General features: G+C 38.5%; 1 long non-coding RNA gene across 6 annotated transcripts in view; it reads right to left on the bottom strand.

Moving 5' to 3' along the window:
- Positions 1-70,976: 70,976 nt before the first annotated feature.
- The window catches only part of LOC148213731 (uncharacterized), a 95,493-nt gene continuing 94,380 nt past the window's right edge, over positions 70,977-72,089 (bottom strand). For 2 of the 6 annotated variants that reach the window (XR_015794091.1, XR_015794094.1), the window contains one exon: positions 70,979-72,089. This exon is cut by the window's right edge and continues 3,156 nt beyond it. This is a non-coding gene — a long non-coding RNA (uncharacterized LOC148213731). The other 4 variants (XR_015794093.1, XR_015794095.1, XR_015794092.1 and 1 more) reach the window with 3 other exon arrangements.

The following is a 72,089-nucleotide window of genomic DNA, read 5'->3' as shown; positions in this document are numbered from 1 at the left end:
ATGGGGTATGAAAACAGAGAGTCAGTAAAGGTCGTTGAATGAAGATAGGTGTCTTGTTTACATGGCTAGATTCTCAGCCATCCCCAGACACAGGACGCTATCCCACATAAACAAACCACATCCATGAACAGCTTTATTCAGAACATATTAAAATATCTTAATGCAGTTTTTCCCAGTGTGGCAATCCCCAGATGTATTAGGACTATAAAAACGTGATGCCGGTTGGGAGTCCTGGGACTTATAGTTCTAGCAAAGCTGCAGAGTAATGGGTTGGCTTTGGTATCCCATATCACCACAACCTGGCCATTGGCTTGCTGTTTATGCACTATGGCTTAGCATCCTATATCAACTTAGGTAATTGTAGTTTATTCAACAAGCCATGGTTCATTTAGCTATGGCTTAGTAAAGTGTGCAAACTAAGCTCATGTGGACATGTTAGTTGCTGGATATTCATTTTGTCTAGTGAGTTGGCAAGCATTTATTTTGCCTGATGTAAGAATCACAGTCATTCATATATAATCCTGATAATTCTCATGAAATAATTACAGATTTCTTTCTGATTATCTTAACCTAAGGTGCAGTACCAAAACTGGTGATATAACTTTTTTTTGTGCTGGTCTATTCTATTTGCAGGCACAAACAGATTTCACTAAGTTAGTGAAATAACCCGTTTCTGGATTTGCACAGTGCACCGAATCATAAAACATAATTAAACAGGCTCGGTCCACGCAATATGTTGAGCCGCAAATAGCAACAAGAAAGTTTAAAGCTAACCCAAGCGTAGCATCATATGTGCTTGCAGTCCCGAAATCTTTAACTGACTTGATGAAATATATCAGGCGAACCGCGCCATTTGCTCTCTGAACTCTGTGCATTGTTTAAATTCTTTTGTGCAAGTGAGCAGCTGCGGACAGGGCAACACAAAAACAATGCAAACGACATCCAAGAGCACTTTGATATGCTTCAATTACTGCAGTACAGTTCCTGGAAGGATTGACTCAGATGCTAAATGCTGGATCCGCGTCTGCAGCCAAGGACAGAAACAAAGCCATTTTGAATAGGCCCACGTCGTTTACAATGACTTCAGGGCCGCGTGTTGCCATCTACCTCGGTTACAGCGATGCAGCGTGCTGACTCTTTTTCTGTTGAGAACAGAAAGCTGTGGAGGGAAGGTGAGCAAGGACGCTGAGGGGGAGCCCAGATCTGTAGGTTGCATATCGGTGAACGTAATGAATAGTTAGCAGGCTGGGCTTGAAGGCCAAAACCTGACAGGCTGACAGGCACTGATTGCCATTTCCATAAAGGGCGCTATGGAAGTGTGAGTGATTGAGAGATTGATTGATTTGTTTTGCTGAGTCTCCTTTGTGGCCTCCTGGGTAAATTTCTGGCCACACCTCTCTGCCTCAAAGCACTTGCTCTGCCTGCTGTTGCTTTTTCCTCCTCCTCCTTCCTTTTTTTTTTATTTGTGGGTAATGAAAATTTGTTATAAGCCTTCCCTTTCATCTGTACATGGCAGGCTGTCACACAGAAAACAAGCCATTTTGGAACCTTGCTTCCTTCCAAATTGCTAAATATTTTCCTTCAAATGGCTTCCCTAATGGGCCAGTATAATAAGAGTGGCATGCTCTCTGCCCACGCTGAAGATGCCAGAGCATTTGTCCAGTGCATATGTGTGCTCGGCACAATAAACTCTTTGCCTTGACTGGCCGACACTGCAGCGCTGCTGCCCATCAAAATCCGGACGGGCCATTCTGCGTGCAAGGCAGAGATGCTCTGATTTGCTCCTGCCTATCCTTGGGGGAAAACGGATGTAGTTCAACGAGAAGAATTGGGCAGCACACTTGTTTCCATTCCATAAGGTGGGACCTGATGGCAGTTCCAGGAGGGTTGCGCTAAGCACAAAATAAGCCAGGCGAGGGGCGACAGAGCTGGGTTTACTAATGGCTTGGCCTGCCCGGCCAGATTTTTATTGACTCCAGTTGCTGCTTTTCGGAGGGGCAGGCACCAGTGCTCCCCATGGCCAGCCGATCCGTGTGCTATATGCTAAGCTGTTGCTGACCCACTGCTTTATGAGCCTAAGTGGTTATGCAGGAACAGAAGTGAATAGGTTGTGTGCGATAAGAAAATAATTTGCCAAAAACTGCGACAATAAAGAGGGCCTGATGGGATCTCTTATGGCATGAATAGCCTGGAGCAGCTGCAGATCTCTCTTTGCTTTCACAATTATTTTCATTTTTATAACAGCTAAAAGCGAAATATTGTCCAGAAGCTTTCATAAATGCAGCATTTCCATTGATTTTGTGTGATTGTAAAGAAGGAGGGGGAGAAGAAGGAAGGAAGGAAGGAAGGAAGGAAGGAAGGAAGGAAGGAAGGAAGGAAGGAAGGAAGGAAGGAAGGAAGGGAGGAAGGGAGGAAGGGAGGAAGGAAGGAAGGAAGGAAGGAAGGAAGGAAGGAAGGTAGTTTTAGGATTAAAAATGACCCTTTGGCATACAGTATCAATAAAAGTCAAGCTCCTTTTATAGGCTTCACTTTGGAATTATTCAATGTCAGATCAGTACCCGAGAACTCCAATTGCACCTGATATATGCCTGAACTGACCAGTTCAGTTCTCATGGTCAGTGTAGATGCCCTTGAAATGCCATGAGGATTATTAGATCACCTTGGAATAAGAAGTAGAAATGATAATTTCAAATGTGTCCTGTTTTTCTATCTTCCTTGGCATGCCAAGTAAAGTTAAAACAAAACAAAACTCCTATGAAACCATGCAGAGCTGCTGCCTGTCTGTCAACAATCTTGGGCACCCTCAGTTAATGACTCAGTATGACTCTGACTCAGTATAAAGATAGGCAGCTTCCTGTCTTCCTATCTCTTTCCTGATACACACTGTGGTTACCTTTCTATCAATTAAGTTGATTTCAAAAGATAAAGTCTCCTTGAATCAATCTCTAAACTCAAGACTAAATCACTGAGTAGGCCCTTCCACGATTTACATGATGTTTAGTAGTGCTGTTTAGATTTCTGTATTCTTTGGATCAAGGGTGTAGAACTTCTGGTCGTCCAAAAATTTGAGCCATAAATCCAACAGTCACAGCCATCATAGGACATTGGACATGGCTCTGCAGGTTTATATAATAGTTACTAACTTAAAAAAAAAAAAAAGGACTAAAGCCCTTTTATTCCTGATCCTGAACAACAAGCAAGGTTGAGGCTGCCACACCTGCTATTATTCTTTACAGACTACACCTACAGGTAGTCCTTGCTTAATTACCACTTATTCAGTGACCGTTCGAAGTTACAATGGTACTGAACGAAACTTATTTATTTATTTATTTATATTTCAGATTTTCAAATTTGAACACCACCCATCTCACGAGGAAGTGACTCTGGGTGGTTTACAATAAAAACAACAAATAAATATTAGTTAAAATACAATAAAAATAGTGTAAAAATACAATAAACCAAATACATACATAAATAATAATATCTTCCAAGGAGCTGGTGATCGAAAACATGTTAACATATGGGAGCATCTTCAAGGTGCTAGCCACCCCCAGGGTTGGTTGCCCCTTTTCTTGCCCCATGCAAGATATGATTGGTCCTGGTAGTTGCGGCTGTCGCAGTGTCCCCACAGTCACGTGATCACGATTCAGGCATTTGGCAGCTGGCTTGCAATTACGGCAGTGTCCTATAGTCACGTGATCACCATTTGCGACCTTCACTGCTGGCTTCCGACAAGCAAAGTCAATGGGGAAGCCAGAAGGAGGTCTCAAATGGCAATCACATGATGTGCTTAACGATGCTGCTGGAACTGCTACAACTGCCGTTGTAAGTCAGTGTGGTCATGTGACATCACGCTTTATGACCATGTCACTTAGCAATGGAGTTGCCAGTCCCAATTACTGTTGTTAAGCAAGGACTACCTGTACAATTGTTAATGTATACATTAACATTCTGTTTAGTGCTTAGAGTAATATATTATTTGTTTCCTTAGCACGGTGATCCCAACATCAAGGGTGCAGAAGAATTGTATAACAATGATATGGAGCTGGATGCAAATAGACCTCTGTTTAGAAGGTCCATGATATACAATATCCTAAATATAGAATGAAGCACTATTTGCTTAATTCTCCCTTATGAAAAGGAATGGCCACCAGAGAAATGTCTGAACAGACGGAGTAAATTACAACATGCTTTAGCCTCAGGTATGGCTAAAGAAGTTGAACCAAAAGTCCTGGAAAGAAGAATAAGGGAGTGGAGAAAGCAAGATAGGGGTACATAGAGAAACTGACAGGCTGAGAAGAGAGCATGCAGAAAATCAGCAAAGGACACTGAGGAACTGGGAAAGAGTGTAAAGAACAGCAACAAAGATGGTGAGGGGCTTGATGGGTAAATCCTATGAAGAGAGGTTAAAGGAACGTGGTGTGTTTAGCCTAAAAAAAGGAAGGCTAAGAGGAGACATGATAGCAGACTTCCAATACAAGAAGGGTTGTGACCGGGCAGAGGGTATGAATCTATTTTCCAGAGCACACAAGGGTAAGACAAGTATCAGTGGGTGGAAGCTCCACAGAGAGAGGTCCAGACTTGAAATAAGGAGGAATTTCTTGGCTGTGAGAGCTATTAAGTAGTGGAACAGCCTGTCTCCTGAAGCCTTGGGTACTCTATCACTGGAGGTTCTCAAGAACATATTGGTCAGCCATTTGTCTAGGATGGTCTGAGGATTCCTGCACTGGGCAGGGAGTTGGACTGGAAGTCCTCCAAGGCCTCTTCCAACCTTATGACTGTATGATACTCTTGGAATGTTATCATGTTCTTAAAGGCAGAGAAAGATCAGCCAGTAGAAACTAGGAGGCGTGGCTCTGTGGTGCAGCGCCTGCCTTCAGGAAATGCACTGAGCCTAGGCAGTTGTTTTCAGATTCTGGGTCCCAACAATATCCCCTTAAAGTAGTAGCTACCCACTACTGAAAGAAAGAGAGAAGTGAAATAAGTCCCACTCTACCTTTTGACACAGTAGTGACCAAATTAGGACCTTTATCTTTGTGTGCATATGGGGATGTCAATGAATACCCTTGCTGTTTTTAATGTTACATGATACCTCAAAGGGATCTGCATGTACAGCACTGAAACTGGAAGCTGTTGTGTATATCAGCTTGCATGTCAGATAGGCTCAGACATTCCCAGACATTCTCAGACTGCAGACATCTTTAGTCTGTTTTCTTTGAGTGACATGTACACTCAAGTGAGCTCATATATACATGTGAGCTCATATACACAGTCAGACCCAGTCTTTGGTAGATATATGGTTTGGGTTTTTAGGACAAAGCAGAACTTGAGAAGGGAATGGAGAAAGAAGCTCTTAACTGAGGCTGGGGAAAGCAGTGGCATTGACATTCACAGGTGTACAAGATGGTGGTATGGCAACACAAGGCCCACTCCACACAACCAACACTCCCAGCAGTTCCAGTAGATTAATACAAGTTTTCAGAATACAGGGTGGTTGGAAAGTAGGGACATACCTACAAGAGATAGAGCAGAGCAACTAGCAACAGGTGTGGGCTCCAAGTGAATCAGCAAGATGGAAGGGTAGGTCTCAGCAAGCAGAGGATGAACCTGTTCACTTTTCAGGCCCCACACAGCTGGGCAAGAGCAATGCCAGTCTTGGTGTGAATACAGAATCCTTGAAACTGTAAGAGGAATTTTCAATCCATGTTCATAGTGGGTTTGTTAAGGCAGAGCCTCTCTGAATGATTTAAAATGCTTCTTCCTGGGTTTCTTGCCACCTGGGCTGAAATGCCATTTATAGGATAAACTGCCAGCGGACTTGCCTTCTATCTCTTGATTACTAATGTCTAGCTTCATTTTTTTCCCAGCCTCCCCACTATCTCTTACATCACTCAGAGTCCCTATAGCACTTTGATGCCAGAGAAGTAAATCCTCTGAAAAGAAGAAATCCTACAGAGATGCCAGGAGCAGTGCAGAGTTCAAAAGAGAGCAGAGGACCAGAGGACCAGAGGCCACTTCTCAGCAAAATTCAGAACAACAGGTTCTTCAGAAGAAAAGACTGTTGTGTTGGGAGTATTTCCCACAAAGATGCAGAAAGGGTGCAAGCCCAGAGACTCCAGTTGCTCCCAGCAAGTTTCACAGATACATCTTAAGCTTGGAACATGACTGTCCAAATGGACACATGGGGGAAAGTAGAACCAGAGATGGTAAGATAGATTTATTCCTGGATTGGAAATGTCAGGGAGTGACTTACTATGTAAAATCCTGTGATGTTTGCCAGAGGGTAGGGAACAGCAAAAGCAAGGTGAAGGTGTCTTTATTGCCCTTGCTTATCAAGGAACTCTATTCCAGAGAGTGACAGGAATCATCCTGGGGCCTATCCAAGACATCTTGGAGGAAACAGTATGTAATAACTCTTAAGGACTACACTAAAACAGTAACCCTAAACTGGATTGATGTTAAGAACATAAATCAGGCCTTAATTTATCTTTTTGCATACAGAGCTGTACTACATCACTTTCAAACTTGCATACAGGAGGGATGTCAGAAGACTTCTGGAACTGAAATGTTATCAGTGGTTTGGAGAGGAATGTTCTTGACAATAAATTTCTTGGACTTTGTACAACCATTACAGAACACTCTGACAGAGACTTGGTCCCTTGTCCAATGTAATAGTGAGGGCCAATTTACTATCCAGGCCAAAAAGGGCTAAACTGGCTTAAATCAGGTAGTCTATGTGGGACATTGGGTGGGCCATGGAACTGTCTTACCTCTGAGAGCCAAGGTACAAGCTAACCAGGAACAGCCCATCCCTACTAAAAAATACAGGTGCAATAATTCTTGGATCTAGCTGACTACTATAAGAAGTTTGTGCCCAAGTACTGCAAAACTGTAATACAATTGGAAAGAAAAACCCAATATAGTGGTGTGGTCCCAGAAGTGTGAGATTACATTTCTCATTAAATGTCAACTGAAAACACCCTGTATTTCAGGCTTCAGACTTTGAGAAACCATGCATGTTAATTCCTGATGCCTCAGAAATGGGCACTGGGGCACTGTTAATGCAAACAGGTGCAGACCAAGCTCCTTATCTGCTGGTATTCCTGAGTAAGAAAGTATTGAAGAGGGAGTCCCATTGGACTGTGATGGAGAAAGCACGTCATGCCATTGCATACACTGTTGAGAAGCTATATCACTTCATGCAGGATTTTGATGTGAAATCAGAAAGTACCATGCAGCACTGAAATGACTGCAGGAAGCCCAGAGCAGAAATTTGTGCACTAGAATCTCAACTTGAGGGAGTATAAATTTAACATCAGTACATTCAAGGGTAGATGAACACACTGGAGGATATTTTATACAGAGGTCCCTTTGAGGAGGACAGTGGACCATGGGAAATGGTGGGTAGAGGAAGATCCAGGGATACTGGATGGAGGGAATACTGCCTATCTCACATTTATGTGCTATCCTGTTTGCATGTTCTGTATATTGTAAATAAAATGCCATGCCTTAGCATGATTGCCTACTTCATAGATACTTCTAGAAGCCATAAGGTGATCTCTAGAAAACTCCTAGTCTTCTTTTCAAAGTGTGTGTGTATGGAGAGGGGGGATGTATATGAATGTCAGCCTACATGCAAAATAGTCTCCGACATTCGCAGGCTGCAGACATCCTTAGTCATGGCTGTTCACACATATTGCTGTGTGCTCAAAGCTATCTTCTGCAGATATTCATGCAGTTGGCACAGCTGTTGTTGGGGGGTGGGGGGTTGGGAAGCGAACCAGCCCCACTGATGTTGAAGCTGGGCTGGTAGACACATGGATTCAGTACATGAACCTTTCCTCTCAAGTGACTTCAGTGCCTTCTTTTCCTCTCAGCATGTCAACAAGCTTCTTTTCTGAGTAGGGGAATATGTGGAGGCCCACATGCCTCAGAGGCCTCCCTGCTGCTGACTTTGGCCTCCTTTTATTTATTTTTCAAAGATACATTTTTATAGCCTGAAAGAAAGTGCTGGTGAGACAGCAGCAGATGTACCATCTCAATTTACTTGCAGTGCCTTTGGGCTCCAAAATGAGAGGGGCTGCTCCATTGCTTCCCCGGCACTTTTCCTTTCAGAATTGGGCTGCCCACTGCTGCCTATCAGAGCCGCATTTCAGAGGAAGCAACCCAGGAGGTGTTAGCAGAGGCCAACTTGCCTAAAGCCCCCATCCACCTGCTGGTGCCCCTGCTTGAGTCACACCGTTGGTTTAATTAAGTATATGCTTTGTCCTTTAGCATTTCTCTTTCTCTGCCATTTATCAGCTTTACCCATATTCTTATATTTCAGGGCTGGGCAACCTTTCTGGGTCAATGGACTTATGTTGAATTTTTAAAGAAAAATACGGGGATTTTTATTTTTTATTTTGTTTATTAGGCTTAGTATACTACTGGCTATCAAGTCTTTTGGCAATTCACAATAAAAAGGTGAAAAATGAAATTAGAATCAGGGCTGTTAAGAAGAATTAAAAAAATGAAAATCAACAATTAAAGCCTACTTTAAGAGGTTTGTTTTGGGGTTTTAAAAAAGATACCTTGTACACCACATATACTCCTAGTTAGGAGGAGATGAACAACAATGTAATGCCTTGCAAGATAGTCTATGTTTGGGCTAAAACTCAATGCTGGTTGTGTTTGTGGCCTACTGGCCAGAAAGTATCAAAACTGGCTGGTACTTACTGTTTTCAGGATATGTGCAGGGTTTATATGAGTATAATGCACGTGGCATGGTAGTGACTAAGATGATAACCTAATCTATATATTTTCTATCTTACCTTCTCTATGTTGCTAACAAGCATTATATGAGAGCTTGACCAAAGCCATGGTAGGCAGCAGTGTTTCAGGTAATAACCATGGATATGGAACATGGTGAAAGAAAATACAAGAGGAATAAATGGTAAAGAGCATGAATTAATGAATGAACGAAATACTGTGAGAATGTTGAACAGTGCTGATGCTGAAGGAAGGTTAAAATATAGATATAGTTTGCTTATGCAATAACTGAGAATTTTGGGTAATTTGTCTGTGAAGACAGCATCTGTGGTATAGTGCTTATGGAGCAAATAATTGCAAGTTATACCTACATGGGAAAAACTAGTAGATTAATTTGTGAATCTCAGTAGAACTTTTATTAAAAATAGGGAAATAGATGGAGAATTGTTAAGATGAACATATCCTGCTAGAAAAGTAATAGTATATGGACTATTGTGAAGAAGGAATATTTGTTGAAAGAGAAACTTCCATATGCTATATGGAAATGACAGTATGGTATGTCAGGAGAAATCTAGAAGTACGTTTAATATAATGGGTATGGGTATTTTAGAAGTGTGTATGGTAAAACAGGAAGGGACAGGTAAAAATGAATGGGAATTAATGTGGATTGAATATTTATTTACTTGATTTAAATAGTCACCCACTCAGCACATGACTCAAATACAAAGGTGAGTGACATGAATGGAAGAAGTATGTAGAAGGTTGAATCACAAACAAGTAAGAAGAGTGAATGCATTAAGATGAAGCAGACGGCTAGGAAAAAGGTATTTAGAGGGAATTGCTGACATCCCGAAAAGCAATTTGGTGAAGAGTTTAAAGAACAAAAAGCAGTGCATGAAGCAATGTATGAACACAGTGGGAGGAAGGATGGCTTTCAAAAATAGAAATGTATGGACAAGTTATAGTGAATGATTTGGTGTCAACTAAATTTAGCTGTATTTACTTCTCTTTTTCTTCTTTTATACCTCAAATCCTTTGGCTTATTTCTTACTCTTATCTGCACTTGTCATAACATTTCTTGCTACAAAAAGGAATAGCATGATGAGTATGTATATACTGGATGTATGGAAAAAACTAAGAAATGGCTGAAGCTCCTTAACTCAATAGGGAGCACATTCCCAGTTAGTGGGCTGGCTACAGATGAGACTTGAGCCTCAGCTGCCAAAAGCTAAGCACTCCTCCACCTCAAAATTTCCCAGTATTCTTTCCAGGTGCCTGGAACCTGTGAGGGTTTGGATGGGAGAACAGGCTGAAATTGAACCCAAGTAAGATGGGACTCATGGCTGGGACTCATGGGTTGAACAACAAGCAAACACTGAGGCCAGAGGGGCCTCTTCAGCTGCTACCAGTTGTAGCCTTACCTGGTCCAGGAGGACTTGCCTACAGTGAGTCATGCTCTCATTGCCATCTAGTTAGGCTACAGCAATATGCTGTCCATAATAATTACCTGGAAACTACAATTAGTCCAGAAAGTGGTGGCCCACATCCTTTCTGGCTCTTGATATTGGGAGCACATAAGCCCAATTTTGCAGACTGTATTCTGGTTGCTAATGGGCTTCCAGGGACAATTTAAGGTGCTAGTCTTGACATATAAAACCCTTTATAGCTTCGCACCTGTGTACCTTCAGGATCTCCTACTCCAACCAGCATTGGCCCAGGCTCCCTGCTGGCTTTTCAGGAGCCTCTCAAAATGTGGATGTGTCCCCAGCCATGGAAATTGTAATGTTAGTGTGATGTGGTTATTTGTCTAGACTACTTCATTTTTATTGTCATTCATTCATTCATTCATTCATTCATTCATTCATTCATTCATTCATATTTCAAATTTATCACCACCTATCTTGTTGTATTGTTTTTAAATGTAAGCTGCCTAGAGTAGCTAAATAAATCGAAGAATAAAATAAATACATTTCCAAGAGGGCTGAAGCTAAAAGGGGCTGCTTTTCTTTTTGCTTTTGCTTTTTTGGAACAGCTTCCCAACCATCTTTGTTGTTTCGAAATCGTGAAAGACCGAACCAGTGGTTTTAGGTCTGTCCATTAGCAGTTTAAATGACTCACATGCATACCTGGAGGTTCAAACCCTGTTTTATCCTATAGATGCTTCTTCAGTATCTTCTTCGTACTAATGACATAGCAATGCAGTTCAAGGAGAACATGATCATGAAAAGTCAGATACCTGTAACATTCATTTAAATATCTTTATTGCATTGAAGTAAAGAATAAAAAATACAACAAAACTCCAAAGGTTTTGACTGAATTGCCTGAAAGTTCAAATGCTAGCAGATCGTACATACCAACTATCCACTGCTACAAGTCAGATGTACAGTTGTCTCTCATATTTTGTACAATCATTCTTTTGTTCAACCCTCATGCAGAAAAAAAATCAATAATTCTTGATGTCTTCATAGGTTCCAAATGCTGGGAATATAGCCAAGCGAAACATATGTGTACTTAATGAGCAATGATAGACCTAAAATCATATTAACAATCCTGTGAGTTTCAAACCAAATTCTGGCAACAGTGGACAGATCCAGACCATGTGGCTTCTGAACTGCACTTCTAACAGTAAAGCAATTGCATCCAACCCTCATTAAATATTCTCTGAAGTTTTCAGTATACATGAAATAGAATGCTATGATTTATAAACCTTGTTCTAAGATCAAAATAAATTAATTTCACATTCTTTCTACCTTCCACTGGCTCACATAAACAGAGCATGCAAGCTCATTATTGCAAAGTTTGCATAAATATTTAATGTCAATTTCATAAACTTCCTGTAATTTCTTATAAAAGTAGTTTGCCAACTTAGGAGTGTCAATTTATTCCTTCAAAGCTTCCAACAACTGTACAACTTCAGAAACAGTAATATCAAGACCACCAGCCCAGACAAAAAATGCTTGAGTTAAATAAACTTCTAATAAGCACAGTTAGGTAAATCAAACTCTGTTTAAATTCTACAGAGGTTTTAAACAGATACATTTAAAAATCAGCCAAGAAAAGAAACAAATGGATCATCAAACAAATCAATCCAGAGCTCTCACTGGAGGCACAAATTATCACACTTACAAGTACGTTATGTGAAGACCTAGCTCTTTGGAGAAGGCTGGAAAGGTGGAAAGAAAGAGAAAAAGAGGATGACCATCAGCAAGGTGGATGGACTCAATTACAGTGGTGATGAGTGCTCCATTGGAAGACCGAAGGACCAAGTTAGAGGCAGATCCTCATGGAGAAATTCTATCTATGAGGTCATAAGAGTCGGCACTGACTTGATGGAACATCATCCATCCATCCATCACGTAAAAAATTACAGTGGATTTACCAGCTATTTTAAACTGAAATTATCCCATAAGATAGGCTTTTAATGGGTAAAAAGATCAAATATTTGTAACCCAATACTTTCTAAATAGCTTGCAGCATTAAGTGGAAGTATTGAAAGTAATCCTCAAAGATCCAAATACATCCAAAAAATGTGATGTATTTGGATCTGATTCTGTCTGTTTGATTTTGCTTATTTGAGTTAAAGCAATTGCATTATGAAATATAATATCAGAACTTTAATGACCTCTGTAAGTGCAGCCTGAACTGAATTCACAATAGATGGGAGAACAAGGTGTATATGGATCAAGGTAGCTATTAAAATTTTACAGTCTATATTCAGCAAAGCAGATCTATTACTGGAATAGATAGTCATATCCTTATCTTTTCTAGGAAAGACTATAGTGGGTGCCTTATGGAAACTAAGAAATAGAAGTCTATTTATAACAGGTACAATAATTAGGAAGTAAGAACCCAGTATAATTTCTATATCTATCAGCTGAAAAACTATCAAGTCCAGGAGTCTTCCTTATTTCAGATAATTATAGTCTCAATTTCTTGAAATCTGGTTCTGTGATAGTTTTGTAGCTTTACATTCTGTTAAAAGAAGCTGTCCCACCGTCTGTTGATGAGAGGTTGGAATTAGATATTTTATAGCAAAATATAAACTATTGTTGATTAAATGATCTAGAATATGTATTTTTTTTTTTCATGGGTATCAGAAATCGGAAATGCAGAATTACATTGTTAAATTTGTTTACATCTAAAAGCCAAGAGCATACTACACTTATGTGTCCTTTTTTCAGTATCATTGTCTGATGCAATATAATAAAATTCTGTTTCAGTAGCATTCAACTTGCTAAGTTTACATTTAGCAAAGGCCAAATTTCTTCACTGTTCAGGAGATGGCTGGGGTGGATAAAGATTTAGCCATTCAGTTTTCTCTTCTAGAGATTTAATTTTAACTAATTGTTGCCTCTTTTTATGAGAAGTGTTTATAATAATACAACCTCCAATCAGTGTTGCATTAGAACGTGAAAACCGTATGAAATGAGTTATTAATTAAAAAAACTCTTTAAAAAATCTCCTGTTTCGTTTTTGTAATAGAATTATTATTCATCAGTACATCAACTTTAAAAAATGTATGCATTGTCATACTATCTTCTTGGATCATGATCTTAAATAGTTAGAGCAATTGTGTAATATACTTTAACTGCTCAGAGTCTACAAAGATTGAAGCAATATACAAAACATATTAATAAATAAATATATAAACTTTGGATATCAAGCAATGAGATATCAGAAAATAATTTACACGAAAACAATTTCTATACAAAGAAGGAAAGTACCTTCATACTAAGAGAATTAACAGATAGCCAGTAGGTTAAATTCATACATATAGTGCTATAACGTATTATGAATCTGGGAGGTAATATGATCTGAAATAAGATCTAGAGTTTGGTTCAGATAGTTTGCAGGCAGTGTATGAACCACTGGCTTGAAATATAGAATTTCATATGCATTCTGGAGAGTTTATAGCTGAACGTATAGATTCATTTGAAATAACACTGACGTCCCAAAATAGCATTAACCCACCCACCCAACCTCAAAAAACAACCTACTTTATCTGATATTTCTCCCCTAACAATTAGCTTGGAAAATCTTCTAATTAAAATTGCAGCACTTTAGAATTACTACTTATATACTCCTCTTCCACTTAATATTTCTAGAAGAACTATTTGTCCTTTGGAAGAATATGAGTGTTTTCTAATAAAACAATCTTAGTCTTTATTTTTTAAAAACTTAAAAATAATGCTTGCTTACATTTAAGTGATCCCAACCCTTTGTCTTCTGCTAGTTCCTTTTTGGTTTGATATTATAACTATAGGGAATCAGGTCCTAGGTACGGAGATGTTAATGCATTGTTGAATTATATTCCCAAATTTGGATTTTATATATGAAGAGCTTTGCAATATGGGAATCAGCTATAAGAGCCTCTTCACTATCCAACTGGCAAAGAAAACCACTGAAATCAATTTCAGCCAAAATTAGGGAAATTCAGTGAACGCATTTAATAAATGATATGTAACAGCAAAGAAACTTAACATAATAAATTCTGGTATAACTCCCATACGTTGGAGAAAATATAAAGAAATAGTTATCTATTCTCATATGTGGTAGTCTTGTGAAGTTGTTCAACTGTCTGGGACTGATTTTTTTTGGTTATAATAGGGCAAATTACAACTCAGGCTATTATATTAGACCCTAAGCTGGCCTTATTAAGCTTTTTTGAAGTGACATCTTAGAGTTTTTGTGTTGGTTGCAAATAGTAGCAAAATCTTGGAAAACAGAAAAGGATTTTAGTTAGAAAATTTGCTAAAAAAAGACAGCAATATCATAGTAATGCAGAAGATGATTTTTACCTCACCTGCTTTAAACATATTAGTTATGCACAATCAAGACATAATGAATGTCTACTACCTTGTTCCAAGTTGCTAGATAATTTGATTAAATAAGGTTACTTGTATCTTCTTTTTATGTTTTCTTCCCTGTATAAAATAAACATAAAAAATAATACAATAATAACAAATAAAAATTAAAACTAAAATTTAAAAATATATAAAATTAAGACCATTTTAGAGATAAAGGGCTTTGGATATGACTGTTTTGCAGAAAAGCTGATGTATTCTTGGAAAGAATTGTGTATAGCAGACTCGAAAGATTGGCTCAAGATATCAACTTTTAGCCTTTGAATTGGCTCATTATTGGCAAAGAAACAAGACTGCATAATAAGATTCTGTCCTGTCTAGTTCAAGTTGTGTCTAAAAAATTATTTATAGTGGTTTACAAATTATATAACTGTATTAGTTTTACTATTATAGAAAAGTAGAGAATATTTTGGTATTGTAATTTTTGCTTAAATAGATTTTTATATGATCTATGATCTATGATTTTCCTTTCTTTTTGGTTTTTATTGTTTACTTTCTTTTTAACAATATGGTTTCTTTCTGAATAGTTCAGAATGCAATTAATAAGTTTGATTTTCAGTTGTTACTATTTGTACTTAGAAAATTCAATAAAAATTATATTAAAAGAGAAAATAGAAATAGAGTCCTCCAAGACATCCTAAAGACCCAGCAGCCCAAGAAGAAAAAACAGGAGTCATCTACAACATACAGTGTAAGGACTGTAACAACCACTATGTAGTACAGACAGGCAGAAGGTTAGCAGAGCGCATCCATGAACACCAACTAGCAGTCAGAAGACACGATAAAAACTCCTTAATTTTAACACATAGACAGACTTAACCATAGTTTCAACTGGGAGACTGTCAGCATCTTAGACCAAGCTAAATCCAAAAATGTGAGGGAATTCCTGGAAGCTTGGTATTCAGACAAGGCAGCCATCAACAGGCACATAGAGATAAACAACACCTACACACTACTCAAAAGAGACAATAAAAAGGAAAACAAAAGACCAGAACATCTCCTCACCAGCAATCATCACCCAGATAAAAAGAGATTAACACCGAGATTATCACCAGACATACAATCAACAGTAAACAACACCCTAATCAAGGAACTACCAGAGGGGAAAAACAAAACAAAACAAAACCCCCACCAACACTGGCAGGGCATCCCACTGTATATAAACAGAGAGCAAACCCCATTCCATTCTAGCACTGAAGATGTTACCTAGCTGGGTAACAAAATGTTTGCAAGAAAACAACCAAGCTCAGAGAACCCCAAGGACTCCACAGTTCAACCTGAGCTACACATATTCTCTTCTATTAGAAACAGAAAATAAGAATAAATTTTAAAACACTGTCTTTATAATTCCACAAAGATTATTATCAATGTTGGTTTTGTCTCTATGTAATTTCTGATTCCCCTTCATGGATCACTGCCTTGTCGTGGCGAAGGGGCTTGCATAACTCAGTGAAGCCATGAGCTATACCGTGCAGGGCCACCCAACACGGACAGGTCATGACAGAGAGTTCTGACAAAATGTGGTCCACTGGAGAAGGAAATGGCAACCCACTCCAGTATCCTTGCCAAGAAAACCCCATGGACAATGTTAAAAGGCTAAAAGATATGACGCCGGAAGATGAGCCCTTCAGGTCGGAATGTGTCCAATATGCTACTGGGGAAGAGCGGAGGGCATTTCCAAGTAGCTCCAGAAAGAGTGAAGCGGCTGGGCCAAAGCCGAAAGGACGTTCAGCTGTGGATGTATCTGGAAGCGAAAAGAAGGTCCGATGCTGTAAAGAACAATATTGTATAGGTACCTGGAATGTAAGATCTATGAACCAAGGCAAGCTGGATGTGGTCAAACATGAGATGACAAGATTGAACGTCGACATCTTGGGAATCAGCGAACTGAAATGGATGGGAATGGGTGAATTTAATTCGGGTGACCATTATATCTACTACTGTGGGCAAGAAACCCTTAGAAGAAATGGAGTTGCACTCATAGTGAATAAGAGAATGGGAAAGGCAGTAATGGGGTACAACCTCAAAAACGACAGAATGATCTCAGTGCGTATCCAAGGCAAACCATTCAATATCACAGTCATCCAAGTCTATGCCCCAACCACTGATGCTGAAGAAGCTGAAGTTGATCACTTCTATGAAGACCTACAACACCTTCTAGAACTAGCACCAAAAAAAGATGTCCTTTTCATCATAGGGGATTGGAATGCTAAAGTAGGAAGTCAAGGAGTAATCGGAATAACAGGCAAGTTTGGCCTTGGAGTACAAAATGAAGCAGGGCAAAGGCTAATAGAGTTCTGTCAAGAGAACAAGCTAGTCATAACAAACACTATTTTCCAACAACACAAGAGACGACTCTACACATGGACATCACCAGATGGTCAATGCCGAAATCAGATTGATTACATACTTTGCAGCCAAAGATGGAGAAGCTCTATACAGACAGCAAAAACAAGACTAGGAGCTGACTGTGGCTCAGATCATGAGCTTCTTACTGCAAAGTTTAGGCTTAAATTGAAGAATGTAGGGAAAACCACTAGACCACTCAGGTATGACTTAGATCATATTCCTTGTGAGTACACAGTGAAGGTGATGAATAGATTGAGAGGATTAGATTTGGTAGACAGAGTGCCTGAAGAACTATGGACGGAGGTCTGTAACATTGTACAGGAGGTAGCAACTAAAACCATCCCAAGGAAAAAGAAATGCAAGAAAGCAAAATGGCTGTGGGTTGAGGCTTTACAAATAGCTGTGGAAAGAAGGAATGTGAAAAGCAAGGGTGAAAGGGAAAGATATAAGCAACTGAATGCAGATTTCCAGAGAATAGTAAGGAGAGATAAGAAGGCCTTCTTAAATGAACAATGCAAAGAAATTGAGGAAAACAATAGAATGGGGAAGACTAGAGATCTCTTCAAGAAAATTGGAGATATCAAAGGAACGTTTAGTGCAAAGATGGGCATGATAAAGGACAAAAAAGGCAGGGACCTAACAGAAGCAGAAGAGATTAAGAAGAGGTGGCAAGAATTCACAGAAGAACTATACAAGAAAGATCTTAATGTCCCTGATGTCCATGCTGGTGTGGTCACTGACCTTGAGCCAGACATCCTAGAGAGTGAAGTCAAGTGGGCCTTAGGAAGCATTGCTAACAACAAAGCTAGTGGAGATGACAGTATTCCAGCTGAGTTATTTAAAATACTAAAAGATGATGGTGTTAAAGTGCTGCACTCAATATGCCAGCAAGTTTGGAAAACGCAACAGTGGCCACGGGATTGGAAAAGGTCAGTTTATGTTCCAATTCCAAAGAAGGGCAATGCCAAAGAATGGCAAACTATCGCACAATTGCACTCATTTCACGTGCTAGCAAGGTTATGCTCAAAATCCTACAAGCTAGGCTTCAGCAGTACGTGAACCGAGAACTACCGGATGTACAAGCTGGGTTTCGAAGAGGCAGAGGAACTAGAGATCAAATCGCCAACATTCGCTGGATCATGGAGAAAGCACGAGAGTTCCAGAAAAACATCTACTTCTGCTTCATTGACTATGCAAAAGCCTTTGATTGTGTGGATCACAACAAACTGTGGCAAATTCTTAAAGAGATGGGGGTACCAGACCATCTTACCTGTCTCCTGAGAAATCTGTATGCGGGCCAAGAAGCAACAGTTAGAACCGGTCATGGAACAACCGATTGGTTCAAAATAGGGAAAGGTGTATGACAAGGCTGTATACTGTCACCCTGCTTATTTAACCTATATGCAGAGTACATCATGAGAAATGCCAGGCTGGAAGAATCACAAGCCGGAATTAAGATTGCAGGGAGAATCATCAACAACCTCAGATTTGCAGACGATACCACCCTAATGGCAGAAAGTGAAGAAGAACTAAAGAGCCTCTTGATGAGGGTGAAAGAGGAGAGTGCGAAAGCTGGCTTGAAACTCAACATTAAAAAAACTAAGATCATGGCATCTGGACCCATCAATTCCTGGCAAATAGAAGGGGTAGAAATGGAAGCAGTAACAGACTTCATTTATTTGGGCTCCAAGATCACCGCAGACGGAGACTGCAGCCATGAAATTAAAAGACGCTTGGTCCTTGGGAGGAAAGCTATGGCAAACCTAGATAGCATATTAAAAAGCAGAGACGTCACCTTGCCAACAAAGATCCGCATAGTCAAAGCTATGGTTTTTCCAGTAGTAATGTATGGCTGTGAGAGCTGGACCATAAAGAAGGCTGAGCGCCAAAGAACTGATGCCTTTGAACTGTGGTGCTGGAGAAGACTCTTAAGAGTCCCCTGGACTGCTAGGAGGTCAAACCAGTCAATCTTAAAGGAAATCAACCCTGATTGCTCATTGGGAAGATTGATAATGAAGCTCAAGCTCAGATACTTTGGTCACCTAATGTGAAGAGAGGACTCTTTGGAAAAGACCTTGATGCTGGGAAAGATTGAAGTTAAAAGGAGAAGAGGACGGCAGAGGATGAGATGGTTAGATAGCATCACTGAAGCAATGAGCATGAAACTGCGCAAACTGAGGGAGGCAGTGAAGGACAGGAAGGCCTGGTGCAATATGGTTCATGGGGTCACAAAGAGTCGGACACGACTTAACGACTGAACAACAACAACAAATTTCTGATTCAGTGGTTAGACCTAGAACAGGATAGAGAGAACATTTTCCTTGATTGGGCAAAGCAACAAACAATCTTCCCAAAGAGAGGCTGGATTTCTCTTATCTCCCACTTTCTGTAAAATTGATGATAATGCTTAGGATAAATAAACAAGGCAAGTGAGAACAGAACAGAATACAAAAAGGTCTGCTTTTGAACATCAAAGTATGATGTCCAAAAGACCTGTCTTCATCCATTTTCATTCTGTGCTGAAACCTAAGACCTTATTCAAGGAAATAATGTAATTAGTTGTTAGGATAACTGTACTGATTTAATTTGAAATTCTATGTGTGATCACTGCTCTACTTCCTCCAATTTTACTTTTCTTAATAAAACTCTTTTTTTATATGTAGATTTGTTTTCATTTATTGGTTTTATAAGGAAATTTATCATGGAAACTTTCCACATTCAAGACCACTTGGTTATATAGTGATTCATTGCATGTCATAAGTGGCACAAGGTTTTGGGCTTTGAGCAAGAAGATCCAAAGCTTGCTCCTTCCTTCCTTCCTTCCTTCCTTCCTTCCTTCCTTCCTTCCTTCCTTCCTTCCTTCCTTCCTTCCTTCCTTCCTCTCTCATTCTGGAATGCCTGATACACAGAGATTGGCCCATGAAATTGAGATTCTAGCTACATGATTTGGTTCTCTTTTTGTCTGTGTGTGTGCCTTTAAATCAATTTTTGACTCCTGGCAACTGCTTGGACTAGTCCCTGCAGTTTCCTTGGCAAGATTTTTCAGAAGTGGTTTACCATTGCCTGCTTCCTAGGGCTGACTGGCCCAAGGTCCCCCAGCTGGCTTCATGCCTAGAGTGGGACTAAAATTCATGGTCTCCCACTTTCTAGCCTGATGCCTTAACCACTACACCAGACTGACTCTCTGGTTCTCTTTTAGTCTACATTAAACAAGCTATAAATGTATCAACAGATTTCCCACAATCTTCCAGCCAACATATACTGTTCTTAGTCATACCCAGCTACCTGGTAGTAGGTAGCAGTAGTTTTAATATATTTTATATTAAATATAATAATGTTATCTCTGAAAGGACAGGATTGTTGTCTTCTTAGTCTCTGCAACTGTCATCTAAGGAGGGAAAATGGAGGAGGGAGGGGAGTTTATTTATTAAGTATCATCCAAACAATCAATAAACAGACCTTCTGTGACAATAGAACAGAAGATAATCACTTTTTTCAGTAGTAATAGTAGTGTTATTATATGTTGAAATATCCTGATACCAGTCTGGCTACAGCATCACCTTGACTGGAAGATCAAGCTGGATGCTACTAAGGCAAGATTTAGAGACCTTATCTTGAAAAATTGATGTGGGTTGAAAATCACAATACAGGCTTCAGATACTATTTATTTATTTATTTATTTATTTATTTATTTATTTATTTATTTTTCAATTCAATTCAATTCAATTCAATTCAATTCCAACAACACCCGACTCCCAATGACTCTGGGTAGTTCACAAGAAAACATGAAAACTATACAATAAAGCAATTTAAAAGTTATGAAACAGTTGTAATCAAATAGCATTTTTAAAATAATTTCCTTACTATTACTTTTAATCAGATATTCTTATAATCACAGATGAATAATTACAGATGAAGAGCTAACAGTATCAGTCAAGACATAATGTAGACTATTCTGTCATTTCATCCTTAACATAAAGTAAGAAACAGAAAAAGCAGTGGAAAAATACAAATGAGGTACAACTGACTGGACTCTCCTGTAAAACTTTGGAACGAGAAAGGCAAGTATATGATAAAATATTTGTCTGGGAGAACTCTTTTTGCCCACTTAAGACGAAAATAATACAGATCTTGATGTCATAGAATTGAAACATCCACTGAATCTAACCCACTGCTCAAAACAAGAATCTAAGTTAAAACATCCCCAAGAAACATTGATCAGACTCTGCTGGATCAAAGAGCCTATCCTTATCATCAGACAAGGCAAATATAAAGTAAACATTTGAAATCCATGTGACTTAATTTTTCTCTGATTAAATTTGGTCTGCTGTATAACTGCATCTAGATCCAACCCTATGGAATATTTCTGCTAATATTGGTATATTGAAATTGGAAAGCCTGAAAGAGAGATTGTTTGGGTGAATATCAGAAAGGGGAAATTAATGCTTGTTACAGGCTATAAGAGGGAAAATAAAGAAAATGTGTGAGAAACGAATATTGTTTATTTATTATGCCAAAATATATTAGTAAAATAAATTATACATTTTATCACAGCAATTTCCCCTTATTTTCCACCCATTTTGTTGTTGTCTTTCCCTTTTTGGCTTCAATAAACATCAGTAAAGCTTGTGTCTGACTGCAAACACTGTATTTTAGATTCAAGCACAAAAGTGACCTGCAAGATCCTCCCTTTTTCTTAGTTTTAGGATATGAGGAGTGACCCTGTGCATAATAAGATCAGTTAACCTGGTTGATTTGTAACCAAAATAAGCTCTGATTCTAAAACACATTCTAAACTTGGAAAACTGAATATACATTTTACAACCTGAACTTTGAACTGACCCATTTTTCTTCAACAGCCTTTGAATCCTTTTAACGACTCAACTTAGCAAGCAGATTTGAGCTTCATCTTGGCAGAACCCAAATCCACTTGTTTAAGAGGAATATTTTTCTGTTTATGCTGCAGGCTAAACAAGTAGGTTTACCTAGGGTCTCTTGTTAAAATGAGCCATCTGTGGCAGCTGTGGTAATTATACCAAGCCCACTGTACCTTTCAAGCAGAGCTCTTAAGTTTGCCTTGAAACTTTGAAAAACAAGAGGAACAACTGTCAAGAGGCATGGCAATATCAAGATGTTACCTTGTTATTTTTTAAAATCCATTCTGTGCATTATATGTCATTTGGAAATTAAGTTAGGGTTATTGTATATACAAAGAGAGCAAACAACATGAAAACATTCCTATGGCTAGCAGAAACCCATGGGCTGGCAAAACATTAAATCTATGCCAGTGGGCAAGTTACCTGTATTCACAGCTGTCAGGGTAATTTAGGTGCAAGTTTCAAATAATATAATTTGAAGGCATTTCACATTTCCATAATATATTTCCAAATTTCCTTTAGTAACATATTTATTAATATCATAATTAATTTCATCAGGGTCATCCCTGCTTGCCATAATTAGTAACTGTGTTTATAGACAGCAGCCAACTATAAATGACCAACTTTCCAAAGTTGTGAAACTCTCTCTCATGATTTTGTTTGGGTGTATGCACTGATGAAAACTTTGTGTGTGCATGTGAGAGACAGAGAGAGAGAAAGAGAGAGAGAGTTTCCCCACTCATATATTGTGAAGCTTAGGAAAAGTTGGGGGTCAGTTACAAACATGTGCCTTATGTTTTCCCTGGATACTGCCCTGGTACCTTAATTTAGGAATTCATTTTTATTCTGGAAAAAGCAGCTGAACTAAATGCTCAAAAAAACTATTAGGGACAGGAATGATGGCATGGGGGAATATAATCAAGCAGAAGTGTTTTTGCTTTTCCTCCACTGACTGAATTAAAGAGAGATATGTGGCCGCCAATAATTAAATTAAAAGTAGTTGCTCTAAGAGAGCTGCCAACTCAAGCCAGGGTTTACTAAATCTCTGGGACCATTCCTCATAAGCACTGTCTCTTCTCCGGTGCCTAGACTCCATTTCCAAAGTCAGAGCCTTTTCTTAAAGCATCTTTTGTTGGAGAGCTACTGTGATATAATGACTAAGGTATTGAACTAGGGCTGGTGAGGCCAAGGTTGAGTTCCTCCATGTGGGGTGAAGTTCATTGGGCAGTTTTGGCCTACCACTATTTCTTATTCTAACCTGTCACATAGGGTTAGTATTATATGGACAAACTGAACGAGGGAGTGCTATGTATATACTCTCTTCAGGTGGCATATAGAACCAATGAACAAACGAACAAACAACTAAATGCTGTCTTTTGGTAAAGTACTGAGACCGACACTGGATACATGTAGAGCATAGCTTTAGTTGCTTTACTCGTTACCCCATTCATTAAGGACACATCCTCAAAGGAAGCGGAGAAGTTGTGCAAACCCGCTCCTTTAGGGTGGTGATTTCTAGCCTAGGATGTAAAGCTGGCCAGTTGGAAATAACATCTTTACTCTGACCAGCTGCCAGAAGTCTAGAAAGGACTACCTGAACACAGGCCTGATTTGTACTACTGTACAATCTTTTGTACTTGGAACTCTCTTGCTATTTCATCTGACTCTTCGAGTGTCTCTTGCCTCTGTTTCACTGCCTGTCTGGTTGTTGTTGTTCAGCTTGGAAGAAAACTTAGCAATTCCTATCTGTAAAGTACAATACAATAACTCCTCTGAGAAAGAAGACATTACTACCTCTTCTGGTACCTGGTGAGAACCATGTCCTCATTGTGAATTGTGAGCTTTGACATCAGTGGTTAAGTGGCCAAATAGGAAATGTGATGCTCAGCAAAATTGCGGTTAAGTATTCGGCCAAGTGTCATCATTTAAGCACTTTAAAATCTGTTTTTGAATATGTTTTAGTTACAGGTTCCCACATAATATTGGGTGGAATCATGTTTAAACAAAGTTTGCACTGTTTCACCTCAGTTAAATTTATATCAAAAGAGAGGTGATGTGGTTAAGATGTTGGACTAGAACTGGATAGACTTAGGATCAAGTCCATCTTGAGAAATGAAAGCTCAGTGAGTGACGTTGGGTCAGCCATAATCTCTCAGTGCTGCATACTTATGATGATCTTGTAGTTGCTTTCAAGGGTGCTGTGTACACTAATTTTTTCTCCTGGAGGAAAAGGGGGTATAAATCTAATCAATAAATAAAATAAAAATTTAGGGCCTGCAGAGTAGCCTTTGTACAGCAGATATTTTCAATTTTCTGTGGCCAATGTAATGTGTTTGTTGTCTTTTGTTTGTGCATGTTAAAAAATCATGCATTATTTAAATTTAAATGACTGAATAAGAATTCTCCATTGCTAATCAGTTTAAAAGTTAATTAGTAGGGAAAAAATAGCATCTACATTTGCTAGGTGTGTGCCAACCTTCGGGGGGGGGCGGGGGGGACCTCTTGTTATGCTATTTCTCTACCAGAGTCAGACCATAAGTTGATTTAGCCCAGTAATGCTGAGAAGTGGACAAGGAGGAGGAGGAATGCAGTTTCTTGGCTACAAAAAAGCTTTCCTGTTCCTAATTAGAGTTCTTGTTCTTAAAATGAAATCATGTTTACAAATCAAGGTAAAGACATCCTCAAGCTCCCGATAGCTGAAATCCTATAGTTTTTATGGCAATGTTACAAAAGTAGTTTAGCATTGTTGCCTTCTGTGATTTTTACTTTTTTTTTTTTCTTTACTTCTCAGTCTAGGTAGAAGCTCCAAAGCATGTCAGATGGGAAAAGCTACTCTTAAATTTTATCAACTTCACCACTGAAGAGTCTGTAGACTTGGAATTAATATATTCCTGAAAGGGTGTGGCAATTTTAGCACAAATCATGAACAAGTTCCCCAGCAAGGACTTTAGGAGATGTACCAGATTTGCATATGCCTCTCTTCTCCTCTAACTGTATTGGGGGGAATGCTGGAGGGATCATTATACCTCATTTAAGCAGAAACAACTTCTGCCCTATGCAAAACCTGAATAACTGCATGCAGATAAGGTAGCAAGATAACAAAGTATAATTTACCTTAGTGCAAAAACTGATGTTTACATTTTATCCAATTGCTTATATGCTCTGCAATTTTGATCAAGGTATTGCATCCTGTATCCTTCTATAGAAAGAATTTATTTCTTAATTGATACCAGGTCTCTGTTAGACCATAACTTAATGAACAGCCATAATGTGTCCCAAAGCATTCTGAAATTCTCTAGAGGGCTAGAAGCATAGGATGAATCAGCTTCTCAGAGGCTGACTGAAGATTTTTTAAAAGTATAATATTGGGATAATAGATATTTTTAAATGTTTTTTTTCTTCCCCATAAAAGCCTTAAAGCTGAAAGTGGGAAAGTAAATACTTAGTTGTGCAGCACTTAATAATTCAGAAAAATGTGTTTTGGAGTGTGTAAGAGCACAGATATTATACCAGTCTGCAACTGTTTAAAGCAGCTGTGTCTTTTCCCAGAATAATGTGGCTGCCCTCCACAGCTGTCACATGACTCAGCTGCTTTATATAAGAGTTGCAGACAGATGCTTTGTGCTGTGCTAGGAATTAAATCTGAAGAATTCCATCATTCTGTTAACTACTTACTATGATTCTGTGCTAGTCCCTTACTTTATGCAAAACCTGAATAACTTCAGGTTATTGGGCCAGATTCATACCTTCACCAACTACAATTTCTAGAAGTACTCATACTAAAGTTACCTGAACTGATAGAGATATTCCTCCTACTTGCAGAAACATTTCATCAATCAAAACAGGTATATATAAAGTCTTAATGTTAAGTCTGAACATAACATTCTTAAGTTTGGAAGGTTTGGAGTTACCCATTGATTCCCCCACCCCCACCCTTCGGCTGAATGTTAGAGAAATCCATGTTAAATATATTCAGCATCTCCCCATCTTCAACAGCCCCCACTGGACTAAGTAATTCATCCTATCTTGTTAACTGCTTGTTCAGAAGAGCTGTATAATAGGAATTATCAAATTTGAGTGGCATGTATGAAGTAAATCCTTTTAAATGAATATCTATGTGATGGGTTTCAACTGCCCGATTTGGTCACACTTTGCAATTTTGCTGTGTTTTGAAGAACCAGTTAAAACAAAACATCACACAAACAGACTTCTACTTGTGTAGAACTTCCCAATTACACCTGCAACCTACATATGCACTCAACATCTAAATATTTGAGGAGTTTAGAAAGTGAATATTGATGGCATGCAGATGCTTTGCATAGGAGAAGAACAAATGGCGAACCCTACCATCACCTTCTAGTTTTTATTAGCATAGAACTAACCTCTTACAACTATTCCTCATTTAATTTTAATTTCTTGGGAGAGTGTCTCTGTACTTTGATCTCAGGAATTCAACTCATCTGAAGCTTGCCTTAATTGCTAGTAATTTGCTAATAAACTAATGCAGAGAAATGAACATTTTGTTGTATTGTTAGATGAGACCAAGTAAAACAAAATTAATATCACAATCAGGTGTTTCTTACCCCATAGGTTCATTTCGAATTTACATACAGAGAAAATACATCATATGAGAATTAAATGGACTTACTTTCAAGAATCTCTGCTTAGGACTAGTGGACCTAAATTACATGTATATGCCTTTGCATGTCTATTCAGAATAAGCCCTACTGAATGTAATAGGACTTTCCTTGGATATATAGGATAACAAATTTAACTGGAACTCTGTCCTACTGAGCTTAGTAGGGTTCTGAAAAGGCTTGTGTATGTGTAAAGCGTCAAAGGAGAGTTTCCATCTGATACAAATTCAGTAAAATCATCCCATCAAAGCTGGGGTCAGTGTCAAAGCAGCAGATAAAAGCAAGCAAGTGACACAAATTCAGTGGCTTTTCTGTGGTTTGGGAAATTTTACTGACAATATACAACATTGCAGGTTGACTTCCATGTATTGAGAACACTGCTGAGTGGTATGATGTGCTTTCTGAATTTGACGTAAGTAACCAGCTAATTAGTTCTATCACCTTATTAAACTTCAACTCTTATTAACTCTTTTGGACTACTAACTTAATATCTTTGGGCTTCATTCATTTCTTAGCTCTTACATTCTTTAAAGTTAACATGCCTTACCTTTGCTCTCTCCTGTACTAATGGAATGCTATACTTCTATATTGATCCTGCGAATACAATTGGAAGCAAAACCCAGTGTCTCTGAGAATATTTTCCTAGATCAAATGATATTACGTTCTTGGAAATTGGGGGAGGTTTAAGTGTCTCAGCAATGAATAGGTACTAGGCTGCTACTTCCTAGCCTAAATGTTTACTGTTTTCATGACTAGGGGGCAGTAAAACTTCAAATGCTACTTTTTTATCTTTCTTGGTGGCATTGTACCTTTGCTTCTGTTAGCTTTGCTAGCTAGCCTTAACCCAAAGCCAGCTGAATCCTGTCAGTGATGAGGATGCTTCCAAAGAGGGCCCAGCAATGGCAATCCTTCTGACAACCACAAACCCAATAATCAGAGTTAGCAAAGCACCACCCAGAAGAAGTCATTAGTAGTCATTCCTCTGATTCCTGTCCAGAAAAGGCAAAATTTTGGTAAAGTGCTCTGTCCAGCCTGGATCCCACCAAAACTAATGAAGGGGAATGCTTCCCCAGAAGTGCCCAACTTGTCAATCAGTTACACCAACTCACTGGCAACCCAGAAAATCCAGTTATTAGAGGCAAGAAAATTTCACCTCACAAAGGCAAGTCAATTGTCATTCTTCAGTGTCATGCCAAAACTGGGATCCCAGAAAAGCAAGCAAAAAAGAGCTTACTTTTAAAAAAGGGTTTTGAAGCATTTATTTTTAATTCGGAGTAGGACACTTTCTACATGGTGGTAGCAGTACAACTGCAAAGGGCACTAGAGACCATTGACCATTTCCAGGGGATTGGAGGGGGGTACTGTTTTGCAGGGGTTTTCCTCCTTCATTAAGGGTCAGTGGTGATGGGAGAGGAGAGATCTGCCACTCTATATTCTTGAGTGTTTTGGGGATCTGTCTTCTTTGCACTATTTTTTAACATCTACGTGTTAATAGCTGATGATACCCAGCTATATCTTGCCCCCAGACTGAACAAATGATTCAGTGGCAGTGCTGACCCCATGTCTGGATGCTCTCAAGGTCTGAGTAAGAAGGAACAGATTCTGAATCCCTCTGCGAAAGAGTAATTTGTGGGCCTAATGACTCCAGGGAAATTCCACCTTTGATTCTGAACAAGTCTGAACTCCCCATTCAAATACTGTCTACTATTTGGGACTTCTTCTAGACTCATAGGTCCTACTTGAAGAGCAGGTGGAACTGTGACTCAAATGTTTTTTCACAGTTACATCTTGTGCAGTAATTGCAAATTTTCCTGAACTGAAGAGTCCTGCTCACAGCCACTCATGACCTAGTCACTTCCTGTTGGAACTACTGTAGTGCACTCTGCATGGGACTGCCCTTGAAGAACATCCAGAAGTTATAGTTGGTGAAGAATATAGTGGCCTGGGCAGTGATGGATGTATCCTTTTTTCTTTTTTCTTTTTTAAATAACAGGAAAAAAGAGAACAAAACACAAAAATACATTATCAAATAAAAATACATAACAAGTGCTTAAAAAAGAAATAAGTGAAAAGAATACAACAGAAAGAAAAATATGTAAAGTATAACATGTCATTACAGCAATAAACAGTTACAATTCTACATACAATTTTCTAATACAAATATTATGCAGGTGTGTGTGTGTGTGTATATATATTTCTACTATGTGTATATATTACTACTATGCTTTTTTTTAACCTACTGTATTTTGCATAAGTGAGTCCCATATTTCATTACACTTATCCATACAAAGTCTACATTTGTGTGTTGGATGTATCCTGACATATCAGGTGATCCCACAGCTTCAGGAGCAGCATTAGTTACTAATTGGCTTCTAGGTGCAACTCAAGGTGCTGCTTATCACCTTTAAGGCCTTTTATGGCTCCAGACCTAGTTATCTGAGGAATCACCTTCTCTTGTATTCATCTGGCCATCCAACCACATCAAACAGGGTCAACTCTCTCCAGGAGTTGAGGGCATTCTCAGTAGCTGCCCCTACTCTTTGGAACTCCCTCCCAGTAAAATTTCAATCACCCTCATTTCTCCTAGGCTTCAGGAAACCTTTGAAGACCTTCCTGTTCTGTTTTACATAGGAGGAGACTATTCTGTAATTTGAAGGTGGGATTCCAGATTCAAGTCATTTGTATTTGTTGGTGTTTTTTTCTTTGATTTATTTACATTTATATGTATCTGAGGTATTTTTATATGTTTATGCAATTAGCTGACCAGAGCCTGTGGGAATGGATGGCATGCAAGCCAATCAAACATGCAAATAAATAGGTTTGGCTCAACTCATACTCTTTGTTGAACAACAGGAGACTGTCTTGTGGTCTTCTTCTCATCCCTACCATTTCTACCTTAAAAGAAGCTTCACTGATGAGGGGTCCTTCCCGGGAAGGCCAAACTTGCCAATCACCTATGCCAACTCTCCTGGGACCTAAAGTTAAGAGGCCACATAACTACATCATGCCTTAAGGGGCATCACTGGTCATTCTTCTGACTCTTGCATCTGAAAAGAAGTGCAGGAGGAATCTTTCAAAAAAGTTTTTGAAGATATGCAGCTAAAACATAACAGCCTACCAGACCTGTTATTTTCAGGAAAAATGAAGCAGCTGCAGACAATTTGATGTTTCCCTATTAAGCCTATGGACAAATCTTTCTTTGAATCAAATCTTAAAGTGACTGGAATCAAATCCATTTGCCCTCAGATCTCAGGTCACAGACTGAAGCACATTGTGCCATTGTCAAATCTCCAGATCACAATACAGCTGATTTGCACAGGACTAATATATAAGGTTGAACATGTCCTACTGCTAAAGGGGAAGATGTTGTGACTCGTTCTGTTATTTTCCTCATTTGGTGCCTGATTTCTTGAGAAGAAAGAGAAAGAAGCTGTGATGTTCCTTTCCATAGCTAATTCAGGCCCGACAGCAATTATACTGATACCTAACCACAGAGAGCCAGCAAGGTAGAGACAGGGAGACAGACGAGTTATTTCCTTCTGGGGGCTCTCAGTCTGCCGTGGTGCCTTCCTTACAAATAGGACTCTTTTTCTCCCAATGTTCACCCAAAGCTACTCCATTACCTTTATTATTCTGTCAAGTTCAATGTGCAATAAAAAACCAGTCCCCAAATGATGGGTACCTGTGTTCATAGCTCAATGGAGAGACCCATAAATCACACACAGAGGCCAATGTGTATGTGCTTTCCATTTCTTGCTTCACCTTTTATTATCGTAGGACTGAAAAGTTAATAACCCAGTGGGTAATCATGCCATTATCAGTTTACATTGTAGTAAAGCCCATTCAAATGATGATTACATATGTTAATGAGCATCGTTATAATACACTACACAGTACATTACCTTCAGTAAATATAATTGTTTATGCACTTTAATGAGGGATATAATGCCTCAAAACTAATGGCATTGACTGAATTGTGATTTATTGCTGAAAAAACTTTGCCATTAGGAAAGGAAATCTGACAGCCCCTTTTTATGTTTACCTAACTTCGCCCCCCTTTTTAAAAAGCTGCCACTCATCTCTCCCTCGCTGTGTTCCTGTGAAGAAGAAAAAGGCACCAAACAGGTCTACGACTGTTCCTTGTCAAAGGCTTTCTCCACCTGAAGAAGCAGGAGGTGGGTTCATTGAAAGGATTTAATGAAGATTATTATGTTTACCTCTTAGTAAGCCTTAATGCATTATCTGGCAACCAAACTGATGCCACGTCAGAGTTTTGGCTGCAAGTCAAGCAACAGAAAATCAAAATGTTAAACTGTGGGCTTGAAAAAGAAAATAAAAGTAAAAAAAAAAAAAAAAGATGACATTTTTGGCCCAGAGTTCTCCCACTAACAACTGAATGGTCAGAGAATATTTTAACTTGCTGAGTATTCATAAGTGCCCAGCTGTGGACAGATGAAATAGTAGGTAAAACTCTGCATGTTAAGTTCAGTTCCTGGGTTTTTTTATTCTGGCTCGGTTGTCATTTCTGAATTGCTCCATGAACAAAGAAATGTGTGTATGGCATGGAGGGAAATCAGATAGACCAAAGTAATTGATTTTAGACACAATATACTGAATTATACAAATGCACATACTTGTCTCTCATTTTTTTCCACTTGCTTTAATTATCTGTTTTCACTGCTGAGACTTTTGCGGTGAAATGACAAAATGTATTAGCTTGCATTTAGCACTTTTACTTCCCCATTTCATGCACTAGCAAAAGTTGCAGTGTGTAATGCACTAACATAAATCTAATTTAGGAATGTGCTTGCTTCTGCAGAGAATTTATACAGAAGCCTTTATTTTCCTCTTCCTAGGAAGCTATATATAAGTACATTTTCCCATGTCTCAGCACTGTATCTAAAATATCATTTTGACATTTACCTGGTTCAACAGCAAATTATAATATAACAAGAGAAGTACTTAATGAATTTGAATGAACAGAAGACCAATCAAGGAAACATCAGTACTCCATAATCACTTTCATTCTCACTCCTCAAAACACATTGATGTTAACATGGAGAGAGTTTCCAGAAGGAAGACTACCCTATAAATTAAAAGGCAGAGGGTAGACCTGGGAGGGCTACCAATGGGAGATTGCATTTTCCAGAACTACTTTATAATTCTTTAAAAAAAGACTGGGTGTTTCAGAATAAAAGCATCACTTGCAAAATCCTAAAACACTCAATTCACATGAGATTATACAGTGGAAAGAAACTACTGTGCAGGTACAATTATAATTATTGGACCAAGTTGCTGAAAAGAGAAGTCTTCTAAGCATTACTACTACATAATTAATTCACTCCAGTGTTCTTCACTGTTTGTCTGATAGGTTGGGAGTATGATTTTTTTTTTTTTTAATACAAAAGTGGGCAACCTTTATTTGATCTCCAGGTTGGCCCAATCTTTGTCAGGGATCAGTCAGGGAGAAATTTGTCCCAGAGAAACTGTACTTTCTGGGGATGGTATTGCATCCACCACAACCACTGGCTGCCTCCAGCCTTTCCAACTTCCTTTTGTGATTTATATTTTATTTCTTTGGAAACTGTATAACTTGTTTCTCCATGTACTCAAGGACTGCAATCAACCAAATTGATGAAAGTGAAATCAAATGCTACAATCAAACAAAACATAAAAGGTAAGGTCAAAACAAAAATGTATACTATGATATCTTACAAAAACAATACCCTTAAGATTTTGGGGATCAGACTCCATTTGTATTGTGGGCTTGCTACAAAAGGGTCATGTGTCGAGGCTCTACACCAATCTTCTCCAAGCCCTTTTTCCAATTGTATCCAGCCACGTAGAGGACACCAAGATGGCATGCTTAACAGCATCTTCATCTTCACCTTAATTTCCATCCTCATAATCTTCTTATTCTTCAAGATAAGCAACCCCTTTTTCTTCCTAAAAGCATTTGCCTCACATTGTAACTGTGCTGCTTATGACACAATATTCCAGTGTGCATAGGCTGATCTGGGGGACACTTAGCAAGGGGTAGATGGCAATGTCCAGGGAGAACTCAAGTAGATATCATTTGATTGCTTCTGCCTAGAGTTCTATGAACTGGGATTTGAAGTTGAATTTTAAACACATTTATTTAGAAGTAAATTCCAATGAAATCAATGAGGATTCTAACCAGATGTAATTCCCAAGTAAATGATCTAGGATTTGATTTAAGGGGTGGCTTCTTAAGTACATTCCTGAAGATGTGTCATGATTATAATAATCATGCACAAAACTTTTTCACAGATTGTAGTTGTATTTCAACTAGTTTGAAAGTCAGTAGTCTTTAAAAAAATCCTACAAACCCACTGACATTGAGATGCAATTTGTGGTAAGATCTAATTAATTTTTTTGCTCCTCAGAATAATTTATTATTTACACTTCTTATTATATATGTATTTTAGCTTCATTAGTCTGCAATGCTGGAAAAAATTATACCTTCAAGTCCTATTTATCAAATTAATGGTGCAATTTCATAGTGACACATTCCACATTCATTAAACCAAGTACAGTAAAAATGCATTTAAATTAGATTAGTGTGATGTAATAAAGAGCCCAGAGTATGGGGTAATATTCTAGCTATAAAGGCACACCCAGACTGAGTTGAAAGCAACTTTAAGATAATTTTTAAAAACTAATTTTGGCACCACTGTAAGGGCAAGAATAATAATAATAATAATAAATAGCTGTTTCTTCTAGCTTTGTCAGATGAAACAATGCAATGTTTTAACGTCATCAGAGAAGAAGGTGTGCTCTTCAGTAGTTGTAATAGAAGCTGACCCCAAACATCACCCAGCTGGATTTGACATTATTAATAAATAGAAGTTCTGACTTAGAATGGCTAAATAAATGTTCTATTCAGCAGATCATGACTGCAATCACTTTCGTTTTGGGCAAAATTTATTATCGTAGTGTTGTTTAGGAAGTTGATATTTTTAAAAAATAATGCTAAGATTCTGACTATTAAGTTGCTGAATTGCTAAAAGAAATGAAAAGATATTCAGGTCTATGCCTATTATCTGGTAAAGTATGGACTTTCATCCTATGGATAATTCTTGTGTTAGCTTTCCCTCCCTCCCTCCCTCCCTCCCTCCCTACAACAGGCTTCATAAGGCTATTTTGAAATAATTTTCAGTAAATAACTGCTGATAACTCTAATGAGTGTTGTGTTAATATGCTGTAACAATAAGCAAAGGCTAAAAAACATCAAAACATTTTAATCAGGCCTATTTGCTATTATCTTACACTAGTACCTTCAGTTACATAGAAGGTGCAAATGAAATGTATTTAAACAATAGGAATTCTAAAGCTTTCAAAAGTTATCACCTGCAGAAAATTTGGTTCAGAAAGAAAAAGTAGAAATGGCCTCTTGAAATAATTTGTTCCACATAAAAGAAATTGTTGGGATTTCACCATTTTTTTTCTTAGGGAAAGGAAAACTCCAACTTCCTATAATGGGTTCCTTATTAGTAAATGCAGTAGCAGTTTCTCCATCCATCCATCCTCCATGTTTTTTATTGTTTTACTGCAAATTCATGAGGAAGTGATAGCAGCTGTGGTGCAGTCTATATTATATTTTTAATAATACCCAAAACCTGGAAGTCTTAAGGATCATTATTAGGAAAAAATAATGATGAAGATTGGATGGGTAGGGAATATGTGGGGTGATTTTTTTATATATATAGAAAAACAATAATATGAAAAATCTTATTTTTTCAGAAAAATTGGGTAAAGCAATAGTAAGTCTCCCTCAAGGATGCTGTCTTTCAATTCTTTATATCTGCAAAACTGAAGATAGTGCTCAAGAAGAGGAAGGAAGGAATGGAGGATAGGTGGGAGGGAGGGATGGAGGGAGGCAGGCAGGCCTTACTATCAACATCTAAGGAGAAGGCCAAGCTGACCTCTGTCTAACTATACATCCTTATAATTAATTAAGAACATGTACTGAAATTAATGAGCTTATACAAGGAGGTGTTACATAACTAGTTTAACTAGCCTGGTTATATATTTTATGGGGAATTACATATGTATCTGTATTGCCTTTCCTTTATTGATAAAAGGAAAATTAACAAAAAACAAGGGAAGGTAATTCTGATACACAGAACTAGATATCTGGCTTCGCTGGTTTAAAAAGTGCATTTCTCATTAAAACCTTCCCCATCTGGAGCACTCCATGCTTGCATAGTCCACCCCTTGTGTTTCAGGATAGGCACAAGGCTGGTCAAATGTTATAATTCTGGCTCTGGACAGGAAAATCCAAGATATCTTCCTTTTGGTTTTTATAGGACTGGACCAAAAGAGAAAGTCCTTGGTTTAAGGCTAACATTCCCTAGATAGACTAACTATAGGACATCTCAAGGTTCAACCTGACTTGTGGCAAACTCTCATAAGTATCTTCATTCAGAAAATCTTGGAAAAAGGAGTCTGCTGTGAATTTTTATTACTTACACTTTTTATAATGCACAACTACTTTGATACATAGTCAGTGTATAATGCCTCCTACATTACTTTCTCCATGTAACAGACAACTGGTTAAATCCTGTACACTGGGATTTTTAGTGAATAGCATTGCTATTAACAGGTTCTTATAAGTAGTTAATTGGTTAGTGTTCTCTTACTTCTTCCAGAAATAGAGATAGAAAGTCAATAAACTGAGTTCTTGAGTTCTTCATCTTGATGGTACCTTCATCATTTCTAGGCCACTACTTTTCTAGCACCCTCCAAGATTTGTGATGAGCAAATCTGAGCAAACAAAAGTGAAGTGAGAAATTTAGCTTTCCCTCCACACTACCATCATGGTCAAAGTCTTCATAGGATCATATTGGCTTACAATTAAGCAGTAAGGATACTAGGAAGTGTGTAAGATTTGCAGGCTATTATTCCTAATAGAAATAAGTCTGAAAGGACAATTGAAAGTGTGTTTGTTTTGGGGCCACAAAGAAGGCTGGAATATAGGAAGAAGAGGCAGAGCAGTTCTAACCACAAAGGAGAAAGGGGAGATGCCGTCTGAACAAGCATCCTCCAAAGGCAGAAGAAGATTATTAGGCATAAACCTGGCTTAGTTTATCATGTTATCCTGCAGTGCATATTTAACTGGAGGTAGGTGGCAGCACCTGGTTGCTCTTGTTTGGACTTGGACGTTACTACTTGGATGAGAAATGTCTAGAGATAGTAAAGTTCTAAGTTAGGCTGAGAGGTTGAAAAACTTCCTGGAAAAAGGAAACGGCAAGCCACTTCCAAATTGTTGCCAAGAAAACTTCACGGCTGCATTCATGTTATCACCAGGAGTCAGGTTCAAGTCAACAGCATTTTTACCTTTTAAATCTTCCCACACTCAGCAGGGTTTTCCTTTTGTGGAACTGCACTGTCTAAATAAGCACATTTGTTAAAAACTGAACATTTAAATAATTTTAGATAACATAGATTTGCACATTTTCTTAGTGAAAAATGGGGGGGGGGTGTAACATATTTTATTTTATTTGTCCATATAAATTATACATAACCTATTATGTACATAACAGTAAATGAAAATGGTTGCTTATGGAACACACTCAACTCTTTTCATAATTTATTTGACAAGCAACTCCCCTTTAGAATCATCACAAAGGTTCAGTCCAATGTAAAGATCAATATATTATTTATAGATCTCCTATTATATTACATCATATCAATAATACTACCAAGAGAAATAGCCTTCAGTAAATCCTATTATTTTCACACTATACTAATAACATGAGGAAGTATAGATAAAATAAAAGTTTATGTCTATAGTTGCTTTGCAGACACCTCCTCTGGTATGGTATAAATATAATATATAGACTTGGCAATGTAATACAGTTTTTATTTCAGGTTTTTAGGGATGGCCATGCACATCTATAACTCATGAAAATAAAAAGTGTATTACGCTGCCAACTGTTACATATTCTCTAGTAAAGCAAAAAAAAGCAAGATAAATTCATTTTAGGACCTTTCCTTCCCCTGTTCCCTCTCCTCACCAACAGAGTGCTTAGCTGACATGGCTATGATGAGATGTTACAACTAATATTATTTACAGAAATGCTTTTCTGTGACAGAAACATTGCCAGCACTGTCTACTTGTCAGTCAGTGTCTGAACTGCCAGATCCAGCATTTGTTTCCTCTACATGTTACATTTTGTTTAATTTGATAGTGCTCTGTTTTCTGCTGTTCCCTAGGAATGAAAGGAAGAAAGATGGCTTCTCTATTCCCTGTGTTCTTAGAGTTGCTGAGGTACATGCCCCCTTGTGTCTTGAGAGCCCAGACATCTGTGCAACACATGTGCCATAGGCAGCACTTCTGGAGTGCATGCATAATGGAGCAAGTGGAGAAGTGTCCCAGCTGCACCGTTTATGCAAAGGGAACAAGAGAAAGAAAATCTGTGTAATTTATCGATAGAATAGCAAACAAGGTAGGATGCTCAGCAACCACAGACTCAAATTGTTCTTGAAAAGGGAGAGATGCTTGGTGAAAAAAGCCTTTTTAAACAACAGGTTTTTTTGTTTTTTTTTTGGTTAAAAGTGAGATGCCAGGGGTAAGAAATATCTTCATAAAGCAAATCCATCATGATTTTATCTAATCCCTTGACATTTTTGCAGTTTTCTCAGGTGTGCCTCCAATCCCCTCAAGCAAATCATCACTTAAGAGAGAGGTAATATAAAGTCACTCTCACACTGCTGCACAAAAATCTCTTCAAAATTCTCCTTTGTAAACATTGGTAGTGGATGTCTTCCAATTATGGCTGAACAATAAAAACAAACAAGGATTGACAAAATGTTTGATATCCTATGATTTTTACTAGGAGGTAATGGTATCTACTAAATTCCCAATTATTTTTAAAGCAAGCATTAGAAACATATGCACATATGTTAAAAGTAAGAAGAATTCACAAGACAATCTTAAATGCATTATGCTTCATATTTACAATTTGTAAAAATTATTCCCAGACAAAAATGAGAGATACATAATCTGGTGCCCTTCAGATATTTTGGAATTTGACTCCTACAAGATCCAAAGAACATGGCCAATAACAAAAATCTGTGACACTTCTCATCCAAAACTTCTAGTGGCTCTCTGCCTACGGAATAAGAAGGCTGACAGCCATTTTCTATGTAGCATTTTGCTGGGGAGGAATAAGCCACCAGTTTCCTCGTATATGAATCATAGAATGAGTTGGAAAGGATCACAGAAGTTTCCTTCTTGCTCCAGATACTGAAAATGTCCAGCAGACACTTCCAACAGCTGGAAGGAATGCTAAGAGAGATGCCATATCTCCAGCATTTGTCTGCATACCTGCACTTGATTTCTAGCAAATTTGGAAGCAGATTATGTAGGTTTGAAATACAGGTGTCATTGTTAATCAAGAATATTTCAAATGGCACAACCCTGCCTTAACTCTCCAGAGAACCAAATGGCGAGGATGTCCTGTACTAGTTAAGGAATTATACTTGAATTGAGGAAGCCCACTTTTAATTTCCAACCAACCATAGGTGTCATGGGGGGCTCAGATTCAGAGTCAGAAGATGAAGAAGGGCAGCCAGCTCCTGAAGTGGCCTTGGAGGATGAGCAGTCAGCTCTGGGGCCACTGGACAAATAGCCACCTGAGCAGGCAGAGGGGGCAGGGCTGGCCAGCGATCAGCGAGGACAGCTGCTGCTGCTCATGGAAGATGAGGACTCGAAATTGCCAACCCTTCCCACTGCAGGAGCACGGAGAGCGGAAAGAAGAGCAGCACAGAGGAAGTCAGTGAGGTTCCTTACAAGGAAGCAGCCTCACCCTCCTAAATGAGCCCCACCAGGGCTGCTCTTATTTAAGAACAGCTATGAGCTTGAGACTGGGGTTGGAAACTGTTCACTAACTCAGACTCTCTGTGCCTTGCCTTTTGATTCTGAACCCAGACTGGCTGATAACCTCGCTAATGCTTTGGACCCCTGGCTTTGCCTGACCATTCTTGGGCCTGCTCCTTGGACTTTGAACTCTTTATTTAGGCAAGTTTGCTGGACTTGTGAGAACTTGGTTGCTTTTATATGTGTGAGTTTGCACATAACTTTTTGTTGCTGCTTGCTATAAGTAAAAGTTTGCAACTACCTCTTGTGTATTGGTGTGTGCCTGGCCTGAGGCAGGACAATAGGACTTTCAATAGTCATTCTTTTTCAGCCCACCCACCTTATAAGTTATTGTTGTGAGGATGAAATTAGGGGAGAACTCCATATCAGCTGCCTTGAGTTCACAGAAAAATGTACAGGATCTAAATGCAATGAATAAATAACACAATCTCACCTCATAATTAGTGTGGTTGCTGGATTCTCTACATTACTCTCACATGTTAATTTACCTGCACTGTAAGATGTAGATGCTAACATCCTGCTACCAACATAGCCATCAACAAAATTCCATCCATAATGAAAGTCTCTCAGGAAATCAGTCATGGAATTTAGGTGGGAAAAGGTAGGATATTTGCCTTGTGCCTCCCAGGTCCCTTCAAGTCTTTCACTGCCTTCTTGACCAATCTTCCAGTTCTCCTCCTTCCTTGTTTCCCATCGCATTGCTTCACATTTGCTGACTTCAAGTGAAATCTTTGGTATGGATAGTGATACTATAAAATGTTTAACTCAGTAATGCTTCACAAAGAGGCCAGAACACTTTTAAGATGCAGCACCCAGTATTTTCATCCCAAATTTTCATCCTAGCACCCAGTTTCACATTCATACATCAGTTTTAAAATGCTGGAGAGGATCCCATGTGCATGCATACAAGAGAAATTACTATAAACAGTGTTCGTTCATCGTTGCCTTACAGTATCAAATGAAGCTAATTTGCATTATTTTAATATTAATGATTATTAATTGTTGTCACTTTGTATTACTAATGCAGGGGCAGCTGGCACACATGCTGCTTTTGCCAAGAAGTAGCCCTTACTTTAACACTCATTATTTTCTATGGAACTCTCTCTAATTAAGTTTGAAAAGGAATCTTAACCTTTCTGTCAACAAAGGGGTTGGTAATAAAAAATGAGATGGAAAAATAAAAAGCACAAATAAATGGGTGTTACTGTTACTGCTCTAATTGTTTCTAGCACAGCTGCAGTCAAAGCGGCTCTGTGATCTCATTTTGTTTATCATAATTTTCCAAGTTAGAGCCAGATCTTCCAATTTCTGTTCTTAGATGATACTGTGGAACTGATGCTAGAACCAAACTCAAGCAGTTGACTGAAGTGTTGGGTGGACTGCCTCATCCTGCCTCCAGGCCTCTATACAAGCAACTGCTTTTATCCCTTTAGATGACCATACTAATGCATGTAGCAGAGTTGTGCAAATATTTTGAAAGAGGTGTTTCTTATGCATAAGAAGTGAAATCATATGTGGAGATCACTTGGGAGCAGCTTTTGAAGCAGCTACATGAATCTGAAAGACAATATACAGCTAGTCCTAATTTAGCAACTGCCTTGTTTAATGATGGTTCACAGTTACAAAGGTGATGAAAAAAAATAACTTCATGACCAATCCTCGCATTTATGACCTTTGCAGATCTATAAAGCAAAGGAAAGCTGAAGTAAGGGGGGCTTCTGGGTGGAGAAATGGTAGACTAACACACTTTCACATTGCAGGGAAAATGGTGAAGTGGAGATTGGTGATGGGATGGTGAGCCAGGACCTGCAAAGCTTTTCTGTACAAGGGAAAGCTGTGAGATTGCCCATGTCTTCTCTAGAAGGCAGCTCCTCATGAGTAAACTTGCAAGATCTGAAGGGACCCTGTGAGTGAATTGCAGATAGAGCACCAGGAGCTAAGGAAGAAAGACCATGGTCGCAGCCCCAAGTGGAGCCTGCTTAAAGGACACTGAGCTTGCCCACCCCATTTTCTAGAGCATGTTAGAGTGGGAAAAATTTTGAAAGTTATAGAGAACATCAGACTAGCAGAACATCTAAGCCACTCAGAGAATGTACCTCCAACCCAAAGGATTACAACTGAAAGTAAGGAAATAATTATATGGATTTAAAAAAGAATTAAAAGCAAAAAGTTTGCCAAGAGTGGAACTAAGAAAGTAACAGACTAAGTGTACAGTTGAATTTGGAATATTGTTTAGTACTTTTGAACTAATTAAATAAATAATACATACCTCACCGGGAAAGAGGATTATATAAAGCTGCTAAGACAATTCATTGATTTTGTTAAATGAAGAGATAAGGGAAACTGGAAGATGTGAAAGATGATGTGACTATAGATCTATGGAGTGCCAAAAAGGACCAAATAGTTAAGAAACCTTACGGAAAAAAAGCCTCTTTTTATTTTCAATTTCTCCTTTCTGGATTATAAATTAAAAGAGAAAATGGCTAATACTAGAAAAGTAGCAAAAATCACAGAAGGGAGGATAAGATATATAGAACAAATAACAGAAAAAAGAATCAAGTCAAATATTTTACAAAAGATTTTTTAAGAAATGGGGAAGAATGTCACAGCATCAGTGACAGCATCTGTGACTGAAGCTATGACTACAGCTGTGACTGTGTCAGTCAAAAGAGATGTGGCTTCACTAGAAGGGAGAATGGAGGAAAGACTTGCAAATGTGGAAGAAAGATGAACCAAACACTTGGGGAAACTGAAATACAGATGAGTGGAGAGGTTAAACAATTTAAAGAAAAAATGGATATTCTGGAAAACATGACAGAAATAATAAATAGAGAAATGGAAAAAAAGATTTTGACAATTTGGCACTACTGGAATTGAGAGAGAAAGAGTTTTGTTTAAGATTGAGAGCAGTTCCAGAAGAACCTGGTGAAGATATTAGATAGAGGGTTGTTGGAGCTTTAACAAAAATTTTGGAATGGGATGAAGAAGATATGGATGCAGAAGTGGATAAAATGTACAGAATGAATAAAAGATATGCAAAACTAAGAAATATACTAAGATATACTTGTGCACTTTGTCAGGAAGAAGACAAGAGACCATATTCTACAACAACATTTTAATACTAAGTTAAGGATAAACAATTCAGAAGTAATTCTGCTCAAATAAATACCCATTAGGATACTGCATAAGAGAAAAGAATATACCTTCCTGACTGACTGACAAACTGAAACAGAAGAGGATACCATTCCGGGATACAAATACGCATGATGATACAAAGAATTATAAAGGTTAATATTCATCGATATTTTTTTTAAATTGGGACTTATGGATAACCAATTAGTATTTGGTTTTGTATATGGTAACTGCAGCAAGTCTATTATATGCACAACATTGGAGAAATACTGAAATACCCACAGTGGAGGAATGGATTGTGAAGATGGCAGAATTTGCAGAAATGGCAAAATTGACCTGTTTGATCAGGGATAAAATAACAAGTACTTTTATAAAATACTGGAAACCTTTTATGGACTTTTTTCTGGAAATGGAAAAAAATGAAAGGATGATTTTTGGATTTGCTGATTAAAAGAGTTGAATGTGAGATAGAGGGGAACTATGTAATATAATCTTAGAGAGGGAGGACGGTTAATAAGTTGGTTTGTAACTGCTGTAAAGAAGATTGGAAGTCACTTCTTTAATTATCTTTTCTTCTTTCTTTATTTGTACTGTTTCTCACAGTTTTTCTTTTATCTTTTTCTTAACTTTCCTTTATATATGTTCTTGTCTTTATCTTTATTATTATCTTATAAAAATCTTCAATAAAAATTATATATAGATATAGATATGGAAAAGAAAGAAAGAAAGAAAGAAAGAAAGAAAGAAAGAAAGAAAGAAAGAAAGAAAGAAAGAAAGAAAGCTGAAATAATAAGCACAGTCATGGTTTCACTTAGCAACCACTTCACTTAATGACTGAGTTGCTGGTCCCAATCATGGTCACTAAGCAAGGACTACTGGTAAGTGCTTTAATGATTTGAAAAGTCTTTTGTACATGCTTCTGTATGAACCAAATCACCTTTTTTGAATGCTTTCCATGGCTCTAGTGTGTTCTCTATAGATGGAGAATGGTGGATTCCTCTTCTATAGGTAACACAGAAAGACCTCAGATTGGATATTTGCATCATATAGTATTTTAAACATGGATTGTAAAGCCTTATTGGGGATGTCAAATTGCCAGGAATTTGCTAGCTTTAGAAGCAGATCTGATCAGTAGTAAGGTTTACATTACACCTTGCAAACTTTAATAAAGGCAGAAATTTGTATTTAATCACTACTAGCTATACATCCTGAGTGTGTGCTTGTACACTGCATATATCTCCTAGTTGGTTGGATTCAGGAAACAACAGTTTGACTTTCAAGGTAGTTTCTATATATAAGAAAACTAAATGGTAAAGAGTGTGAATTAATGAATGAAATCAGAGAAAGAAGAATAGGGTTGTTGTGTGTCTATGAAACTAAGAGAAAGGGAAGAGTATAATACACTTGAATGAAAGTATTCTGGTCTTGTGGAACTGGATTGATTAATACATGCAGGGAAGAGAAGAAGTAGAATTAATTATAAATAAAAGGGCTAAAATGTATGTCAGAAAGTAGGAATTGGTGTCATTTGGGTTTCTGTGGGTACATATGAAAGTAGGAATCCATAGGCTGATGATAACTGCATGTTAAGTTCCAGTGAATTGTGATAATGGAAAAACCAATTATCACAATTGGGGAATGGATTTCTGGGGAATATTTTGCAATGTTCTGAATGAATGAAATTCAGTCGTCATTTAGCAACTGCCTCATTCAGCAACCGTTTGCAATTACGATGGTGATGAAAAAGCAACTTTGTGACCAATCCTCACATTTATGAGCTTTGCAGTTCTGTAAAGCAACAGAAAGCTGAAGTAAGATCATAAGCACAGTCCCAGTTTCACTTAGCAACCACTTCATTTAACAATGAGTTGCCAGTCCCAATTGTCATCACTAAACGAGGACTACCTGTATAAGGAATGCTCGTAGTGATGTTAGAGGTGTGTTGGCTGGGCATGTGAATATATGTATTTTTTAATGCACATGATGCTATGTTGTTGGCTATGTATTTCAGATGATTTGCAGAGGATTTGTATGATCCAACAAGGAATATGGAATTGAACATTTATGAATCCAAAACCTAGGTAGTTGTGTTTGACAGGAAATATGGAGTAAACAGTTGCAAGTTTTACATAAATAGTTCAAACCTAGAGCAAGTAGACAAATCTTTGTATTTTAGTAGAATGTTTAGTAACAATGGGAATATATATAAAGAAATTTTAAGATTTACAAATATTGCTAGAAAGATAATGGGCGCATATGGTTAGTTGCAAGAAATGTTCATTGAAAGAAGTGACAATTTGTGACCATTTTCTTATATGGATATGAGAAACATAAAAGAAAGTTACAAGGTTACTTAAGAAGACTGGTGGTAAAACAAGAAGAAATAACGTCAAGAATGAGTGGGTGCTGAATGAATGTGGAGTGACTACAAAACTGAGTAACCCATCCGAAAGAAGTACATTGAGGTGGCTAGTCACACAGAGAGAATGAATGAGGATCTAATTGCAAAAAATATATATGAAGGAAGAGCAAGTGGGTCAAGAGAAGTGGCAAGATCAAGAATCATGGTTGAATGGACTTGAAGAGAACCTTAAAAAGAGTGGGGTGAAAAATGTAAGAACAAAAGGGAAAGATATGAAATGAAGGGTGAAAGCAAGGATAGTTTGCAAAGATGAAAGGTACTAAATGGGGTTTGTATAAAGTAGTTTTTGCTGTATTTCCTTTCCTTTTCTTATATCATGCCTTTAATTTCTTTGTCTTCTTACTCCTTTTCTGTGCTTTGTATAATGTTGCTTACCCCTAAAGGGAATAGTCAGATGCGTATGTAGGTACTGAGATAAATACAGAGTCCCTCATCTCAACTCCAAGGTATATAGTTAAGGAAGGATTTTTTGAAACTAGGAACAAAATACCTGTAGAATGACTTTATAGCCAACAGTGCTCTTCACAGCGTATTACTTCATTTCTGATTGGGGTTGTATAGGTCAGGCGATAGCAGAGTGAACTGCTGTTTAAATGCTGAGCAGTACATTTTGTGATCTTTGTTAGGTAGCCCATATGGAACAGCATAGCACCCTAGCAAGAGGAAAGGTAATTCTTCTAGAATGAGTGAAGTGGTACAACTAGCAAGGGACAGTGAAAAACATTTGATACTGATGGCTGGTGCCAAGATGAAGGCTGTTACATACTGTGCTACAATTGCTTTCTATCAACTTTTAGTCAAAATGAAATCAGCAGTGCCAGATACGCCAAGATTATCACTTCCACAAAGATGGCCAAGTTGACTTCTTCCATTGTTTGCACTTCATGTCAATCAAAAGTAAATTCACAAAAAGACCCTGAATTGCTAAAGACATTTCACTGCCCTAATTTTGTATGTGTATGGAGTAGAACACTCAGGCTTTTTTTCTTGTAATTTTCCAGTGGTTCTAAAACTTAAAAATAATAAGAGACTTAAAGATGAAAATGATAGTTTTAGTTAATACCCTTCTGCAGGTTACCCTCATCCTTTCGTTGGAGGGGTTGGTATCATCTGGTGAGGGAACGTTCTTATCTAATGACTCTCATATGATTCCTTCAGTCTGTTGGTAGGGTTTAATTATTGTGTGTTGTAACATAGGTTGAAAGGCTTAGCTATTATCCTGTTATTATAGGGATAGCTCCTGCTAAGGAGCTATGAATCAGTATAGATAAAACTAACTTAGATGACTCAAGCTTATCCTTCAGCTTCAGTGATTGCAAAGGGTGTCTACACTCTAAAGAGCCATGAATCCTGTATAGTTGTTACTTATTACTAAATGTATAAGTGAATTGATATGCAAGCTGTATTACACTAAGTCAAGTGATTACTTTCTCTAAGTCACTGTTGGCTGGGTTCAGAGATTAACCCAAATCAGAATTTTTTAAACCACAGATAGTTGAATAAGCCATGGTAGCCTGATTCAGCCTGAATGAAAAGCCATAACACTTAGTCAAAACTAAACTTACCATATTATTGTGCGGTATTAAGTGTGAACCAAGCTATTGTCTACAGCAATGACACCGGCTTGGCAAACCATTCAAGAGAAAGGTATAGAAAGAAAAATCATTGTGGTTTTTCTGATGTAGTAGTGAAACTGACAGGTCATGGTATTGACTGGTTGCGTGGATGGCTATATACTTCATTTTTATATTGTCTGCAGTAAAATTGCTGAACAATGCATGTAGCTTGAACTGTATTGATCCACCAAGTTCTAATATTCTGTTCAGCAAGAAGAAAATTATTTTACTGCTATGTGTGTATGAGCACACCTGTGTACAGGTAAAGTGAAGTTGAACTCTGATGCTCTGTTACCCTAACGTGTAAGATTTTTTCCCAGTTCTTTTCTCTAAAATGCTATTTAAAAAGGGAGGGAGGGAGAGAAAGAAAGCATTTTTTGAGATGTGAACTTTGAATATAACTTACCAAGTACTCATGATGCAAAATTTGGTTCCTTTAATGTGTTTGAGTAGAATCTATATACTAAAACTCTCATGTCTGTCTGCTTGTAACCTTCAATTCGGTGAAACGGTGCATTATAGGCCAACAATTTTGGAACCAAGGTACTTCAAATGGGCTAAATCCAGGACCCATGAGTCCCATGGGGTTGAAATTTGGCAAAGTTGTGGCTGCTTCAGCACCACCATGCTGCTGCAGTCAGCTGTGGTCATGGGATTGTCATTTCCAATGCTGCCTGCCAGCTTCTCACAAGCAAAGTCTGTGGGGAAGCTGCAGGAAGTTGCAAGTCCAAGGCCAGTAGGCAGGTAAGTGGCTGCTGTCAGGTGGGGGAAGGAGCGAGGGGGTGTGAGAGGTGAGGCAAGGGTCAGGGAGGGTGCGCAAAGGGTTGCCCGAGAGGTGCAGTGAGAGTGCAGTGCAGATCGGGGAGGGTGCGTAAGGGTGAGGCGTGGGTCAGGGAGGGTGCACAGGGGTGTTGCGAAGAAGGCAGGGAAGGAAGAAAAGAGGGACGGAGGGAGGAAGAGGGAAGAAGGAGGTAAGAAAGGAAGGGAGGGAAAGAAGGAGGGAAGGCAGGCAGGCAAGCAGGCAGGCAGGCAGGCAGGAAGGAAGGAAGGAAGATTTCCAATGCTCCCTCCCAGCTTCTCACAAGGATAGTCAATGGGGAAGCCTGCAGGAAGTCAGAAGTCACTCCTGCTTCCACTGTTTCTCTGTGTAGGTAGGGAAATGTCTCTGAAACAATGACCCAGTGGGTCACAGGTTGTCCAGTTACCTCTAGAGCTGTTCTGTGAAATCAGATGCAACTTCCCCATTGCTAATTCTGGGAAGGGAAATGGTGGGTGTTTTAATGGCAGCAGGAACAAGCCTTACAGGTTTATCTTTTCCCATTAAGGTGATTTAATTTTAAATCTTTAAAGATAAATATTAATTCACCCAGTGTTTTGGAGAATATAGTGGAAATACGGTGGCAGAAAGCATTAGAAGTTAACAAAGGAATAAAATCCATCTACCATTATTTTCATGTGCATAATCTCAAAATTTCTGAGCCAAAGTTATCATTTTAATTTCCTTATCCATCATTTAACTCTTTTGTAACCCGATCCCACTAATTTTAAGACACAGTTCTCCCAGGCATGTGTAATGAAATTAATGAGACTTTGTTGTTGTTTAGTCGTTAAGTCGTGTCCGACTCTTCGTGACCCCATGAACCATATTGCGCCAGGCCTTCCTGTCCTTCACTGCCTCCCTCAGTTTGCTCAGTTTCATGCTCATTGCTTCAGTGATGCTATCTAACCATCTCATCCTCTGCCGTCCTCTTCTCCTTTTGCCTTCAATCTTTCCCAGCATCAGGGTCTTCTCCAAAGAGATCTCTCTTCGCATTAGGTGACCAAAGTATCTGAGCTTGAGCTTCATTATCGATCCTTCCAATGAGCAATCAGGATTGATTTCCTTTAAGATTGACTGGTTTGACCTCCTAGCAGTCCAGGGGAATCTCAAGAGTCTTCTCCACACCACAGTTCAAAGGCATCAATTCTTCGGTGCTCAGCCTTCTTTATGGTCCAGCTCTCACAGCCATACATTACTACTGGAAAAACCATAGCTTTGACTATGCGGATCTTTGTCGGCAAGGTGACATCTCTGCTTTTTAATATGCTATCTAGGCTTGCCATAGCTTTCCTCCCAAGGAGCAAGCGTCTTTTAATTTCATGGCTGCAGTCTCCGTCTGCGGTGATCTTGGAGCCCAAATAAATGAAGTCTGTTACTGCTTCCATTTCTACCCCTTCTATTTGCCAGGAATTGATGGGTCCAGATGCCATGATCTTAGTTTTTTTAATGTTGAATTTCAAGCCAGCTTTTGCACTCTCCTCTTTCACCCTCATCAAGAGGCTCTTTAGTTCTTCTTCACTTTCTGCCATTAGGGTGGTATCGTCCGCATATCTGAGGTTGTTGATGATTCTCCCTGCAATCTTAATTCCGGCTTGTGATTCTTCCAGCCTGGCATTTCTCATGATGTACTCTGCATATAGGTTAAATAAGCAGGGTGACAGTATACAGCCTTGTCATACACCTTTCCCTATTTTGAACCAATCGGTTGTTCCATGACCGGTTCTAACTGTTGCTTCTTGGCCCGCATACAGATTTCTCAGGAGACAGGTAAGATGGTCTGGTACCCCCATCTCTTTAAGAATTTGCCACAGTTTGTTGTGATCCACACAATCAAAGGCTTTTGCATAGTCAATGAAGCAGAAGTAGATGTTTTTCTGGAACTCTCGTGCTTTCTCCATGATCCAGCGAATGTTGGCGATTTGATCTCTAGTTCCTCTGCCTCTTCGAAACCCAGCTTGTACATCCGGTAGTTCTCGGTTCACGTACTGATGAAGCCTAGCTTGTAGGATTTTGAGCATAACACTATGCCTATATCTTGAGATATGCAGCTTGCAGATTACATTTCCTAGTTTTGTGTTCCCTTCCTCCCATTTTATGTCCATATTATTCCAGTTTAAACTTCCAATCCTATTCTGATATATTATAAATGGATACTATCATTTGTTAATTATTTGACATAACAGAAAGACATGATGCATGATAACGGATCACCTAATACTTAGGGCTGTGAATGTTAATCAATTTAATTACCATATTAATCAAGCTTTAGTTGATTAATTGTGGGAACTGACACTAAAGAATACACTTTTTATGTTTGAAATCATTTGGAGCTTTAATGTGTTATGGGAATAGGAAAGAAAAAACACAATTTTAAAAGGTGATATTTTAGCAATAAGTGGTGCTTTGGTTTTTAAAGTATTGCCATGTTTCCTTCAATAACTTTGAAAAAGAGAAAGGATGTATACTACGGAAATTATTTGAAAATAATTGATTAATCAGTTAAAAGGCAGATGATTAATCGGCTAAAATCTTTAACCATGGACTATAATAAAGGATACAACTTTTTATCTATTTGAGCCATCATTGGGAGGAGTTACTTTTTAATTTTTCAATTCATTTTTTAAATAAGCAGTAAAGGGACAATTATGGTTATAATATTCAAAAGTAACAAATCAAGCAGTAATTACATGGTATAAAATATCCTCTGTATTTTCTTATATATGATCGGTAGGATTCTGAGAAGTGTTTCCTTTTGGTAGAAAGTGGCTCTTCTTTTAAATCTAAGTAATATTGTTCCTGGAAGAAAATGTGTTTCAGCCATCCATAAAGCTTTGTCTACAAATACCCCCAAATTACAAATTATAAAGCTGTAATTTAGCTTTAATGTTAAGAGGTTCCTTTTGTGTGTGTGTGTGTGTGTGTGTGTGTGTGTGTGTGTGCCTTTGAGTCAGTGTTGACTCCTGGCAACAGCGTGGACTAATCCCTGCAGTTTTCTTGGCAAGATTTTTGGAAATGGCTTGCTTTTGCCTTCTTCCTAGAGCTGAGAGAGGGTACCTGGCCCAAGGTCACTCAGCCGGCTTTGTGCCTAAGGTGAGACTAGAACTCAGCCTCCCAGTTTCTATCCCGGTGCCTTAACCACTGCACCAAACTGGCTCTTGATACAAACAGAATAATGACCATCTGTTATTTTAGACTTTTGGTAAACTCTCAAACAGGTGGCAGTCATATGTTTGAGCTTCTCTCTACTGAACATGAAGATACTTGTGATTTGGAACAAGTGACACGCTTTAAAGGTTAAAGCAGGGGCATCCACAGGGTGTGGTCAGTTGGTGCACTGCCCATTTTTATGTGTGCACATAAAAAATAGATAGTGCTTTGTTTGCACCATCATGGTCATCATCTTGACTTTTTTGACCTTACCCTGCAGATACCCCTGAGTTGAAGAAATCTCTTCTGTAGCCTTACATCAAATTCTTTTTTAGTGCTACTTTCCTGTCTATCTACCACCCAATATGCATTATTCTTCATGCTTCTCCTCTTTTATAGTTGACCATGACCTTTCTCTCAATGTCTTCCTTTCCCTTCCATCCTAAGCTCTGCTATCATCCCAAAGTGGTACTGAACTGTATGAAAGGAGTCTAAAGTGATTTATTACTGGAGAAGATACATGGAGAATTCACTTACCAAATGGCTGCCACTGTAGCAATTGATCAAGGTCTGGGAAATGAAAGCCTGATAGTCAAAACCTGTAGTTCTCAAAAGGCACTAGGGTGAGGGAGCAAATAGGTCAACATGTCCTATGTAACACGACTGCTACGTGAGCTGTACTGGCTCCCAATAAGCTTCCAGGTACAATTAAAGGTGCTGGTTGTTACCTTTAACATCCTACATGGTATAGGACCAAGTTATAATTATAGGACGGGCTCTACCCATGGTTTATGCACTAGAGCTGGCAGAGTGGGTATGCTTCCAGTACCATCAAGAGTATCATCTAGTGAGATCCCTGGAAACATATCTTCTCTTTATGGCATCTCCCTCCTGAAATACAGACAGGCCCTACTCTATTGGCCTTGGCAAGGCTATGAACACTGGCTCTTCCCCCAGGCACTGGGGTCAAGATGTTAGCATGGCAGCTCTGGCATGGGTGGATGTGATTAGTGGTTTTGCAGTTTTATTAAGCCTTGATACAGTTTTATTTGGTTTTTTGGTGTAATGGAATTCACTACTCAGAGTTTCTTGGATAGAAGGGCGGCCAAATAAACTGGATTAATAAATAAATAAAATTGTTGGGAAATTTCAAAAGGCTAATTATCCCCAACCTTTGCTAATCTACCACTCCAGTGACCCATTTACAAAGGGAAGAAAATTTAAAATACAAAGATTTCTCTGGAAAGCCCATTAAAATTTGTCTCTCGTATGCCTGAAACTGGTGCAAATGGTTTCCCTCCCTCCCAGCCCCACTTGGAATTACACTGTTCATCCTATACAGCTAATTTTAAAAATAAAGGTGGAAAACAATCTCTTTTACACTGCTGTTATTTTCGTAACTTTCCTACCTACACAGCCAACATAGAGATTAATCACTTTTTTTAAAACCTTTAAAAAAATCTTTGGACAATCTTATTTGAAATGTTAAGCGTTTAAGTGCTAAATAAAGTATGAATGATTGCTCAAATTTTTATCTTTCACTTCCTCCCTTCCCTTCACCCCTCCCCCCACCCCCAAAAGGATATGTCATATCCACTGCTGTGGGCATAACAGTGCTGTCCAAAAGTGCAATGCTGATAACAGGGAACAAAGAATGAATATCCCTGATTCGGTGGAAAGTCAACTGCACTTCCCCTAACAAGTTAAGCACATGAGCAATGGTTGGTTAGCTGCAAGAGTCATCCACTTGGAGCTCTCAAATGCTCTTTGCCCTTCCACTCACTGCAAGCAGTCCACAAGAACATTCATTAGATGTTGTCCATCAGAATTCAGCCCAAGAAATAGCATCAGCCTTTTGTTATCAAGTGTGTTCAGCTGTTGTTAGCCAATTTATCCATACCCAAGATGCTGAGCATAAACTTTCTCTGCTCAGCCCTTTCTGTTCATAGGAGATAAGAATGTAACAATTTATACATTTACAAATAGTATCCTCTTTGATTATGGACTTAAATGGTATCATCACATAGAACTCTGATCTCCTTTTGTTTGATCACTCAACAGGAACATATGATAAAGCATGTTGCTTTGACCAAATCCTTTCTGTAAGCTGGAAAACAAACAAACATTTCTTTCTAATTCCTATTACTTTATCTGTCCCGTGAAGCCAACTCAAAACATATTCAGAGGTCTTGACTTGATCTTTCAAGTCAAAGCAACAAGTACCCAAGGTTAGCCAGGCTCTGTTGGCTATTTGGCACCTTTCCACAACAGCAGGAGTATAATAGTAACAAATTACAGCAAACCTCAGTGTAACAGGTCTTGATTTAGCTGACTTTGGATACAATGGACCATTTTTTAATTTGGATTCAACCTCATTAAATGTTTTTTTTTTAAATAGAGGAGGGGGTTGTCTGTTAAACTGAGGATTTACTGCCAATAATACTATTTCTGCCCATTATGAAATTATGCAGTTGACATAAATTGATGCAAGCATAAATTGATGCAAACAAATAACATACATTTGGATTTAATGGACATTGGATTTAACAGGCATCTTTCTCCCCTGAATGATCCATTAAACTGAAGTTTTACTGCAGTTACAGTTTGCTATCTTTTCATGACATACCCAATCGGCCCCCTCTGATAATCACTCTGCCTAATGATGGGGCCGTTTCTGTCATGTCCTTGGCTTTACTTTACTTTGTTTTCAACTTCACAGGAGCCCAGTCTGATAGCCAAGTAGGAAACAGCTATTCAGCTCTGTTCTACTTGGGCTCTGGATACCTTAATACACAGGATACCATAATAATAGGATCAGGCTGCAACTATATCAGCATGAGCTGTCAGAATGCCTGAAAGGAGGTTCGAGTTACATTCTCCCCAATGTATATAATTAATGGAATACATCAGTATACTAACTAATTTTGTCTGCAGCCTGATTCTAGATTGCTTCTCAGTTGGTGAGGTACAGCTTTGTTTCAGGTTGTCTATAAAATGTCAAGATGCACATAAAATTTAGTCTATAAATGTGGACACTTCATGGATTCCTTTATAAATCATAAGGAGGTAAATGGATTCCACACAAGTCAGAAGAAATGGTGAAGTTAAGGAGAAAGCAAGGATGTCATATTTCCTCCTCAAGGGCCTAGGTGTGAAATTCCTGTTACTCTTTAAATAGGTTTCAAAGCAGTGTTGTTAGAAGGACTTCACGCATTTTATATACCGTCACTGACCAGCAGTGAGAAATTGCAACCTCTGAGAAAAATAATGAGGAAATGTATACAGAGAGAGAGGGAAAAAAACACTCTGGTATACAACTTTCAGCCCATGCCCATTGCAGAAAATTGGGCATGAGACTGAGATTCACTTAAGGATCTGGAATACAAAAGAAGAGTCACATTTCCTTTTTACTGTTTGTGTTCCTCCAAATGGGTAGGGCAAGCTCTGTTAATTTTGGGTGGAGATCGGGCTGTTATGGCTGAAGTGCTTGGCACAAACTCTGCAAGCAGAAGGGGCTCCAAAACCAATGTGATACTGTATACAGTTAAAAAATATCCCTTCCCTCTGTAGTGCCATCTGGTGAAACAAATATGCTGGCTATGAGTTCACCATTCCAAACTCATTTTAATGTAAAGGGAAAGAAGATACTGCTAGTGGATAAGGGAACGGAACATGGAATAGAGGGAGAGCACCAGAACAGGGCCTCTGAAGGGGTATGGTCAGAAAAGCCAAGATGATGCATGTAAAAAGAGGCAAGGCTTGGATCACGTGGCTTTGGTGGCCATGTGACTTGTTGAGCCTCCACCATGGATGCCCCTGCAGCAAGTGTAGTGAACTGAAGACAAGAGAAATGGGGAGAAAAGTTGAAATATCCAGCAGTGTGTAGGATCTCTAAGATGGCATTTTGCCCAGTTACCTCTTAATCATGCAGCATTACTGATCAGAAACATTTCTTGTCAAATAATCCTTACTCTCCACTTTCAAATACAGACTGTGGACTTTAGTTTATTATTCTTTTTCACAAGTTAAGAACAGGAATTATTCAACATAGAAAACACAGGGCTCTTATCAAGGGACTGTACTATCCTCTTCATCTGAAGTAAGATTATTAGGCATCAGGTATTTCAAATGTCAAAAATATTAAAAAGAGTTTGAATGCAGAGATATAATTTTAATTTGAGCATTATTTTTCTGGTAAAATATCTAGAAAATATTTTGTTGTGGAGTCCTTGGGGATCTTTGAGCTTGGTTCTTTTCTTGCAAACGTTTCATTATCCGGCTAGGTGACATCTTCAGTGCTAGAATGGGATGGGGTTTGCTCTCTGTTTATATACTGTGGCATGCCCTGCCAGTGTAGGTGGGGGTGGGGGTTTTGTTTTGTTCCTCTGGTAGTTCCTTGATTAGGGTATTGTTCACTACTTAATTGTGTGCCTGGTGGTAACCTCTGCTTATCTGAGTGATGATTGCTGGTGAGGAAATGTTCTGGTCTTTTGTTTTCTTTTCTATTGTTTCTTTTGAATAGTGTGTAGACACTGTTTATCTCTATTTGCCTGTTGATTGCTGCCTTGTCTGAATACTAAGCTTCCAAGAATTCCCTTGCATTTTTGGATTTAGCTTGGTCTAAAATGCTGACAGTTTCTTAGTTAAAACTATGGTTAAGTCTGTCCATGTGTTGTGAGATTAAGGAGTTTTCATCATGTGTTCTGACTGCTAGCTGGTGTTCCTGGATGCGCTCTGCCAGCCTTCTGCCTGTCTGTCCTACATAGCATTTGTTGCAGTCCTTACACTGTATGTTGTAGATGACTCCTGTTTTTTCTTCTTGTGCTACTGGGTCTTTTGGTTTACTTAAGATATTTTGGAGGGCTTTAGTTGGTTTGTGTGCTACAAAGATGCCATGTGGTTGTAATAGTCTCTTGGTGATTTCTGAGACGTTTCTGATGTATGGCAGTGTGATCCTTTTCATAGCTTGTGTTGGTTGTGTTGTAGTAGGTTGAGTGGCCAGGCACTTTTTGATAAAGTTGCGTGGATGTCCATTTTGTTGGAAGATGTTGTATAGGTGGTCTGTTTCCTTTTTCTGCTGTTCTGGGATGCTGCAATGCATTTGTGCTCGCTTGAATAATGTTCTTACACAGTTCCTCTTGTGGGAGGTAGGGTTATTACTTTGGTAATGGAGTACTTGATTGGTGTGGGTTGTCTTTCGATATTTTGTTGTGTTGTCTTGTCCATTAAAATGGTGACACATAAGATCATGACAGAATGAAAGAGGCTGTAAGAGTGGCAATGGCAGTGACTTCATAGCTCTTTAATTTTTCTGCAGGCTAAAAAAAAGTTTCATTTTATCTACAAAGTATAATCTCTTCCTTTTAGGCTGTTAAAAACTGGAACTTGGAGGATGATAGTTTTTTTTTTTTAACCATTTACTGTATCTATGCAGTTTAGCCAAAACCTGGTACTCTGTAGTGAATTAGACCTTAATTCTTATCTTTTACAAACTGGAGAGGTGATAAAACACAGAAAGCTAAGTGTTTTGGATTTTCCTTCCCAAAGTAAGAATTAAAGAAGTTAACAAACCTTAAGCCAGTCTTGAAACACAAAGAGTAGAGTTGCAAAGATGCAATCTTGCACATAGGGAAGTTTTTAATTAGAAATTCCTTTCTGAACCAATGAAGCCAAATCTTTCTGTATAAAAATAAACTTATTGGAAATAGGGCAATATAGGAAAAAAAGAAGGCAATAGAGTTCCACATTAAATCTGTACAGTAGGTGCAACTGATTGTTTACTACATGCTTCCATAAACCTGAGTTTCAGCCCATGTTCAGCATTTGTTGCAGAGATTATAGATGCAGAGAAAATTGCATTTAAACTGGCTGCTTGGATGTTGTTAGGCAGGCCCTCCCTCTTTCTTCTTTCCCTCCTCCTCTTCCTTCTCCTTTTTTAAGCACACTCTTTGATTTTTTTAAGACTGGTAAAGTAGAAATCAGCATTTCCCAGGCTGAAGATTGTTGATATTTGACCATAGCACAACTATTTGAATTCAAGGCCATCAAGGATAATTATGATATTCTTTATTTTTCCCCTAGTATGTCCAAAACAATATTCACAGAACAGTAGTAGTAATAGGCTTTAGATCCATAGTTCTTGAAGCACATTCCTGAATATGTAACCCATGAGCATTTGGGCAGCATAAAACCTATTATGATCTTCTTTCTATCAAAGTAATGATGGTATTTCAGACAAGAAAATTACAGGTTCTGGCTTTATTGTCAATTCTTCCAATGCATTACATAATGCAAATACTAATTCTACCCAGCAAACTAAATGATGAACTTGCAGTCACTGAAGGCTACAATGATAATAAATGTGCAACAGAAGGAATTGCCACAATTATTCAATTTTATAATTTGAAAACATAGCATGCCTAGCTAAACCATCACTTATCACTGTGCACATAGCAAATTCCATAACTCTAAAATGTAATACATAGCACACAAATCAGTTGTGTCAGTTCCTTCAAAAGGATAAACAGCATATGAGGAAGCCTAGCACCACTGCAGGTGATACACAGACAATGCCACTGAGATCCTTCAGATACATATCTTTTTTCTTTTACTTTTACTTTCTAAAATAATTTGCATTGTTCTTATCAGAAATAATTTTGTTTCCTTTGAGGTCAGAAATCCCACATTTCTTCAGATTATATCCATTCTGTTTTGGCCTGGGCAGTCTGAAAAGTTAAGCCCTTTTCCATTGCCTACAATCCCATGCTGTTCCAATTCCCTGATAGTAGACTACTCAGCAACCAATCCAAGTTCCAATTCTTCTTTATAGAAAAATAGCCTTAAGGGGAAAGATACCTAAATTGCATATCAAACCATACTCTAGTTTCCTTCTTTTCATCTGGCTTTCTTCAAGGGACTCATTGGCTTCATTTTGATAATATTTCTGCTCATGAAAAGGTGACCTTAGATTGTATCTCTGTCTTTTCCCTTGCAGTCCCCCAGAAGCTTATTCTGGGAGCTTGGGGAATGATGTGGGAAGCTATGGGGAGATTATTGAAAATCCTTGTTTTTCTATTCACAGAGCCACTGGTGGACTGAAGGCTTTTTTACTAACAAAAGGACACATTCTATTTGCAACAGTTATATTTTCTAACCTAATCCAGGAAAATCATGAAAAATTGGTAGTTTGCTATTTGTCTAAAAGAAAAACACTTATTTACATGGCATACCTGTGTGTAATGGTTGAACAAAGTAGAAGACAGAAGGAGAAGGAGTTTATCTGGGAATGCAGTCATGTTTCGGGCTTTCTTGGAACAAGTCCCAATTATTCAATGGGATTTACTTCTGAGTAGATGTCTATAGGATTTTACTGGCAATCTTTTTTTTTTTTCCTCCATGAGTTAGCCATGCAGGTGCTAGGAAGGTGCTGTTCCCAGTTTGTTACTCTGCATAATAGATTAGCACCTGACTAACAATTATTGCTTCTTTTGCCATTTTTGCCATTTTTAATTTTATGAGGCTCTCTTGAGTCATACTGTTGATCCACTAGACACTAGTTCACAGAGGGTGGGAGAAGCTATTGGACTAATCTGCAACTGGTCTAGTGCTATAATTCTTTTATGTCTAATGGATTGAGAAAGTGGGTTGTATCGCTCCATGCATACACATCTGGTATCCCTTGGTTATGAATGTTACTCCAGATGGTGATCAAGAAGGTGGTTTTATAACCCACTTTAAGAGGACTGTCTGCTGACAAGATATGTGCTTTCTTCCCTCGAGAGCATGCTGCTCAGATGGATAAGTGCAAGTGGTTGAAATTTGGTTGTTAACTCTGAATAATAATAATGTTTTGCATATCCACAGCATTTTTTATTCCAGAATCTCAAAGCCCTTTTAAAAAGACCAGTCACTGTTAGGATCTGATCATAAACTTCCATGCCCTAATCTTTCATTTTTCAATTTCATTCTTCCATTTACTAGATTATGGAAATTTTGATACTAAACTGATGACATGGCTATCTATAGTCCTATATTGGAAATATCATTGAAGCTAGTCCAAAACCAATTTCCTCTCCTCTGGTTTCTACAGTAATCATCAAGAGCAATTCCAGTGATTCCCATTTCAATTAGTTTTACTTGTGCTTCACCTTTGTATGGGCTAGATTAACAACACAGCGATGGATGGACCTTGGAGGCGAATTCTGGTTCCTGCTGTCCATCTTATAATACAACACTGGCACATCAGCATCAGAAATTGGCCTGGCATGGGCATTTGGTTGCTCTAGTGGCTTTTTATGCTGTTCACCACACCACATTTCTTTCTTCGAAGAAATATATGTATGCTTTATGCCACACATGTAAGAACGCACACATATAAATGCAAAGAATATCAGGGGCAACCTGATAGGCATGCAGAGGATTACTGATGTTCACCTTTTTTTTCTATAACAAATGATCTTAAGTGCCTTTAGCACTGGGAAAGCAGAAACAAGCTTCATTTCATTCCTGTCATCCTGATGGTGACTTAAGAATGCGATTTTAAAATGTGAAACTGTACTTCCTTTTCCTTAAAATCAGGGCTGTCAGATGGTTTGCATGGTTGCGGCTTTGCTATAGCAGATCAGGAAATTACAGCCCTGAATGAAGAGGGGGGCATCAAGAGAAATGCTCAGTATACAGCAAGATGGCCATCCACAGGATGCCTCCCCATAACTTTGGAGTCTAACATTGCCCATGTCCTCGCCACTTGATTAGATAGCTCATGATTTCACTTAATGGCTGTGCCCATTTTGTAATGGCATAACAAGGGGAAACAATGGCATCACTGCAGCACTTGGTGGATGGCCACTGTGTCCAGCATTCAGTAACAGTCCCTTCTCTTCTCCTAAGCATGCAGCCCGGGCTGCTTAGAGGAAAAGAAAACGACTTTCTTTCTATCCTCCTCGTTTTCACCATTCCCTCCCCTGCCCCCACAAGTGTGCGCCAGCACCCCCCATTTCTCAGCCGCACAATAACAGCAGCTCCTACCTTTAGAAAATTGTGCAAATGAAAAAAGCCAGAAAGGGAGGAGAGATATTTTGGTGTTTTATTTTTGCTCATTGCCTCATGCTAACAATAAGGGTCCATGTGTGTGTGTGCGTGTGCGCGTGTGTGCGTGTGTGCATGTGTGTGTGTGTGTTTTCTTTTTTTTCCTCCTCCCAACCTCCGAATACAGCTTTGAATTATACAAACGTTTCAGGAAGAAGAATAGGAGGCTTGTTTTCATGATCCTTGGAGAGGAGGAAGAAACAGCAAGGGAGACAAAGAATGGATTGTGGGTGGCCACACTACCTGTTCATTTCCTTTGCTTAGTTCCTGATTGTCACTCCAGTGCCTCTGAGCTGCCCACAAGCTTCCAGAAACACCAAGGTACAGTGGCTTAATTATGTAGCCTGCTATTTGCTAAGGTCTGAACTGCATCCCACAAAGAATCGTCCCTTTAACCTCAGCCAGATTGGATTATTACGCCAATTTATTGACACATTTCCCCCTCTAGCAATACATCCTTTGCTTCAGAAGTGCAAATACAAGCATGTGGAATATTGCGGTGGTACATTATATTTATATTTTGAAAAGCAATGCTATATTATTCTTTTTTTTTTTTTAATGTACACACACATTCAGACAGCAGCAGCAGCAGCAGCAACAACAAAATCCCTTGAATTTAAAATAATGGATACCTGTAAGTAGGAAGTCACTTGAGAGATTTTGCTCAAGTAACATATAACTATCAGTGGATCACCCCGAGGGAATTGCTGCTGTATCTGGCAGGAGCTGTTTGTGGCAGAATAAACAGACAAGCACTCCATATATCATCTTAAGTAAGACAAATAAAGTTGTGTTTCCGCCTTACAACAATGTCATTGTCAGTTATATAAGAATAATTTCGTATGACTTTTTATGAATCTTTCCCCTGTGCAGTAGTACAATGGCCTAATTTTCCATCCTGCATATTATAAATAATTTTCCTTCTTCTGCAGCCTAAATGCCAGCCCAAAACTACTCTCCTGCTGAGTAAAGGGGTTTGATATGCCTGCTATGAAGGGCAAGTTATCCACTTTCAGCAAAAATGGCACCGCTTTTCTTGCATCCTTTTTGCTGTTCATTCAAATCATTTGAAGGGAGAATGAAACAGAAGGCTTGAAAGAGATCCTTTTTTATTGTCTGTCTAAGGACCTTCTCACCTGCATATCTAACATTTTCAGAGGCTATCTAAAAATACTCAGCCTGTTAACCCATTTGAAAACATACCAAAGCACTGGATAGAGAACCATGATGGTCTGATTTTCCAAACTTGGCTAGGTTTACTATTTGTAATGTGGGGAGCAAACTTTGCATCAGCCTAACCCAACCATATGCCCTTGATACAGGCAGAATCCTTTTTGTTCTAGTGTCAGTGGATGGCTTCATAGTAATGAAAGCACCTGTTCTCTCCCTCCCACCTGGACCTGGTGTAAAGCCTCACTGTCCTTGGAAAGCTGATGCCAAAAGAGCTGCAGGGCAGCAGAGAACATGAAGGGAGCAGTGGCATTAGAACAAGACCTTTCCCCCAGCAACAGCATCTTCCTCTCTGAAGCACAGAAGCAGCCCATTAAAGTCAGTAGTGAGTGTCTGTGGGTGTAGGCCAGGGAAGTTACAGAAAGTGACGGGGGTGGGGGGGAGAGGGGATGATGAGAATAGAGCACTAGGCATTCCATAACAGCAGCTGAAGAATAGTTAGTGGTGACAAGTATTAGTTAATCATTAATTAAGTAGTTAACAGTTAATAAGTAGAAGAAGGGCCAATAGAAAATACTGTAGATAAAAGTAGGAAGATGTAAGGTAAATGTAGAGATCAGAATTTAAAGCAAGGTATAACATTATCAGATTAGTGCATAGCACTGTAAGTGGCATTACAATAAAAACTGGGTTGAGATAATAGAATATAGGAGTAAGGTAGTGTAACTTGTAAGCTAGTGTAGCCTATGCCCCTAGAACAAATAAGAGATGATAAAGCTATTTATATGAAAAAGAAAATGTATTTTGAATTTATTTTTGTAATGAAACATGTTTTTTTCACAATGGGGGTTGAGCTGTGTCCTGCCCTGGTCTGTACCATCTGTGAACTGCTGACACCCAGCATGGAGAAGATTGACATTGGGGGAGGGGGGTAGAGATTGCCACTGCATTTATGAGCCAAACTTCATACAACATTCAACAGTTCAAAGACAAAAGGGTAGTAAATAGTCCCTGTTTCATGTTTTGTTGTCTTTTTTAAATGGATGGGATTCCCAGCAGTGGTTTTTGCCTTATCTGCCAACAGCATTAATTGAAAAATCTCTACTGATTTATTTATTTCTACAGAAATAAAATAACCAACCTTCCTGATGACTTTGATCATTCAAGGTGACTTATATCAGTTATAATCATCAGTAAAATGGAAGCAAATAAGAGAGATTGGAAAATCAACCTCTTCAGCTGGAGGGAAAAGGTCTTCATTAACCAGCAGGAAATAGCAAATGAGATGGGGAAAGACACCACAATATCAGTATTATACATCTGCAGCTGGAGGAGGAGAAGTGATATCACATCATCACACAAATAATACAAATTGTGTAATCTGTATCAATTGTGTTGTGTGATACAACTAATCCAAACTTCCTTCCATTTGCATGATAATATCACGACACACATCATTCCCTGCCATCACTATGTCATCACCATATAACTGCTATTCTTATGCCATTTTCCATACTAAAAATATTCTAAAAAGTTCATTGTGTGGATAAATAAGCTGAAAAAGTTTGCTCTAAATGTCATTTTTAGAGCTGTGCAAAATTTCAGATGTAATTCCAAGAAAGCACTTAAGAACAAGTTTATCACGTGTCTATAGTGCAGTACAAATATGGAATAAAAAGAGCAATTAATACTAGAACACATCACAATTAAATGTGAAATCACAATATAAAATAAAGAGTCTCCAGACTAAGAGACCCATAAGATAGAATATCAACATCTGTGCATTCAAATTAATAGAAATTAATAAAAGTAAAAATTTACTTTTTTAATGGCTGCAAAAAAATGTTTTTAATTCTTAAATTTTATTTTTTTAAGAGCTCTGACGCCAAGCATAATTTTGGTGGGAGTCAATTCCAAAGAACCAGAAATAAGGGGGAAAAGACTTCCAGCCATAATGTGGCTATTCTAGTTTGTGTGAGAGCCTATCAACTCTTGTCCGATGATGAGATCAACCACCTAGGGTCATGAAATACCAGTACATCTTCCAAATGCCAGGGCACAATGCATTAACACCACCAGTTTATATAGGCATCTTTCTGAAATGGCCAGCCAATATAATGATTGGCAACACAAAAAAGAGATAGGGGCAAATTAAGGAAGGTCCAGAACAGTACAAAGAGCAGCATTCTAATCCAGATCCAAGGGCAGAGTGAGGTCTTGCATAACCCAGCCAACAGGCTGCTCTACTAATCCAAATGTAACACAACTGAGCATGAACCAATTGCTTAACTGTCTTGGAGGTGAGGAACTAATAGATTCTACAGACATACATTAAGTGAATTTTTCAAATGAAAGGCTTGTCATAAATTTCAACCTTTAAGTTTCTCATAACTGAAATAGCATCTTTTCTTGGGATTATGTGGCAATTGCATAGGGCAGCTGTAAGATCTTGGGAAAAGATATGGCTGCTTTGAAAAGTTGCAGACAAGTCATGCTGTTGCACATTTTGAACTGCCTTTTCTAAATTATGTCCACAGTCCTAGTCATTTTAAAAGACATTTAATGGTTCTAAAGCAGTGAAATAATAGATGAAGAGGTTCCTTTCTTATGGCTTCCATATCTGGAGTTGGTTGTCGATAGGATCTCCTAAGGAAAGGATATAATAGCAATGATATTCAAATAGCAGAAAAAGCTCTCTTTCATCCCAAGAATCTCATATTTGATTTGTTCTTCTGACTACTTTTAGTCAGTGGATAAAGCATGCAAGACATCAACTGCTCTGTTTCAACTATTATTGCCCCTGAACAATAAATGAGGGATAAAGAATTTTTGTACTGTATAGATATTATTTCTATGAATACATGTACATAAAGGCATCTCTTGATCTATCACTCTATCTGTGAGTGTTGGTTAATTTGAATACGCATGCATCAATACGCTCTGCCTACACACATGGGAGCAAGCATGCCTTCACTTACATTGATTGTATACTTTTATTCTGTTGCAGCCTACTAATTAATCTTTTTCAGCAAGAACTACTTATACTCATTTTAACACTTCTAAACAGTTCAAAAGCTTTTTGCGTTTTAAAAAATAATGTCCCAAGTATTCTTTTTCATTTGAGGGTCTTGTTTCATGTCAAGAGAGTAGAGCTAGTATTACTGTCCTCTCTAGGCTCATCCAGATAGCTGCCTTAGCCTACTTACCTCCAATTCCTGAAATGGCACAAAACTATGCTAGCATAGTAGAGATAATCTCTATTTTGCTTCAGTAACAAGGATGGCAAGGGAAGCTGTCCTTATAGTTTTAATGTAGAATAAGTGACAAGCAGCCCATCTCACCAGCATTAATATGGGGGTGGAAGCTAGTTTAACAATCATATTAAAAACAAATAAATGGCCCATGCTATCTTTCAAGTTGCCCAATGGACAGAGGTGCTCTGAAACATCTTGTATAGAAATGATAGGAAAGACAAAGTATCTGGCAATAATGGACCTTCAGAATTAAACATTATATTGCCTGAGGTATGCTACCATATCTTTTTCTCCCTAGGAGATTTTATTTATTTATTTACAAGTTTTTATTTTGGTTACAAGATGGATAGTGGAATAAATTTAATTTTCCCACCAACTCTTTTCACTGGTGATACACGTTTCCACTAAATTGGAATTCTTCTAGAGCTCACTGAAGTTTTCACTGTTTCCTCACTCCCCACTGGGCCAGTTGGGTGAATTTTATTTCTAGTTGTTCATCTGAGTGATCAAATTTCCTGATTATCCATAACCAAATTGATCACGCTGTATGCTACAAGCACCAGTTTGGGCTGCATATTTTTCAGCACAAAGCTGCAGTTATTTTGTGCAAACACAGCAAGCCTCTGTTTTACTGCTCTCCGATGGAAGCATTCAGAGTGTCAGTTCATGGGAGAGAAAAGGTATCAATTTATATTTTGAGATAAGGTCGGTTTTAATTATATTTGCTCACCTGGAAAAAAAATCCCTTTGGGCAACATTGTGTAAAGATAATTTGTAAAGATACATGGTCAGTTCTTGGCATAATTTGTCTAAAGGCATCATCAAGCAAGACACGAAACAACTCTAAAATTAAAATTCATCTTTTCTCATCCAGAACAAAGGACAGGAAAGGTGGACAGTGACACACTCCATTTTGCTCTATTCAGCTTGGCTTATGAGGTTGAGGAGCAGATTTATTTGTTCATCCTGAATTATTTTATTGCCATAAAAGATACCAATGGGCAAATGCAGCCTAGGGAATTTGGCAAGAGACAAATAAAAGGATTATTTCTCTCAGTGGAATTGTTTCAGTCTGGGATTCAGGATAGGCCCCAAAGGGTTCCAGTGTCTTTTTTCCTTCCTTGTAATACACACAGAGTGGAGCCCTTTAAACTTAACTCCCTCGTGAAAAGAGAAAATGGGACAATTATGCAATTGTCCCAATTATCAAAGTCTCTGAGGAATAGATGCTATGGGTAGGTAGTCACTTTTATGTCACAGTCTGTAAAAACAACCATAATGAAAGACATCTTAATTTTTAAAATATATAAACTAGTTGCAGCAACTGGAAGAGGAATGGGGCATAAAGAAAAAAAAACCTCTCTACCTTCACATACCAGTGTTGTATTTCTAATAAATACATCAGTACTGAATACAAATTGGTGCTGGCTTTCAGTTACTTACTGATTACTACTAGCAGACCTATTCCAGTTTGGGTTTTGCTTGCTTGCTTGTTTGCTTTGATGTGCCATCTCCTTTACAGAAGAAATGCCACTGAAGCGTTGCCTGTGAAAACTTCTCCATTCGTGCTGAGTTGGTCAGTCCTCTGAGTTGCCTTTACAGTTCTGCTCCCTTCCCCTGATGTACCCTCTACAATCATTGTATACTGATGAGCATGTGCACGAGGTATACTGCAAACAAGAAATAACAGACAGACTATGCAAACGTTTCTGCACTACATCTGAGGAGAAAACTGATCTCTTGATGTGACTTGCTAAAATGCATACTCCAAAGTGAAGCAAAGCAAATACAATTCTGGAATTCAAGAAAGGTCATAATTAGCTTCTCAGTAGTGGCCACTTCAGGGTCATCTGAAGTGCTATCATCATCAACCGCAATCTCTTTCTGTTCTCCCTGAAACTTAACACATAAAAACACAGCAATGTGGCAATATTTGAACCAGTTTAGGTAGCATGGGCAATTTATCTAGGAATGCCCTTTCTTATTTCTGTGCTGTAATTCAGAGTCCCCATATATATGCTTGCAAAGCTCTATCCAGTTTTTTGGAGCAGAGGTACGATTAGCCTAACTAGAGCAAGTGTCAAACCACACCTCTTATCTCCATAAATTGGTTCCCTCCCGCAAAACATTTCTACTCTTGGCCCCATCTGTACTGTCAGTTATATGCCCTGGGAGCTATTTGAATTCAGTAATAATGTTTTTAAAATACCTAAAATACTTAGGTCCCCATTCCAAAACCCAAAGCCACGTATGCAGAACTAAATTTGAAATTAGGTTGCTCAGTTAGGTTCATAGAGATCTTTCCTCATGTTATATTTATGCCATCCAATGGGCAGTAATAATACAATATTATTATATCAGTGATTGGGTATGGGAAACTGATCATTCGTTGGCCAATTTAAAATATCTGTTATTTCATACATATGCTGAATGCTAGGAATATATTCCTCATGGTGACTGTGATGTATGTGGAGATGAGGCGGTTGGGCTAAGATGATCACAGTCTGTGGAGCATATTCCATGATCCAGAAGAAGGTAGTGTTTTGGCTGAACATAAGCAGGTATGGGTCTGTTCAATCCCTTGGATGATGGCTGCAGGCTCAACAGCAGGCTATAAATAATAAAACCATTTATGTTAATTACCAGAATCCCGTGCTTTCCCAGCAAAAGCATAAAAAAAGAAATCAAGATGATCAGAAATAAGAATAACAAAAATGGAAAAGCTTTCACTCCACTCCACTTATGATCATCTTGCTTAATGACATATCCTATTAAGTATTCATAAGAAGAAATGGCCTAGCTAGCTAGCCCAGCAGCACTGGTTTCCCACAGTGGCTAACCAGTTGTCTATGGCCAGGAAATCAAAAAGTTGAGTTGTCTATGGCCAGGAAATCAAAAAGAGCACCCTCTTGCTCATGTGCTCTGGCAACTGGACTTAGAGGCATACTCCCTTTTACAATAGCCACCATGACTAATAGCCATTGAATTTGTTCTCCACAAATTTTTCTAATCCCATTAAAAAAAACTATGCATTTTGGGGCTACTGCTGTATTGTATAATAGCAAATGCTATTATTTAACTCTGTACTCTGTGAAATACTAACTTTTATCTGTTCTGAAGGAACTACTACATGGAAGGCAGCAGACCAGACATTCCTAATGTGCAGAGCAATCCAGTGATGACACATGCATAGACACTGTACAACTAGGGAACTAAGGACAACTCTGATTGTGCTTTTGAAAACAACTTGCAGTAAAGAGCAAATGAAACTATAATCATAACAGCATATAAAGCACAACTGGCCCCTTCTGGACTTGTCAGATTCAGAAGTTTTAATCCCCCAGCAGCTGAAGCACACTATTACCAACATTTTGCCAGAGAAAATTCATGGCAGTGAAGATAACACAGTTATTGTGTTCTAGTCTATTCTTGTCATATTGTTGTTCTAGTCTATTCTTTCCTGATATGAAAAGCTCTTAGACCTTTTCTTCACTGAGTAGGACATGATTTTTGCCTGGTTTTGAGTTAAAAATCTACCTTTAGGAGTTCTGAACCTTGTTCACTGTTCTGGAACTCAACCTTATCTGTTGTGAAACCTCATAGCTTCTTCTGGTCCACTTTTAGCTAACATCTGGGCAAAGAAGGAGAAGTCTAGAGTCTGTCTTGTACTGAACCCTAACATGCTGCTTGTGGTACAATTAAAGATGTTGATGCTACACTTTAAAGTTCTAAATGGCTTAGGCCTTTCCACCTAAAGAACTGCTACTTCTGTTACAAGTCTGTCAGGACATGATGGCATATAGGCCCTTCTGAAGATGTCCCCATTTTCAGAAGCCATCTCTCACTCTTCAGAAATGGACTCCCTGCACTGTTCTCATATTCTGCAAAGTACTCCCTTAGGAACTGTATATTTCTCCTACCCTTTTTGCTTTTAAAAAATCTGTAACGATTATTCTCTTTAATAAGACTTTTGGAAGCCAATGATTTTATGGTTTGGTTTAAGTGCTGTTTTTATTTTATTTATTCTGTATTTTTTCTTTTTTCTTTTTCTTTAAGCCTCTGATATTCCATTTTGAACAGAAAGGCAGCCTGTAAATTGATCAGTTAAATAAATATATAATCACATGCACTTAATCAGGAGTAGAGAACATGTGGTCTTCCAGATGTTACTGAACTACAAGTCCCAGGACCATTGATCATAATAACTGGAGTTGTTATTTAGCAGCATATGGAGGACCACAGGTTCCTGTCCTTGCTCTAGATGGAGCAAATCTCCAAATGCACAGCTAAGGAGCAGAAAAAAGACAAATTTACAATTGTCTCCCCTCTCATGGATTGCAGCTGCCTGGCCCAGAACTGAAGACTCCTGGGTGGGTCTGTGGCTTAAAAGACATAGAAGTATAGGAATCATGTAGTGAGACACAGTTTTGTCATTCCTGGAAAGGAAGAGTGAAAATGCATGAATTTTCATGGATTTATTAAAAGGCTAAAAGGAAACCTAATAAATATTACATCATAATGATGAATATTACACTCTAGCTAGTATATTTAAGAAACTGCCTATAATGTACTTTATCTCAGTGTTGAAATGGAGTAACAGAAAGTTCTTCCAGATGAAAATGCAATTCCAGAAGTAGGGTAATGTAGGCCTCGGTGCTGTAACCAGTGATGGTTAGAAGGCAGGGAATGCCACTTCAGAAGCAGTAATGTAGTGACCTTTTGTTTGAATGGGAATGGAGATTAAGGGGCTTGTGTTCTAAATGGAGGGGATTCTTGGGCCAGTCGTTGCTCAGCCCTTACCAGAAGAAGGAGCCCAAATGCAGAATTTCTGGCATTAGGCATTTGCCACCATCATAAATCTATCCATTTATCCTCTCACATTTCTGTGAAGAGGCACTGAAGATATATGTTTAGGCTATGCCATGAGGGAGCAGGTCATGGCACTCAGTTACTGCTAGCAAAAGGACTGATTGACTGACCAGTTGTCTGTGCTTAACTATTGGCCAGAGAAAGCATTGAACAATCGACTTATAAATGTTAAGCATGCCCATGGTCACACAATCCTGATGGCCAAATAAATGTGAAAATAATCCAAACAGTTCAGACTGACCTTGGGTATATTTTAAACTGGATTCAAAAGGATGGGGAGACAGAAAGGCTGGTTGTCAGGAAGAGACCAGTGAGAGAACAAAAATCATCTGAAATTAGGATAAGAGAAAAGGAAAGGATGGTTGATTGGTTTGTTTTTAATGAGCTGAGAACTGAGGTGGTAAGGATAAAAAGTGACATAGTAATGGTTGTAAAGTTTTGGAGTGACTGTATTAGGGATGTGATATTGCAATGCTAAGATTTTTATTCAAGATGCTTGTTGTAGCCCAGGGGCATGTCACCACCTTGTGAGAACTTTACTAGAGTGTTGATACAATATTATGTCAGTAACTGAGTGATTTGTTTTTCCTCTGGACATTGATTGAAGAAATTCTTACTACATGTTATAGCTTCCTTGGCCTTAGGAAGAGAGTCAAGACATAAATTGGACCATAAATTGGCTTGAGTTAGAATCTACGTGTGCTCTCACCTCTGTTTCAGGAAGCAGCAGGAATCTGCCACTACTTGCCATTGTGATCAAATGCAAGTCCCCTCATGGCTTACCCATGTGCCACTCCTTTGAATAGCATGGATGCCTCAGTATGAGCAATCACTTTTTGACAATCACTGTAATACCATTGGTAGGTCACTGATCATTAATTCCTGTCATGATTGCTTACATGGAAAAAAAACCTGCAGTGAATATTAGCAGCTGTAATAATGACTAGAGCTCACAATACTTGACTAAAGGCCATTGCTCCATTATTATTTTCTTTGTTGGTTTAACAGATGCTTTCAGAGGAGAAATGAAAATTACTGCCAATGGCAATCAAAGGTTCCATATCATTTTTCCCCCTTAGGTAGCATTGATGTAGCAATAGGTAGATTTCCACACCAGAATCAAGAGCCCTGCAGCCCAGAAGTTGACAGGTGAGGATGGGCTATGAACAGCAAGCCCAGCAGCTGAGCATCAGCAATTGGCCATGCTGGGATCAAAGTGGCTGAGGCTGGTACATATGTCATTCCCATATATATTGGTATGGGTATTTTGCTAAATTTCAGAAGTTCTCTTCTGGATGTCTCTATTAATGAAGTTAAGTGGGTATTGACCAAGGGCAATGTCTTCACCGCAGAGACAAACCTACTACCCACTACGACATTCATCTTCCCTCAATAATTTTTTTTAGTTACTGTAAATTTTAAGTAAGTTTAATTTTTCTTCTTGTATTGTGTTTTTAATTGGTTTAATTGATTTTATGACTGTTCACCACCAAGTCACTTGTTTGAGATGGACAGCTATACAAACTGGATAAATAAATAAGTGTCTGCATTATATTGGAATATATTGCTCTGATATTAGCACTATGCAAAGCACTGTCTTTGAAGCTTCGAGGCAGTTAGGTCCTCTGGAATGTTCAGCACAGCTGCTTCACAACTCTTCACATATTGTCTTCATTTATGTACACAATCACAGTACTTTGTTTCACTGGCAGTAAAAGTGTTATGCTGAATATGAAGGTCATACATGAACAGAACATCAAAAAATGGCTGGTGTCTCTGGCAATTGAATGATAGCAGGACGCGAACATCAGATCTACTTGACAGACCTGTAATGAGTAGACCTTCTGTCTATCAACAGATAGACAGATATCCAGACCACATCTTTATTCTCATTACTGGAAGCTACTAACTCCACATTAGCATCCACTGCATGTTTTGGAATTGTAATTCCTAGAATTCCTAGACACTTTACAAACCTTAATTAAATCAGGAAATCCAAAAAGTATGATCCATTGGGGCAAGGGAATAATTGCCTCCTTGCCCCTTCACTATTTCAGAAGTTCCTTGTAGTATTCCTTTCCATTCTCCAGGGATTTAGATCAGATCCCATTCTTAACCCTAAAAAGCATCCCGTCAGATGGGGAAACACATCTTCAGATTCTGAACTCTATACGTTTAGGTTACAGCTCTCTGTAAGATTAATATACTTGCATTTAACTTTGTAGAATACTTTGGATAGGCAGTTGCAGTTACCCTGACTGCCCAGACATACCATTTATTTCTGTGCTTGTCCTCACACCATCGTCAAGGGTTAAATGAATTTTTGGAAATCCAGTATTAATAGCATTAATGTGTAGATATTCCCAAAAGTAAAATACTCTCTATGTATTTAGATGCCCCAAACAAAACGCAAAACACCTGGTGGCAGCCTTTTGTAATTATATTTTAAGAAGGAATCTTTGGAAGAAGAAATCTGCCAGTGAACTCTTAAACTCTTCCCTTTCTTCAGTTTATAACATATGAGAATTAAGATTCAAAAGATTTGGAGGGTACCAGGTTTGGACTAATCCACTGGCAGAACACCTTAAAGGACAACAGTCCTGCCTGAAAGTGTCATTTGAGATACAACAAAGGAAGATAAAACTTAGAGTTCTGACTCAATGAATATTCCAAGTAAATCATGACTGTACTTTCTGTCATTGCATCTAGTAGCATGATATATTCCATTTTTTGCTGTTCGGGTTTATATTCAGCTAATTAGAAAAGTACTTTGTGGCTGAACCCTCCTTCTGAGTAACTCAGCAATTGAATGACAAAGGAACTGACCAGTTCTAACACTGGAAAAACCACTATGCAGAAAAGCTTAAGTTCCAGATGTGTATTCTGGAGGAAGGTGAGTGTTGGCACAAGTAGTTTTCTTGACATGATGCCATCTTTTGTGACACTCAAGGGAGAATTGTTGAGTGACTACAAAATATACATGGATTCTTTTGACATAATACTGGCCATATGAGTCTAAGTATTTGAAGTAATGCACAGGACTTTGAAAATAATGCATGATCTATGGAAATAAACTTGGTGCATTACCTCTCTATCATTTTGAGTGTCTAGGAGACAGAGGTTGCAATTTAGAAATTTAATAAATAATGACAATTGGAATTGCCTCTACAGTCATTTACTAGACATCAGAAATTTACACACTGATCCTTACTACTTCAGAGAGTTGCTAAACCTCAGGACTATGTCATAGATCTAAGACAAAACTAAGAATACAAGGATAAGAAAAAAGCCATGAGAACTGTACATCTTTTGACGAGTTAAAAGTTAAGCAGAAATATAGTACAAGCTAAAAAAAAACCACACACAGAATATTTTATGCCTGAGTTGAGTATTACACTTTCAGAGAAAGAAATGTGTTTTTCAACTCTACTTGACAAGACAGGGGGATGTTCCATAGCAAAGAAACACTCAAATCAACTGTAAATTGTCTGCCTTGTTATCATTCAGAAATTTGCAAAGCTGAAGCACCAGAGGAAGGATGGGTGTTTTACAAGAACTGTGCAAATTGAAATTATATTAGCAGGTCTTCAAAGTTAGGCGGCTTTCTACCTTGCCTTCCAATGGACTAAGTTTCATGGGCCTGAGAGGAAAGGAAACACAAAGGTATTCTAGTCTGAAATTTGTGAAGGTGATTATGTAAACTTTGTCTGTGTGCCATCTCTGGGCGATTTAGCTTTTGTCTTCCATGCTGTCTTGATTGTTTCTTAAGCCAGCTTCAGAAATTCCAAGATTGCAGAGGGTTGACAATGGGGCTGGGCTGCTGCTCAGTCTGGACTATGGCCACTCTAAGAAGTGACTGGTCATTCCTTTGTTTCTTGTTCTTCCCATCCATGCAGGAAAGGGAGATCTTGCTGACTGTCTCTTTTGTGGACTGGTCCACCAGCCCCTATCTTTTCCTAGTTTCCATGCCTTTCCTTTGCTTTCTTAGATGTATGCACACATGGATGCCTTCACCCCCAGGTCCCTTTATCTCCTTGGATACTAACACAGACACTTTCTTTTTTTCCTTTATGGTACCATTGTTGCTCAGCAATCAAGGAATAGGAAACAGGTTGTCTTTCATTCCTACATTCCTCTGTAGATCCAGGGAATACCAGGGAAGAAATTCAGCCAAAATAATGTCCTTAGTTGC

This window comes from Python bivittatus, unplaced genomic scaffold (genome assembly GCF_059951505.1).
Source record: "Python bivittatus isolate LINGU-HERP-01145 unplaced genomic scaffold, Pbiv_v1 ctg000840_np1212, whole genome shotgun sequence".
Lineage (NCBI taxonomy): Eukaryota > Metazoa > Chordata > Lepidosauria > Squamata > Pythonidae > Python > Python bivittatus.
The sequence above is the reverse complement of the archived record's forward strand: the minus strand, read 5'-3'. Positions and strand labels throughout refer to the sequence as shown.